The sequence below is a fragment of the Euleptes europaea genome, chromosome 18 (genome assembly GCF_029931775.1).
Source record: "Euleptes europaea isolate rEulEur1 chromosome 18, rEulEur1.hap1, whole genome shotgun sequence".
NCBI lineage: Eukaryota > Metazoa > Chordata > Lepidosauria > Squamata > Sphaerodactylidae > Euleptes > Euleptes europaea.
In genome coordinates this window covers 1937218-2006692 of record NC_079329.1, presented here as the reverse complement: position 1 = coordinate 2006692, position 69475 = coordinate 1937218, and the positions used below count along the sequence as shown (strand labels likewise).

General features: G+C 52.6%; 3 protein-coding genes across 3 annotated transcripts; 2 read left to right on the top strand and 1 right to left on the bottom strand.

The window, feature by feature from the left end:
• The first annotated feature begins 18614 nt into the window (after positions 1 to 18614).
• ZBTB4 (zinc finger and BTB domain containing 4) lies at positions 18615 to 22349 on the top strand. The gene has a single exon (XM_056863938.1). The coding sequence runs from the start codon at positions 18615 to 18617 to the stop codon at positions 22347 to 22349; it is 3735 nt and encodes a 1244-aa protein (XP_056719916.1).
• A 5545-nt stretch (positions 22350 to 27894) lies between these two features.
• On the top strand, positions 27895 to 36748 carry SHBG (sex hormone binding globulin). Its single transcript, XM_056863623.1, has 8 exons — positions 27895 to 27963; positions 29196 to 29311; positions 30785 to 30989; positions 31681 to 31842; positions 33142 to 33310; positions 33871 to 34016; positions 35245 to 35464; positions 36567 to 36748. Exons 1-8 carry the CDS (start codon positions 27895 to 27897, stop codon positions 36746 to 36748), a joined length of 1269 nt encoding a protein of 422 aa, XP_056719601.1.
• A 1887-nt stretch (positions 36749 to 38635) lies between these two features.
• GRK1 (G protein-coupled receptor kinase 1) lies at positions 38636 to 48148 on the bottom strand. The gene is made up of 7 exons (XM_056863941.1): positions 47459 to 48148; positions 44708 to 44835; positions 43997 to 44154; positions 43228 to 43311; positions 43007 to 43131; positions 41055 to 41256; positions 38636 to 38925 (listed from the first exon to the last, which is right to left on the bottom strand). The coding sequence occupies exons 1-7, from the start codon at positions 48146 to 48148 to the stop codon at positions 38636 to 38638; spliced, it is 1677 nt and encodes a 558-aa protein (XP_056719919.1).
• Between the last annotated feature and the right edge of the window lie 21327 nt (positions 48149 to 69475).

Here is a 69475-nt window from a genome sequence, read left to right as displayed (position 1 = left end):
CGGTCTCCCTCCACAAGGCCACATGACCGGCGCATGCATGCTCGGAATTGTTCTTCCACATCCTTAATGACGTGCCTTCCCTACAATTCCTTCTGTAGTCTTAACTGGCACCCTCGTCTGTCGCACACACGTGTGAGTAGCTTACACACGCATAGGCCCGCAACCGCACATTAAACCTCAAGCTGCCTTCCTCCAGATCTTTGTTTTGTCAGAGTTAGGCCTAAGATGTTGTGACGCCTGAGGCAGGAAATCACATTGGCGCCTCCCACAGAAGTCGTTTGAACATGGGTCCCGAGCCAACTCTGGCCCAGGCGTCTTTGAAATGGATCCTCTTGTGCTTTTGCGTGGCAGGAGAAGCTCCTGGAGGATTGTTTTTGCCCGCAGTCGCAGTCAGTTCCTCGTCCTCCCGCTCTCCTGCCTTTCGCGGCAGCCAACATTTGCTGCTTGAGGGCCCCGCTTCAGCCTGCCATGTGGTAAGGCTGCCTCAGATGTTTACTTCTCCTCCGTCGGCCATTCGGGCTTCTGGAGCACTGATGTGCTACCATGCGCTTCTGAGCCAGGACTAGGGAAATATTTTCAGTGTTCAGACTGTAGGGAACGCTGCTGTGCGGGGAGGGGAAGCGTGCCTGGATCCTTGGGAGCCATTTCCCAATTTCTCGGCACGTGGGTTTTTCCAGCTTCAGCGCGGAAAATTATTCCCACGCCTTTCACGCCACGGCCTGCGGCCACGCTCAGGAGCTTCCTCTTTATTCACATGTGTTTCGATTTTCCCTGTGTGCCCATCTCTCACACCCTTGTGGCCGTTTTCAGCTTTCTGCGCTCCCCTTGATCCAAATTTCCTCGCAGAAAAACACGCACATTCTTTCCTTACATTTTCTGCCTCTCCCTCCCGATAACACACAGGCACGCCCTGTAGCCACGCCCCCCTCCACTGCCCTCACGCACATGCATTTTGATATCCTGTCAGAACCTGGCGCATACTTCCAGCCTTGCCCCCGCAGTCCACCTTCTTCATAAACATATTTCTGTGCATACTTTCCGCCATGCTGTCTCACCTCCGCCAGCCCTTCCTTATGCCTTTTATCCTTCAAATGCCCCGACTCTTCTGTGGACGGGATTCCTCAAAGGGGTCTTTCTCTGTCCCTGCTGCTGGTCCTTCCACACACTTTTCAAGGTAGACCCACGTTTGCGGTTGGGGCCAAACCGGACACGTACAAGAGTCATATTTAGCAATGGCTCTTTAATGGCAGCCATGCGTATATTTGTGAGAAGTAGGTTTTGGGTGGATGTGCAGTTGTGGCATGTTGCAGGGGGTGTGCATGTGTGTGTGATGCTCTCTGTTGGGCACATATTTGTGAACGACAAAATGCATTTTGTGCATAGCGCCGCCGCTGTGTGCTGTGCTCAGCGCCTGGCTGTTGTTGCTGCGTTGAGCAAAACAACAAGGTATCTGGAGGGTTTTGTGCGATGCTGCGTGTGGTCCTAGTTTTGTCTGTTATGGGGGGGGGCTTTTCTCTGAGATTTGAGCACGGGGGTGGGGAAAGAACAAGACCCGATTGACGTCAACACAAAATGGCAAAAAAAAAAAACGTGACGCAAGTAATGCGCGAGCAAAGGTACCGACTGCTGTGCCTGTTTTTTTCAGGGACTGTTTCCGACATTTTTACATGATGTGCGCATAGATAGCGGAGGAAGGTTTACCCGCTTGTGCGCATACCCTTTTTTTGCTTTAAAAATTACCTATCCTGTATTAGCCTCCAGAGCGTTAGATTTGGGAAATAGGCGTGAATTACTCTTCTGCGTCTCTGGGCACCCATCTTAAGGCATGGCACGGAAGGTTTCTGACTGTGGAGGGGCTTTGCGGGGAGAGTACTAGCTTAACATACCCCCCCCCCCGATATCTATTCAGTGCCCACGCATCGCTAGGGCATGCTGAGTCTATGTCCGGAGTGGAAGAAACGCACGGGTGGTTTGGGCTGCCCAGTAAGTGGAGAGAAAAAGGAGCATGCACGTCATATTTATTTATTTACTTCATTTATACCCTGCCTTTCTCCCCAGTGGGCCCCCAAGGTGATTTACATAATTCTCCTCTGTTTTACCCTCACAACAACCCTGTGAGGTAGGCTAGGCTGACAGCATGTGACTCACTCCAGCATGCTTCTGTTGCAGAGTGGGGATTCGAACCTGGCTCTCCCGGATCCTAGTCCAACACTCTAACCGCTACATCATGCTGGCTGTGCTGCTCGGCAGCACATTTCCAGGCACCGGTTGTGACGCTTCAGGTTTGAAGTGCGTGTGTGCGTATGTGTGCGCGTGCGCATCCATGTGCTGTTCTCTCCCGTCAAAGGCCTCCTTGTATCTGCAGCCATTCTTTAGATAAAAATAGTTTTTGCCGCACCTGGAATCACATGAGCCAAATAGCTCCGCACGAGCGCTGGGGCTTCTCGGCTGGAGAATGTTGTAAACTTTAACTTCTAGATACATGTTGCCGTTCCAGCTAGAAAAACCTACCGTAAATCTGACTGTTCCCTACCCTCCGTCTCACGATCACTGTACAGCGTCCCCATTGCTACGCCTAAGCAGAGAGCCCTGAATCTGGTATTCCAGCAGCCGGTTGCGAGCATTTCAATACAAAGACAGAATAAGAAAATAGGTAGGGCGGGAGAGTAAATTTTTGGAAGGCTCTGTAGCTGCTAGACGCTGTTTCTTTTTATGTGCGTAAGCTCCCAGGGCAGAGCGCTGTTGCGCAAGCGCATGCCCACAGGGAATCCCACCAAGCACCGCTGACGTAGCCCCTGTGGCCGGCTGGCAGCCATCTTGTTCCGATGCCAGGCTAAGCTAAGGGCATTTTCAGGGGCAGGGGTGGCAGCTCTGGCTCTCTCTTCCATGGAGACCGGCCAGCCTTTCAGATCCTCCTCCTTGCGTCGCCCCCCCCCCTGTTCTTTTCTCCTCTGTTGTCAGTCGAGTTCTGCCTCCTTCTTCTCGCCACTGCTGTGAGTCAGGCCGCCTTCTTGCTGCTAACGGGAACAATCTCAGATGGAAAAGGTCATTCCTCCATGGAAAGCATCCCAGCCGCATGTCAATACAGGCCTGGCTCGGAAGCCGGGAGCCCCAGAACACCCGGAGAAGGGCTCCTGGCGCAGAATCTTCCTCTTTGCTGTTACACAAGGCCCAAATTGGAGATCTGAGATTGTTTCATATAGATGAGCTACCTCCCGGCCCGCTGGAAACGTCCTTCGCGCCCTTGATCGGAACGTGCGCTTGAGAACCGTCCTTCATGCCCTCAATCGGAATGTGTTCTCGAAATCGCTTAATATAGGTTAGCGACTGTTCCGCATCCATAAACTACCCCTTCTTATTCACAATCAGGACGGTTAATAGGAGAAATTATTATGATGGAGAAGAAAACAGTGAGAAAGAGAAAGAAAGGGAGCCAATGCAAAGATGAAGGTCGGAACACCAGGATGCCCCACAGAGAAAATCCAGCCAAAGCAACCGCATCTGAATCCCACTCTGATGCCAAAGGGATTCATAAATGAACATGCAAAAGCCGCCGTCTCCTGAGTCTGACGCTGAAGAGCGTTCTTGTCTCCTTGGCCAGGCAGTTGGTCCCGGCAGAGGAAGGTCTTTCACATCACCTACGACCTGCTCCTTTTTGCTAGAGATGCCGGAGAACTAGATGGCCCATCTGTCAGCAATGCTGATTCTGTGACCTTAGGCAAATCATGAGAGGGAGGGCATCTTGGCCATCTTCTGGGCATGGAGTAGGGGTCGCTGGGTAGGAAGTAGTTGTGAATTTCCTGCATTGTGCAGAGGGTTGGACTAGATGACCCTGGTGGTCCCTTCCAATTCTATGATTTTATGATCTGAGATCTGCATGCAAAGCAGATGGTCTGCCACTCAGCCATGGCCCCTCTGCATGGTTTTCCCCTCCCCTCTTTATCCTCACAACAACCCTGAGAGGTAGGTCAGGCCAAGAGAGTAACACGTCCTGTGAGCTTAATAATGGAGTAGCGTTTTGAACCTGGGTTTTCCCACTGTGGCACAGAGTGGCGCAGAGCCCTGTGGCGCAGAGTGGTAAGCTGCAGTACTGCAGCCAAAAGTTCTGCTCACGACCTGAGTTCGATCCCGACGGAAGTCGGTTTCAGGTAGCCGGCTCAAGGTCGACTCAGCCTTCCATCCTTCCGTGGTCGGTCAAATGAGTACCCAGCTTGCTGGGGGTAAAGGGAAGATGACTGGGGAAGGCACAGGCAAACCATCCCATAAACAAAGTCTGCTTAGTAAACGTCTGGATGTGACGTCACCCCATGGGTCAGGAATGACTCGGTGTTTGCGCAGGGGACCTTTACCTTATAACCAAGCACATCAACTACTGCAGCAGAAATTTTAGCAATTAATAGCTGTCAAATCAAGGCTTGACAGTGTCATTCTAAATTAATTAATTAGCACATCTTAATCCCCCCTACTTCTGAAATGCTTGGGGTGACAGTCACGGCCCTCCCCTTCTCCCATTTTGTGAGGTAGGCGGGCCCGCAGTGGGAGAGCGAACAGCCCAAGGTCACCCTGTGCGCTCCATTGCAGAGTTGGGATTTGACTCAAGATCATCCCGAACCTGCTCTGAGGGAGTATGGGGAGGACCGTGTGGTGCCAGAATCGTCCAAAAGTGGTTAAAAAGGTTGAATGTTGCATCACCTTTGAGGCAGGAATCCAAACTACAGGGATGTTTGATCTCAGGGGTGCGGCAAGAGACCCTCCACTTGGCATTTTCTACTTTGCCCACACATTACAGAAAGAAGCCCCTTCCTTTCCTTCCGCTGAGGTTTCCTGATGCCCATCCCTCACTCCTTATAGCGAGTTTAGAAACAGCGGGGGGGGGGGAGGGCGGTTCTCCATGATGTCTCACTCCCCCCCCCCCCGCCCCGTGGAGTAAAACCATCACCCTTCCGGAGCAAAGCTCTGCCTTGCCAGTCAGCGAGCGTCAGAGAGGATGGGGTCTTGGTAGGTGAAGGGAGAGCTAGTGCTGATTGGGGGGGGCCTTCCAATTCAGGGGCCGGAGCTTTGGGGGTGGGGACCGGCCCTACCCAATGCCTGTTTGCAAGGGACAGCGGGCCAGATTGGGGCCTCGTGCAGCGTTGGCCAGCGGCAGTTGTAGGAGAAGAAAGTTGGTGGGAAGTGCTACCAAGTCACAGCCATCTTGTGGTGACCCCATAGGGTGGGAATCGCAGCGACAAACAAAGCTCATGCGATCTTGGGGTGCATAACATTAAAATCGCAAGATGTCATCGTTCTGCTGTACACAGCATTGGTCAGGGCGGTATTGTGAGCAGTTCTGGAGGCTTCACTTCAAAAGGGATGTGGACAGAATGGAGCGGGTGCAGAGGAGAGCGGCGAGGATGATCAGGGGCCTGGAGACCGAGCCCTGCGAGGAAAGGCTGAGGGAGTTGGGAATGTTCAGTCTGGAGAAGAGGAGGTTGAGAGGGGGGGCATGATTGCTCTCTTTAAGTATCGGAGGGGCCGTCACTTAGAGGAGGGCAGGTAGCTGTTCCCGTTGGCAGCAGAGGAGAGGACTCACAATAATGGGCTTAAATTGCAGGCAGAGAGGTACCAGCTGGATATTAGGAAAAGGTTTTTTTTACAGTAAGAGTTGTTTGACAGTGAAATCAGCTACCTAGGGAGGTGGTGAGCTCCCCCTCACTGGCAGTCTTTAAGCAGAGGCTGGGCAAGCACTTGTCAGGGATGCTCTACACCAGGGGTGTCAAACATAAGGCCCAGGGGCCAAATTTGGCCGCTTGAGAGCTCTTACCTGGCCTGCGGGCCAGCCAAAGCAGCTACCCACCCCCCAATCTAGGCTGGCGAGGCATGGCCCGGACCAACCAAGGGGGCATTTATGTCATATCCGGCCCTCTTAACAATTGAGTTCGACACCCCTGCCCTAGAGCATCCCTGACGTGCTTGTCCAGCCTCTGCCCGACCACTGAGCCACAGCCCCTCGGAGCTTCCTTTGGGGTTACTGATGGCACACTGGCACACATGTGGGTATGCTTCTACCAGTTCTTTGTGCTCTGGTTTGTTTCGTGATTGGGGAAATGTGAGTGTTTGGGTGTAGCTGCATGTTGGGTGTCTGCCGATGTCCCCTTTTGACAGAGGGTGTGTCCCTCTAAAGAGTGGTGTGTGTGTGGGGGGTTGACTTTCTAATGGTTTTTTTGATGCTGTAAGAGTGGGGGGGGGAGGTTGATGGAAGCCCTATAACATCATGGGCAACTCAGTCAATAATCAGGCAGATCTTTTCCGTGCCTTCGTTCCCCACCCTCCGATTGGCTGTGGATGCTGTGACGCTTGGCATGGGCAGGCCTGGCGTGTCAAGTGACGGTACTGTAAATATTTGTGACTTGTCACGGGATCCGAGTCCCTCTCTTCCCTCTCCCAGGATCCAAGTTCAAGAGCTCGTGTTTCTCTGGCAGCGGCTGATGTTCCTCACAGGCCGCTCTGACAGGAAGACGGCTGAGCCGCGTCTTCGGCCTCGAGAGGGTGAAAGGAAGGGGAAAGGAAAGAAAGCCGTCGTGCAGTTTAGGGCAGGGGAAGAGGGGGAAAAAAAACCCCGAACAGTGTTGGTGTTTCTATGGTGACACCTGGTGTTGTTTTTTGGTTAATGATTTGTGAACGCTTGGCCACTTCCTTTGGCTTAAGAGCAATTTTCTTGTCTTGTTTGAAAGTAAAGAAAAAATAATCTATTTGGGGTTATTTATTAGCTTTGCAGTAACATCATCTGGGCCCTGGCTGATGTTACTCGGGTAAACCGCGGTCCCATCAAATTGTGCTGGCCACATACCCCGGTCCGCCAACTGCTGCTCCAGTCGTTCGTTCCCAGGCGTGGGCAGGCAGACTCTTCTTTCATCTGACTCAGGGCTTTGCAGTCAGCTCCCGACTGTCTCCCCAGACGCAGCCTTTGCATCTTTCCAGACCTTTGGCCTTCTTGCCGGACTTACATCAGGGTTATCCAAGACCTCTTGCGTCAGATCGGGCTTGTCAGTTGCTCCCAAATGGCTCCCAACTGTCCACCTGAAACACTGGGTGCATTTCTATCCAGATGTTTGTGTACATTTATACCTCGCCTTTCTCTCCAAAGCAGCTTACATCGTTCTCCTCTCCTCCATTTTATCCTCACAACCACCCTGCGAGGTAGGCTAGGCTGAGAGTGGGTGACTGGCCCAAGGTCACCCAGCAAGCTTCCCAAGGCAGAGAGGGGGTTGGAACCTGGCTCTCCCAGATCCTACTCTGACGCTGTAACCACTATAACCACACTGGCTGTCGACATACTGTATAGACCCTATGGGGTCGACATACTGTGTGTATCTTCTCTCCTGCCACAAATTACCTTGGGGCATGTCATGTCTTGTATGTACAAGAAATCCTGGAAGACGCTGGGCTTGCTCCTCACAACGTAACTTGATTGTCAGACTCTGTGTTCTCGACCACATCCCGCACTCTGAAATAACGTTGTGCCTTCTGGATACACAACGTACAAACTCTCGCTGTTGTTGGTATGCTGTATGCACTGAACGTTCTTGATGGAGGATGCCAGTCTTCACTCTGCTTGGCCCACAAACCCAAACCACCTCTGAATGCCCACGATGGTTATCTTCAGTAATGTTTTCCTGTTTTGTGTAGGAATATCATAGAATCATAGAGTTGGAAGGGACCAGGGTCATCTAGTCCAACCCCCTGCACAATGCAGGAAATTCACAACGACCTCCCCCCCACACCCCCAGTGACCCCTACCCCATGCCCAGAAGATAGCCAAGGTGTCCTCCCTCTCATCATCTGCCTAAGGTCATGGAATCAGCATTGCTGACAGATGGCCATCTAGCCTCTGCTTAAAAACCTCCAGGGAAGGAGCACTTACCACCTCCCAAGGAGGCCTGTTTCACTGAGTAACTGCTCTAACTGTTAGACAATTCTTCCTAATGTCTAGATGGGAACACTTCTGATTTAATTTTAACCCGTTGGTTCTGGTCTGACCTTCTGGGGCAACAGAAAACAACTCGACACCCTCCTCTATATATTTCCTTCCTATACGCATGACCTAGATGGCCCAGGCTAGCCTGATCTCGTCAGTTCTTGGAAACTGAGCAGGGTCAGCTCTGTTTAGCACTTGGATGGGAGACCATCAAGGAAGTCCTGGGTTGCTACGCGAAGGCAGGCAACTGCCGACCACCTCTGAACATCTCTTGCTTTGAAAACCCCACAGGGCCTCCGTAAGTCGGCTGCAACAGGGTTGCACTTCCCACCAATTTTTCCCTGACCTGCAGGCCCCAGGCTACCTCGATCTCATCAGATCTCAGAAGCTAAGCAGGGTTGGCTCTGGTTACTATTTGAATGTGAGGCCGCCACGGAAGTCCAGGGTTGCTCTGCAGAGGCAGGCAACGGCAAACCACCTCTGAACGTCTCTTGCCTTGATCACCCTACCGGGTCACCATACGGACTTGACAGCGCTTACTGGAGAACCACGGACTGTAGTCCAGGCCAGACTGTGGAAGTGTGACAGATCACATCCCCATCTTCAGTTACAGCCAGCCGTAACATTGACACGCACATGAAAGCGGCTCCGGTTTCTGACGCCCGCCCAAATGGGTCACGGCAGCCTGCCCCTCCGAGTAAGCCTCCTGCCCGGATCCATTACACGGCAAACGTTATGCCGCACGAATACAGCCGTCCGTGGCTCTTGGAGACCGCGGCCTGCTTTTCGCTGGCAGCTACCAAGTCCCCCCCCTCCCCGCCCGCTGCATTCTTCTGCTGCTAAGCTTGGGAGGAGCGTGCGAATGGCTCCGCTGAGATCACAGGCTCTCCGGAAATGGAAGGGGATCGGGTTCCCTCTGCAGTGCAAGCTCAGAGCCTCGGCGTGTGGAGAGATGCTGGAAAACTCGTAGGGGGCTGTAGATGACGTGGACTGCAATGGGGCAGGTGCGTGCGGTTCTCCTAAGACTGAAAGCCGGGGCTTCTACAGGGTGGGGGGTGGCTCTTCTGGCAGGCGCGAGCAAGCGTTTCCGATCCCGCAGTGAAGCGAAGTGACGTCGCTTGTTCGTGGATTCTCTGCTCTGCTCTTCTCTGGAAGGGAGGCCTGTAGTGTTGACACCGAGCAAAGGAGCCTGGATTTGAACCCTGGATTTATTCCAAGTTCTTTTTCCGTTGGTTTGGAGGGGAGTTTGTGGCCCAGAGCAAATAATGAAATTGCCGGTCTTCTGCGAACGCTGCACAACGAAGGCTGCAGAGGACATTTGTCTGTGCTGTCTAGAGCCTGTGTTTCGGCCTTCCCCGTGGCTCGCAGTGGTAAGCATTAGTGGGCTCGAGAGAGTCGAAGGGGAAGGACCGACATCGCAGAACATGACGTTTGGTGCAGCCTTTGAGAGCGCAGCTGCGCAAAACGGCCTCTGAAGAATTGGCGACAAGCAGCTAAGATTTTCCAGGGACTGAATATTGGAGCCATTTGGGGTGGACTTTGTTTCTCCCCTGCCATCCGCTTCCAGTTACTGGCATTTAGAGGTTGTTGGCTGGGGGGGGGGGGGTTGGGGGGAGAGTCAGGTTTTTATTATATAAACATGGAAAGTTTTGGAGGTTTTGCGACCGTATGTAACTTTGCTGTCAAAATGGCAGGCGGGCATCCTATTTCAGCGGATGATGTGGTAAGCAAAACTTTTCTTCACGTGCTGCCGAAGGAAAATATTAGCATTCTGTTTATCAATAAAAGGGAATTGTTTTTTATTGTTAAGTTTTATTCCAGGCCTCAGAGCGGGTCCCAGGAAGTTAATCTAACAGACAGTTCCTGATCAATGCAGCCTTTCCGTCTTATTTGACAGAAGGGAAACTGAGACACTCAACCCTTTCATAAGCTTCTCCTTCCCTGTCAGGGTTAGTCTTTCTCCTATCATTTGAGCACAGGGAATCCAAATTAATTGCTTCCCTTTTAAAAGCTGACTCTAGTCCTCATGAGTGAGGCTGGAGATAACAGCTGTGCCTGTGTTTTCTGTTGGGAGCCGGTGTGGTATAGTGGTTAGAGCGTTGGACTAGGCCAGGGTTCCCCAACGTGGCACCCATGAGCACCACCTCCTTGGTGCCCACCAAGCCTTTCAGGAAGTGGGTAGGGCCCACTGTAAAGTAGGGCTTCTTGTTGCCTGATCTCTTTCAAATGAAAGGGTTTCCTGCTGTAGGATCAGGAGGCCTGGCTCAGAAGACCTTCCCTGGAGGTTTTTAAGCGAAGGCTAGATGGCCATCTGTCAGCAAGGCTGATTCTGTGACCTTAGGCAGGTGATGAGAGGGAGGGGCATCTTGGCCATCTTCTGGTCACTGTGTGTGTGTGTGTGTGTGTGTGTATGTGTGTGTGTGTGAGGGAGGTAGTTGTGAGTTTCCTGCATTGTGCAGGGGGTTGGACTAGATGACCCTGGTGGTCCCTTCCAACTCTGATTCTATGACCTGGGCTTTCCTTAGTCAATGGGTGGTTTCATTCCCCCTTCAGGATTTCCTTCTTGCGAGGAAGGAGCGTATCCCATTTGGTTCCACCTTCTGAGGCAGCCATTGTGGGTTTGGCTCCATTTCCTGGGGCAGACATTTTGGGGTGGTGCTCACTGTGTGAGAGTGTGTTAAGCGCCGTCAAGTCACTTCCGACTCATGGCGATCCTATGAATCAATGTCCTCCAAAGCGTCCTATCTTTGACGGCCTTCCTCAGGTCTTGCAAACTGAGGGCCATGGCTTCCTTTATAGAGTCAATCCATCTCTTGTTGGGTCTTCCTCTTTTCCTGCTACCCTCAATTTTTCCTAGCATGATTGTCTTTTCCAATTATTGTCTTCTCGTAATGTGGCCAAAGTACGATAGCCTCAGCTTAGTCATTTTAGCTTCTAGGGTCAGTTCAGGCTTGATTTGATCTGTAACTCATTTGTTTTGTTGACAGTCCACGGTATCCGCAACACTCTCCTCCAACACCACATTTCAAAGGTGCTCTCTACCCTCTCTCAAAATTCAGAAGGTGCCCACATGCTGAAAAATGTTGGGGACCCCTGGATTAGGATGCAGGAGACCCAAGCTTGAATCCCCATTTTGCCATGGAAGCTTACTGGGTGACCTTGAGCCAGTCACGCACACTCAACCTCATAGGGGTTTTGTGAACATAAGAGGAGAATGATGTTAACCACTTTGGGTCCCCATTGGAGAGAAAAGAGGGGGTATAAATGAAGCAAAGAGATAGTAAAAGCTTCCATTTCTGAAGGAAAGAGGAAGATGTTGTACCCAGCCTGTCTCTCCTATGCAGCCTGTCTATCTGGCCCCTGACTCATATGCTCCGCAATGATAGGCCTTAATTTCCCCCGTGTCTTGTCTTGCTCCTTATGTCACCACTTTTTTCTGTCCCCTTTCCCCCTCTGGTAAAGATTCGGTTGGTTCAAAGTTTGCATGCATTTTATTGGTTTGACTACCAAATATTACCTTTCCTGAGGGTAGTGGGGTAAGGTGGTAACAAGTCATTCAAGTTTAAGGTAACGTTTTGCATCTCTTTCTTCCCACCCCAGAGAATCCTGTCCAGGCAGATTTGGAGACGGAGGCTTGAGGAACACCAACACAGATGCTCAGTAGATGTGGTCAACTTGTACAGGTAAGTGGTCTGCCATCACCTTTCCCTTCCCTGCAGTGGGCTGGGCCGCATCGGACCCTTTGTAGTTCTAGTCTGTCTAGGCCAGGGGTCCCCACTGTGGTGCCTGTGAGCACCATGTGCCTGCTGACACCTTTTCTGGTGCCCACCAAGTGTTTTTAGAAAGCGGGCAGGGCAGACTAAAAAAAAAATGTTTTGGCAGCAGCCGCCACCACAGCACAAGGATCATCACTGCGTTACCGAAGGTCAGCTACGACAGCCGTTTCGTGGGCAGTTCCACCTCTTGCGGCAGCCATTTTGTGGCAGCCATTTTGTGACTGCATCCACCACTGGGTAAGAATTCCGAAGGTGCCTGCAGGCTCAAGAAGGCTGGGGACCCCTGGTCTAGACCGCTTAGATCTCTAAGGCCGTGCGGCCTGCTTCCAGGCCCACCAAGTCTCCATGGCGACGTTGGCTGTATGTAGGCCAGCCACTACTTTTTGCTTGTGTCTCTAAGGCAACGGTGGCTCTATGTAGGCCAACCACGACTTCTAGCTCTGGTCCCTATGGCAACCACGGATCTAGTTGCCTCTAGTCTGGCATGTCTCCATGGCAGCACAGGCTAAGCTTAGCTCCGTGGCCGGTCAGCCTCTTCTAGAGCCTTCCCTTTGGCTTGTTGCCTTCTTCTAGAACGTTTTGGCGCTTTGCTTGGGTTCTTATGATTTATAACTTCCCCTCACCCCAAGGGTGTATCATAAATCAGTCTTATCTCTAACTTTAAAAATAAGGCTAGAACTAGGGTTGCCAGCCTCCAGGTTGGGGCCTGGAGATCTCCCAGAATTACAACTGATCTCTAGACTACAGAGATCAGTTCCTCTGGACAAAATAGCTGATTTGGAGAGCAAACTCTACGACATTATTCCCCACTGAGGGCCCTCCCCAGGCTCTCCCAGAATTTCCCAGCCTGGAGTTGGCAACTCTAATCTAGAACTCCCCAGTATCCTGACATGGTTATCTAGAACTAAAGCATAACTTAACAAAACTTTCCAGGCTGAGTTTTAATTACCTACAGGCTATCTGCTCTAGACCCTTCTGAGGTCTTCATAGCAACACTAACTGTGCCAGGCCTCTGGCTTCAGAGGGCAGCCATGTTGGGCGGCAGTAGAACTGCTAGGTTTGGGTCCAGTAGCGCCTTAGAGACCAAAGGTTTTTTGGGGGATATGAGCTTTTGAGAGTCAAGGCTGCCTTCATCAGGCCCCTGGCTTGTTTTTCTTTCAGTATATTTCAGGTCTGGAGGTCTTGACCAGCTATTGCCCATTTTACAGGTCTTCTCTTAGCTACGGTGGCAGAATCTAGGCCTCTCTGTTGGGTTTTGGGCCTCCTGCGGTCTCCTTTCTAGGTCTGGGAGCAGCTGCTTCTCTATTCTAGAAACTTTTACGGTCTGGATCCTGCTGTCATTAATATTGTCTGCACAGCACCGTCAGCATCTGAGCCACCCAACAGAGTTTCATGGGCAAAAACAGAGAGGTCCCTGCCTCCAATTAGCATGCAGTTTTATTTATTTAATCCATTTACATCCCACATTTCTCCCCAACGGAGACCCAAGATTGCTTACCTCGTTCTCCTCTCCTCCATTTTGCCCTCACAACAACCTTGTGAGGTAGGTTAGGCTGAGAGTGTGTTACTGGCCCAAGGTCACCCAGTCAGCTTCCATTGCAGAGTGGGGATTCGAACCTGGTTCTTGCAGATCCTGCTGCAGCACTCTAACCACGACAAGTAACCGGCTCTCCTATTTAAGTTTAAATTAAACATTCGTGGGAAACCATACTAGTAAAGAGTCTTCTGGCAGTTTAAAGACCAACAAATACATCATATTTTAAGCTTACTTACTTAAATGATATTGCTTAAACAGCCAAAAGGCCACAAGAAGAAGAAGAGTTGGTTTTTATATGCTGACCTTCTCTACCACTTAAGGAAAAGTCAAACTGGCTTATAACCACCTTCCCGTCCCCTCCCCACAACAGACACCCTGTGAGGTAGGTGGGGCTAAGAGAGCTCTGAGAGAGCTGTGACTAGCCCAAGGTCACCCAGCTGGCTTCATGCGCAGGAGTGGGGAAACCAACCTGTTTCACCCGATTAGCCTCCGCCGCTCATGTGGAGGAGTGGGGAATCAAACCCGGTTCTCCAGATCAGAGTCCACCGCTCCAAACCACCGCTCTTAACCACTACACCACACTGGCTCTCCCAAGCAGCATCAAATTAACATAATCCCCAAAATTAACCCTTTTTACATTTAATTACCGCCCGCAAAAATTTAGCCACTAATAACGTGATTGTTTTATCTGTACCAAATAACAACCATTGGATTAAGCTTTGTGGGGAGATAATTTTTTTTATAAAATAGGAGTGGCCCTAAATATTTCTACCTCAAATCATCCCAATGACAACAGTGCAGCAGAATCGTATTTTAAGCTTACATAATTCAGGGAAAAGCTAGATTTCGAGTCCAGTAAAGCACCTTAGAAGCTAACAAGACCTCCGGGGCAGGAGCCTTCGAGAGTATCTGACGAAGAGATCTTTACTCTCGAAAGCACATACCTCGAAAATCTTGCTGTCCTCTTAAGGTACTACTGGGCTCAACTCTAGCTCTTCCGCTGCAGAACAACGTGGCTGTCCTCTGAAACGGTGATTCGGAGAGTGCTTGTTCAGAGGCATGAGGTGTTATTCTCCGTGGGCAGAAGCGCATGTGAGATTTCTGAGGAAGTGGGCTTTGGCTCGTGAGAGCTTATGCTGCCGTCACATTTTTATCTGTGTATAATATTTTTATCCCACGAGCTGCGTGCGTGTTCTCTCTCCTTTGAGCCTAACAACAGCCTTCTGAGGTTGGGTTTGGCTGAAGGCAAGGGACTGGCTCCAGGCCACCCAGTCAGCTTTGTTGCTCCCTGAAGATTTGAACCTGGATCTTTTCGGGTGTAGGACTAACGCTCTAGCTGTTTTCGCTACACAGACCGTGATACCTGTTTGTTGTTAAAGTGCTACAAAACCGTGTTCTTTGGTTTTCAGCAGACTCACAGGGCTGTGGTGGACGGGGTGGGGCGTGTGTGTGGCCAATCCTGGCTCCAACCTCCAAGTTGGTCCTGAAGATCAGGAATTACAACCGATCTCCAGACTACAGAGATCAGTTCCCCTGGAGAAAATGGATGATTTGGAGAGGGGACTATATGGCTTTATACCCCACTAAATTCTATCCTCTCCCCAAACCCTGTTGTCCATATGTTCCCCCTCCCCAATCTCCTTGGGCCAGTTACAGCTCTCTTCGAGCTCTCTCAGCCCCACCTACCTCACAGGGTGTCTGTTGTGGGGAGGGGAAGAGAAGGTGATTCTAAGCCAGTTTGAGTCTCCCTTAAGTGGTAGAGAAAGTTGGCAGATAAAAACCAACTCTTCTTCTTCCTCCTCCAGGAATTTTGCAACCTGGAGTTGGCAACGCTAGCTCCAAACAAGGGGTTCCTAAGTGAGGACAGGAGGTGAAAGGGTGTGGGCCTCTTCTGCGGCAGTTATTTGGAAAGAAAAAAATTCTGGTTTATGAGAAACCAGAGGAGAAATTGTAGTGCATATCGGGGCTTTGGAGCGAAGTCTCTCCAGCCCAGTTCTCCCAGGGAGACAGTGTTGGACAAGATTTGGTAAAAAGGGTCAGTCTCTGGAAACCAGGCCAGTGTTGCGTGGCTTTCCTGGAGGGAGCAATTTCTCAAGTCATGGAATGGGACTGATTTTTTATTTTGAAAGAACCCAAGCCTCGGGCACAGGTGAATTTCCCTTTCTGGCCTTGAGTTCACATTCCCCGGACGCAGGAATTGAACCCCCACCCCCGCTGCCGCTCCCTGCAATCTGCTGACCTCAGCCTCCGCGGCTCACCCTCTAATCCATCCTTCTTGTCCGCTTGTTTATGCTCCGCTTTCGGGTCTTTGTTCTCGTTCCACCCTCCTCCCCTGCCCCTCCATCTTAGAGTGTGCGGAAAGGGAGCTTGCGACTCGATTCCAAGATCCCATGAATGTAAACCTGTTCCTGCTTTCTCCCTTCCTCTTCCAGCGCAGTCACTGGGAACAGCCATTTTCGTTTTTCTTCCTCCTTTTTGGGGATGCCCGTTTCTCTCCAGATCTTGGCGGCTTTTTGCGCTGACAAACAGGGAATGGAAGACATAGGAAAAGTAAATCAGTTCAGAGATCCATCTTGGGCCCCTTGCAAAGAGGACAGAGAGATTTCCCCAGATTTTGTGCAACTTGCAGGGTGTAAATCCCTTCTTCTGTTTATGGTTTTCTTTTCCTTATTCACTTATGTTCTATATGCTTCTAAGTCTTCAACTTGTGTTGCAAACTAGGTGGAGTAATAGACTCCAAAATACCTCTGTGCATGTGCAGAGTGTTGTTTACCACTGAAGGCATTGTGCTGCCACCTCTAGAAGGGTGGGTTTACAAGCCAGAGGCTGCAGTTTCCAAGCGGTCCAGAACCTCGCGCCCTTCAGAAATGATCCGCGCAGTGTTCAGTCTCAACCTGTTCCCGAGTGCTTCCTCGTCTCGAAGTCAGTGCTGTCAGGTGACAGATCTGTCGAGGGACCTTTTGTGGCCAAGAGTGCATATCGATGGCTGTGTGTGTACTTTGTGGCCATCAGGTATCTCCCACGAGATCTCTGTGATCTTCCAGGATCTATGGTGAGAAGCTGAAGATGGTGTGGTCTTTGCTCAGATGAGACCGCAGCGTTTTTTGGGGGGATCCAGTGTTGGGGAAAGAACGGTAGACGTAACAAAGCTAAACTGAGGAACCTGAGGGACTGAGAGACTGACTTAAGAAGGGCTTGAGGGTTTACTGGGGAAGTGTAGAGATTGGGGTGTGAGTCCAAGTGAGTCTGGGGTCTCTTGGCAACTGTGCAAGGAGAAACCCAGTGACGTATAACTGCTCAGAATTCACCCCCAGGGACTCTTCTTTTTCGTCGGCAGAGGCACTATTCAGTGGCTGTTCCTTTCCACGTCCTCATCCAAGTTGCCACATTTTCCGTTGTCCTGCGTCCCCCCCCAACACTTCTGGTCCCCCCCCACCACACCGCTGCCTCCCCCTCCCCCTTCCCCCTCTTCTTTCTCGCTCCGCCGTCATCCTGTTTCCATAGAAACCCCCTTTCCGTTTGGATACTCCCGTCACAGCCAGGAAGGGATTGTGTGTGTGTGTGTGTGTGTGCGCGCCCGTGTGATATCCCCTCAAGGAATTATTGTTGTCATTGTGTGGCACGCACGCACACACACACACACCCCGTGCCCAGTCACAAGCACAACCTCGATACCTGCCTGGAGTCCCCTTAGCCTGTACATACCCTCAGGTTGGCGCGAGTGTGGCACACTCGTAGATGAAGGCACACAAAAGACTGATGAGAGAGTGGAAACGGAGTGTGCGAGGAGTCTGGCTAAGAAGGGGAGGCCACTGTGACATGCACACTCCCCCCTTTTTTCATACACACCCTTCTCCAGGGGATGAAGCGGGCTTTCAGTGACCAGGCAAAGCGCCGGAGACCAGGCAGGGTGCCAGGCCTTGGCGTGAAGCGTTGCCAGGCCGAAAGGGATCCAGTCAAGCATCCTGGGCAATGGGGCGAGCCGCTCGCACCGGCCTCGGTGCCTGCCCCTGAGCGGGAGGGAAGGAGGGAGGGAGGGGGGGGCCCGGGCGAGCACGTCGGCTGTTAATCCGAGCTGGCACCGGGCTCCGTTTCCTTCAGCCATTTTAGGCTGCCAGCCGAGGGAAGTCCTGGAGCAAAATGGCTCCCGAAAGGGGGGAACAAAATCTGGAAGGAGAGGGAGGGAGAGGAGCTGGTCCCAGCAGGGGAGAGCGGGGACCTCTCCCCTCTCCAGCCCTCGGGTCTGCTGTGCCCGGCCCTGGAAACACCAGGTTGTGCCCTCCTGCTTCACTCGGTGTGACTCGCGTGGCTGGCGACCCGGTGACAGGAACCAGGCCCTTCTGGCCCCCAGAGTTTGGCTGCTTTCTCCCTCCTCACACCGCAGACATGAGGAACTGGTTGGTTAGAAATGCCACCCAGCTGCTCTTAGGCTGCTTCACCCCCAAGTCCCAGTTCCACGACTTCTCCTTGGAGGGCTTCTGAGGAATCGGATCTACTGATGCCTCAACTCTGTAGTGCGGTTTCCACACTCATGCATTTATGCATTTGCATTAATTCATTTAATAGCCCACTTCCCCCCCCCCCAATTGAGGATTCATAGTGGCTTTTAGAACGTCATTCTTCCCTCCTCCATTTTTTTCACAACAGCAACCCTGTGAGGTAGGCCAGGCTGGGAGTTTGTGACGGGCCCAAGGTCACCCAGCAAACTTCCATGGTAGAAATGGGGATTTAAACCTGGGTCTCCCAGGGTCCTCCTAGTCTGCCACTCTATCAGCCACACCACACTCTGCCCCCACCAAGTGGACTCACCGTTCAGGACCCTGACCCTACCCCCTTTCCCTAACATTAGACAGGATTGTCTCAATGCCTGTATAAATTTCCAGTTCCTGTCTTTTCACCCGTTGGATTCCTTTCTCTGAGTAGTAAATCATGTGTACCTGGCTTGTCTTCCTCCCAGAGATTTATTGATTTATTTTGTTGACTTCATTAATATTCCATCTTTTATGCAGTGGGGACTCAAGGTAAATAATTTTCCTGACCTTCTCTTTATTTTCACAACATCCCTGGGAGGTAGGCTAGTCTGAGAGTGTGTGACTGGCCCCAGGTCACCCAGCAAGCTTTCATGGTGGAGTGGGGGATTCAAAACTGTTTCCTTGCTCTCCTCTCTGCCCGTCCTGGTGAAAGCCCCACCGTTTGGGTCCCACCCCCCCAGGCCAAAACCTAGGAGAATCCCATAGCTGTGGGGGGTCCTGGCTTCTGTAGCTAAGCCACCTCACCCCCTTCCCTCAGAGCCCAGGTGTTCACGCCCTCCCTCTCTCTCTCTCCGCAGGTGTGAGGCAGCGAGATGGAGGTCACAGACGTCGGCCACGCCAGTTCCCTCCTGGTCCAGCTGAACGAGCAGCGTCTGAGCGGCCAGTTCTGCGACGTCACCATCATTGCCGAAGACAAAAAGTTCAAGGCCCACAAGAACGTCCTCGCCGCCTCCAGCCCGTACTTTAAGGAAGTGCTTCTGGAGGAGTCGGCCTGCCGCCAGCCGAGCCAGATCCTGGAGCTTCCAGACATTCAGGCCGAGGTCTTCTCCGATATCCTCAACTTCATCTACAACTCCCACCTCTCTGTGCCCAGCCCGGCAGCTGCCAAGGAGATCGGGGCCGTGGGGCGACGCTTGGGCATTTCCCGCTTGGAGAACCTGGACGACCCCTTGGCTGATGCCAAGATGGACGACTCCGGCATCGTTTCCTCCGTGCCCTGCGGCTCACCTATTGACCTCACCTGCCCTTCCCGCTCAGCTGAGCCCTCCAGCCCTCTCTGCTTCCAGGATTTGGCCAAAGTGCCCAGCCCTGTGCGGGACTCTCACCCTGACACCGAAACCGAGACGGCGAAAATCCTCTACAACCTCAGCTCAGCAGCCACGGTGCCGCCGGCGCCACCACCTGACCTGGCTTTTGTGCTGAAGGGAAATGTTGCTTGGGACCATAACAATCCTTCTGGAAAGCCCTCCGTGGCCACCACCGATACCGAGACATCCCAAGCGCCGGCCTCCTCTTCCTCGTCCCCATCAGGCGCTTCCTACCCAGCGAGCAGCACCTTCTGTTGCGGAAGCTGCAGCCGCTCCTTCACCACGGCATCCGCGCTCAGCCTTCACGTGAAGCTCCACCGGACGCGGCGTTCCTTGTCTTGCCGTCACTGTGGGAAGAGTTTTATCCACATCAAAAGGCTGCAGACGCACGAGGTCTTGTGCAAGGGAGTGGAGAAGACGGAGGAGCCTGCCACTGTGGTCGAGACGCTGCCCAACCCAGGGCTCCCTTCCAAGCCAACGGCAGCACCAACATCTTCCAAGAAGGGCATTCTGTTCCGTCACCGGAGCCTGCCACGGCTGGACTATATCTCTGACCAAGACCACTTTGTCAAAGTGGTGGATGGCCACATCATCTATTTTTGCACCGTCTGCGAGCGGTCCTATATGACCCTATCAAGCCTCAAACGCCACTCCAATGTCCACTCCTGGCGGCGAAAATACCCATGCCGCTACTGCGACAAAGTCTTTGCTTTGGCGGAATACCGCACGAAGCATGAGGTCTGGCACACAGGGGAGAGACGCTACCAGTGCATCTTCTGCTGGGAAACCTTTGTCACCTACTACAACTTGAAGACCCATCAGAAGGCCTTCCACGGGATCAACCCTGGTCTCATCTGTTCTGAGAAAACCCCCAACGGAGGCTATAAGCCTAAACTCAACGCTCTCAAGCTCTACCGGCTCTTGCCCATGCGTTCCCAGAAGAGGCCCTACAAGACCTACAGCCAGGGCCTGATGCCAGATAACCTCTTGCTGCCCTCTCAGCCCATTCCTATGGCGTTAGGTGATGGGGACTCCTTGGATGGAAATTTGGTCTCCTCGTTGGGTGCCAATAACGTCTCTTCCGTCTTCACCACCAACAGCAGTTCGTTAGAGTTGCCTGAAGCAGAACGCTTTCCACGACAGGAAACCGTGGGTGCTCTGGAGACGTCCGCGTTCCCTGCTGTGGCCGAAAAGGCACCACAGGATACGCGGCCAGGACCGCGGGGCGCAGAAGTACCCACGGTCATTGCCTACGGCCGCCCGGCCTCTTCCGTAATCGTCCACAGCACTTCGGTGCTGGCACAGGCCGCCTCGTCTGTGATTACGTATAAGAGCAAATCTTCAGACGCTCTGCCAGATACGGGACCCCCTCCGGCACAACCGCCACCCCCACCGCCTTCCACTGTTGTGGCAAAGCCCATCAAGAAACAAGTACTGAAAGAGTACATCCAGTCACAGAAGGCAGCAGAACAGGCCTTAGACGAGAGTGGGAGTGACCACGGGCACAGGGCAAGGCCTCCCCGTGTTGGGCGTACCATGACGTACATGGCTAAGCCCGCGTATGTGGGCACTGCCTCGGAAAGCCGACCCGCCCCGCTCTGCCAGATCACTGTGCGCATTGGTGAGGAAGCCATAGTCAAGCGGCGCATCTCTGAAACAGACCTCATGCTGGACAAAAGCGGCCGTGTGGGGGGTAAGCGCTTTGATTTTGGCGGGGAGAAGCAGCCGGCACTGCCAGCGCTGCCCCCCCATGGCAGGCACGCCGATAGGGGCTACGCCAACGAGAGCGGGGAGGAGGAGAGTGACCGAGGAGATGCAGAAGACCAGCTTTGGAGGCCGTACTACAGCTACAAGCCCAAACGCAAGGCGTGCAGCACGGGCAGCGGTGGCAACGCCGTTCCCAAGGTGAAGAAGTCCCGGTGGCGCCGCAAACTCCGCTCGCTGCGCTGGATGAAACGGACAGAGAAAGCCGAGGAGGAAGAAGAGGATGAGGAGAAGGTCAGTGTGGGGACCAGCGACCCAGCATCCGCCGAGGTGTCCGCTGGCCTCGGAGGTGCCTCTGAAAGTGAGGGGATGGACCCCCCTCTGAAAGCAGGCAGCGGGCGGGGATCAGATTGGAAGCATGAATGTGGCGTTTGCGGCAAGCTGTTCTCAGCGCTGAAGAAGCTGAGGAAGCACGAGCGAGTGCACGGCCGCCTTGGCAAAGACGACCAGTCTCTGACGCCGCTGCTGGCGACCCCTCACCGCGTAGGCCGGAAGCCTTTGGTGAAGTTCACCTGCACCCACTGCTCCAAGGTCTGCAAGACGGCGGCGGCGCTGAGCCGCCACATGAAACGGCACGAGGGTGAGCAGCCAGAGGGCACCCCCTTGCCAGCCCTCACCACTGTCATCGCCTACTCCAAGAAGACCCCCGACATGCCCCCAGCAGTGTCGTCGCCAGTGGTGAAGGAGGAGACCACGCAAGAAATGCAAGTGTCGTCTTCCAGCGGCGAGGCTCCCATGTCTCAGCATGAGCTTCCGGAAGAAGGACCCGTAGCAATGGATACACAGCCTTCCAACGGCTGTTTGCTGGCACCGCTGCTGGAGGAGGAGATGACTGCCCCACTGCTGGGAGAAAGCAAACCCCCCTTTAGAGAAGAGGTGCTCGTCCCTCCACCACCTTTGGAGGCTGCCACCAGCCTCGCCGATTTGCCACCGCCTTTGTCCCGCTCCCTCCAAGACCCCGTCATCTCACATACGGGTCTGGTCCGGAAACAGGCTCTGGCGCCACAGGAGATAGAGGAGGATCGGTATCCGGTGCAAGAGTACCCCTTGCCGCTCTTGGTGCCGGGCAGCTGTCGGACCAGGAAGGATCTGGAGGACAAGGCCTCCTTCCTCACTTATCCCAGCGCCATTCAGTTCAACGCTGTGGGCAAAGCCGGCAGCAGTGAGACGGACGGCAAGGTGAGCTTCTACCCCGACCCGTACCCCCTGATGTATGGCCCCCAGCTCCTGGCCGCCTACCCGTACAACTTCACCTTGCCGGTGGCTCTGAACATGGTCGTCCCGGATGAGAAGGGGCAACCGCTCCCCTTCCTCCCCAGCGTCTTCAGCTACGCGATGAATCCGTGCCGGAGCGAGGCCCACGAGGGGGGCGCCCCCGGAGCAAACGGGGGCATGGCGGTGGGGGCCAGTGCCGCTCGGGAGGGCAGAGGAGAGCCGGCGGCTTCTGAGCGGCTTAAGAAAGGCCACCTTCTGTGAGGGACGAAGGGCGGCTGGTTTTGGGGAAAGGCACCAGAGAGATGTTTTCTGAAGGGGGCGATTGTTTGTGGTAGGAGGGGGGACAAAAACATTCCCCGTTTGGTCTGAGAATGTGGGGGGGGGGAGAAGAAGAGTACGGAGCATCGAAGGAAAGAGTTTGGGCCATAATTTCACTGCTGTTTATCCGGAGGGGAACGGGATGTCGTTTCCTGGCCCCATAAGCCCCTCTGCTTCACAGCTGTGGCAGATCAAGGGGGGGGGGCACGTGGTAGGGTGAACTTAAACGTAGCAAATATAGGTACAGGGTAATCCCTCTTTCCTCCCCAGCCCCACGTGTCTGCCCTCTCGCTCGGTAGACACAATTCAGAGTAAATTTGCACAGCCAGATACCCTCCTCTTCTCTCCCTACTTGCACATGGCAATACCCACTGGCTTTTGGGCATAGGTGGTGCATCCCGTGACTTCCTGCTGTGTGGGGAGGGCCACGTAGAGCTGGGGGAGGGTGTGGGCGGAGCTCTTTCGCAGGCCCCGCCTTCCAGCCTTGCCCTCTTTCTCCCCCCCCCAACTCCCACTGTGTCATCTTTCTGCACGGGAGGGGTGGTTGCATTGCAGAGAACGGCTCCCCTCCCCAGCCCCCCCCAGCCCGCCTCTCCTGGCCCCGCGCCAGGCCTCTTGTTTGCAGTCACTGTGCTCCGCAGCTGCCGAGCAGGCGAGAACCAGAGGGGTTTTTTTGTTTTGCAGCCTGAATGAGATGAATCACATTTTCCTTTTGGCCAAAGAAAGGCGTTGAGGGGGGAGGGGGGGCGTCCGTGAGGAGAGGCGTCCTGCTGAGACCTGGAGGGAGCTTTTCTGTGGGTTCTGGGTCTTCCAGAAACTTCCTGAGCCCATAATGGCAGAGGCTGGCTGGGGGTGGGGGAGTGCGCGTGCCCCAGAAACCAGCTTGACCTGGCATTTGTGAGTGAGAGGCGCTGCTAATGGCCCCTGTTTTAGCTGCCCCCCGTGGGGTGGGGTGGGGTGGGGCAGGCAGACCGGATCCCACTGTGTACTCTGATTTTTTTATTTTAGCCACACTTTCCATCACCCCCTCCAAGCGGGTTCTCCTCCCGCTTTGCAAAGCTTCCCAGGGCAGGCCCACACCCACGCCTGCCCGCAGCGCCCTCCCCAGCCAGCCAGCCTAAGCTCAGCAGTAGAACTAGCCAGGGGAAAGTTAAAATTTAATTTAACCGTTTTTTAAAAAAAAATCCTTCTGTTTATCAATAGCTCAATCCTTATCTGCCTGTTTGGAAAATATATGTGCAGAGGCTTTTTCGGGGAGGCAGGGGCAGCATTTTTTCTTTGCATCGGTTTGGCTTAAATGAAGCCTTGAGTGTCAGGCGGAAAAAGGGGGGGTCATTTGTAATGTGAATGAGCATTCTTGCCAGTGGGTACCATTGCGTTACAAACCAGGCTGAAGAAAGGGCTGCGTTTTGTTTTCATTTTAGAGATCCCAGCACAAAGTCTTTGTACATTTTAATTAGGGTAGGTTCCTCCTCCTTCTTGTTTGTCTTGCTACGAGCCCAAAAAAAACTTAAGTCGTGAATATTTTTTTTAGGATTAAGGACACAACTGACCCCCAGTGCTGCATTCCAAAAGAAAATTCTGGCTGGTTTGGGGAAGTGGGTTTTTTTGGGTTTTTTCAATACGAAAAATAAAATGTCCGTCATTAACACGAAAAGCCAAAGGGTAGAAAAATCTGGACTGGATTTTTTTTTTTTTTGGACTCCTGACTTCTTCCCCTGCCCCAGATGAAAAACTTGCAGATTTCAATACATGAACTTTTTAGAGAGAGAGAAAAGGACCAAAACCAGTGGCAATTTTAGAAAGTGGTCGGTAGGGGGGAATTGAGGGGGGCGGGAGATTGGGGATTGCCATATGTAGAGGAAACTGTGAACTTTAAAAAGCTAATAGAATGGTTTTGCAGAACAATATATAGAGATTTTAGGCACCGGGAGTAAAAAAAATAAGGAAAAGATGTGTGAATCTAGCATTTTTCTAGGTGAGGAAGTCTTATGTTTGTGGTGGCAGGCGCCCCCCCCCCACCCCAGCCAACCTGCACCTATAGGTAGGTTTGCCAACCTCCTGGAGGTGGCTGGAGATCTAGGATTAAAACTGATCTCCGGCGACAGATCGGTTCCCCTGGAGAAAGTGGCCGCTTTGGAAGGTGAACTCCATGGCATTATACCCCACTGAAGTCCCCCCCCCTCCACAAACCCTGCCCTTCCTAGATGCCCCCCGTCAAATCTCCAGGAATTTCCCAACCAGCTGCTGGCAACTCTACCTACAGCCCTCTTCCTAAAATGGCTCCTGGGTCCCGCTTCCAGAAAAGAAATGTCCAGAGCAGGCCGTTTCCATCGAGATCCTTGGGAGAGGCTTCAGCCCTCTTCCAAAGCGTGGGGTGGGGTGCTGCAGGCTGCAAAATTGCACTGGTTTAACAACGCCTATGATGCCCCCTCCCTGCGCAAGAGCATCACGAAGGGGCCCCCATGCCAACGCCACCTCCACCCCACACACAGCTGTGCCGAACGCCACGACAGCGGTGGAAGTTTCCTCTTGCGGCACTAAACTGGCGACACGCTGCAAAGGAAGCGCGTTTGTGTGCTGCCCCACAATCAGTGCAGCAGCAGAGGGCGTGCACAAATGCATGCTTCTCCTGCGCCCCCCCTCCCCATGATTTTGCAACAGCGCAGGTCCCCTTTGTGTCGCAAAGTCATCTTTCCCTTCTGGGGCACCTTTGTCCTGCGCGGTGGCCGTTCCTCTCAAGGCTGCTGTAGGACCACCATCTGTTGCAAGGAGAGCCCCCCAAGCCCCCTCGCTGCAATGCAGCAAATGCAGATTCCTCCCCCCCCCAAAAAAAAACGATGCTTCCTGATGCCGGGTTTCTGTAGCATAACTGGCCTCTTCAGGGTTGGGCCTTCTGGATGGAGCTACCCACAGAGCATACCCTTCGGCTGGGGTCCAGCGGTCCTGGCACCCTGCTTTCCTGCCCCCCCCCTTCAGAAAAGCACCGGCAAACCAGGGCTGCAGACCTTCCCTAGAACTGCCCACATTCTTGGTCAGGAGCCATCGCAATGAATAGGTCTGAAACTGGTTTCGGTCCGTAGTGTGGACACGCAGGGGGTGGAAAGGCCTGCACCCCCCTATGCACATCCCACACTGATCCTTCCCGTGTCTTCCTCACAGCGACAGCCGAGCTGAGCTGTTGCAGTTAAGGAAGTCTGGGAGGTCCTGGTTCCCACAAGGCGGGGGGGGGGGCAACCAAGACAGGGGCCCCCTCCCTCTCTAGGCCCATTCAGTCCCAGCTCCTGTAATCTTACAGTGTGTTTCCAGAAGGAGCCCTTGGATGCACTCGAGGGGCAGGAGAACGGAGGGAAGCAGAAGGGGGGGGGAAAGAGTGCACCAAAGTTGTTTGGGGGTGATGCCCCACCGCCTCTCCAGCGGGGCGGGGAGATTTTGGGGCCATCGGGGAGGGGGGGCAGAAGGGCAGTCACAAATCTGTACATAGCTGTCCGTCTCTCCGATCTTTTGCACTTTTGTCACTGGGGGTTGGGGGGGGCTCTCGGTGATTGTTCAGCGTTTGCTACTGAATGTACCTTTGTCTTATTTTTTATTTTCTAGAAGCACCTCTAGCTAGTTTTTTGGCACTTTAGAGATTTACTGAAGCCGTTTTAAGGAAAGAAAGGAAAAAAAAACACAACCAGGAAAATAAATACCAAGGATTAAAAATAAATAAATAGAAAAACGACACAAAAAAATTGTTGATCATGATGACGAAGACGAAGAATAATTCCTCTGCTTTTTCCCGGTCTCTGTTCCAAGTGTGACAGTGTGAAAAGTCTGTTAGACAAAATGCCGTATTTATCTCTCTGCATCTTTGTGTGTAATTCAAATAACTTCTCCAAAATAAAAAGACAATTATATGCTCAGCCCAAAAGCTTGAAGCCTCTTCCACGCAAACGCGCGCGCAGTGGCGCATGTGCAGAGCGCCACCTCCAAAGAGGTCTGCCGGGTGGCGGTTCTGCCTGGGCATGGACATCCCGCACAGGTCTGCGTTGCAGTGGGTTCCAAACACACTTGACTTCCGTGGCCCCTTCTCATGTCAGGGGTTCTGGGAAGTGTAGTTTGCTGATCCCACAAAGGACCCCTCCCCCGCCAGGGCCTCACCTTGTTCCAGTGGTTCATGGCAATGGCGGCACAGCTGTTTATCCTGGCAGCCCTTCTGCACAAGAGATGGGCATGAGTCACCTGGGGAGAGGGAAAAGGCCATCCACAGATTTGCATTTCTGCACAATTCTGGCACCTTTCTTGGTTTTTTCTTCTTGGAATAATTTTAAATTTGGCCGGTTGACTCTGTGGTTTTGGCATGGGGACTGGGTTAAGGGGCTGGCCCTCTGTCCCTCTTGGTGGGGTGGAGTGGGGGGGGTTGTTAGGCTCAGAGGGGGGGAAAGGAGGTAACCAGTTTCTCTAGGGGGCACAAACCCTTGAGCAATTGCCTCTCCACTGCAAAGCGAGGGGTGCCCCCCCCGTCCCTTCCTGAGGCCGGACCCAGAGCCCCCTGTGCTTTGGCCCTGGTGGCTGTCGCAATCCTGGACAAACAGAGGCATTCCTCTCGGGGCCAATGACCGCTCCAGCCTGGCGCTGCACTCTGCTGCCCCAGTGCGAAACCACAGCAGACTCTCACTTCCCAAAGCGTCGCCCCTGGGGAGTGAGGAAGGGGCTGGATGAGACCCCCCCTCCCAGCAAAGCGGGGCATGAAGGAGGGGGAGGGCCACACGAACACATGAAGCTGCCTTCCACTGAATCAGACCCTGGGTCCATCAGAGTCAGTATTGTCTACTCAGACCGGCAGCGGTCCTCCAGGGTCTCAGGCAGGGGTCTTTCCCATCACCTACCTGCCTAGTCCCTTTCACTGGAGATGCTGCCGGGGATTGAACTTGGGATCTTCTGCATGCCAAGCAGATGCTCTGCCACTGAGCCATGGCCTATCCCCATGAAGCTGCCTTCCACTGAATCAGACGCTTGGTCCATCAATGTCAGTATTGTCTGCTCAGACCGGCAGCAGCTCTCCAGGGTCTCCGGACAGAGTTCTTTCCCATCCCCTGCTGCCTGGCCCTTTTAACTCGAGATCCTGGGGATTGAACCTGGGACCTTCTGCCTGCCAAGCAGAGGCTCTACCACTAAGCCACAGCCCCTCCCCAGCCTCTGTGCTGCAACAATCTCGGGGTATACTGCCTCTGGCTATGGAGGCTTAACCCAGCCAGTCCGCCCTGCCGCAGGGTTAAACCTCCCCTAGTCGGGGGTGGGGTGGGGATGAGGTCAAGGGCGAGCCGCGACTGCCCCCCGGCTGACTCGAAGGGAGGGGTTGGGGCCGGCGGGCCTGTCTGGCAGACCTTGACCCGCAGCTTGAGTCAACAGGCCGGCCGGTGGCCAGCGCAGCCCCGCCAGCCCGCTCGGCAGTCCGGCTCCCGCCGCCCTGCCCGCCAGACGGGGGCTCCGCACCGGCCCCGCCATGCCCGCCCGCGCCGCCTCGCTGCCGCTGCTGCTGCTGCTGGCGCTGGGGGCCGCCCACGGAAGCCAGGTGAGCCGGCCCAAGGGCCTCTGAGCGCGTGCAGAGTGTCTTGTTGGGGGGCTTCCTGCCGGACTGCATGGGCTGACCCAGCAGGGCCTTTCTGGCGTCCGCCCCCCCCCCCGAGGCGGAGGGCAAAGGAGCCGTGGGGCTCGTGGCGGGCGCTTCCGCGGGCAGCAGAGGAGGAACCGGAGCAGAGCGGTCTCCTGCCGAGTCGGGCGGGCGGGCGGGCGGAGCCATCCCCCCGCCCGCCGCTTTCTGCCCGCGGAACCTCCTGCCACGAGAGAGCCGAGCGGCCGCCCCGGCGCCGCTGCACGGGCCCCATCCCTCCCCCGCCACTCTCCGGCATGGAGAAGCCCCCCGCCCGGCCTGCCCCAAGGCAGCGTGGGGGTTGTAGTTCTCAGGCGAGGACCGAGGGGGGAGGACACCTAGGACCGAGGAGGGGAGGGCACCTTGGCCATCTTCTGGGCATAGAGTAGGGGTCACTGGGAGTGTGTGTGGGTGGGGGGGGGGGAGGCAGTTGTGAAATTCCTGCATTGTGCAGGGGGTTGGACTAGATGACCCTGGGGGGTCTCTTCCAACTCTATGACTCTACGACGCGCGTGCAGCGTCTGAGGGATGGGGCCACCCCGGATGGTGGCCTTTTCCTTTCCCGGGAGAACTCCGGGCTACTCAGAGGCAGGCGGCCAGGGAAGCTCTACCTGTGAAATTCCTGCCCGCCGAAAGGCACAGGAGGGCAAGGCACAAGCTGGCGAACCCCGAGACGCTGACACGGGAACCCCGGCAGGGCGTGAAAAGAGCGGCACGACCGACAGCCATTCAACCGGTGAAGCCCCCCCCCCCGCCACGCTTAGGAAAGGTGGCCTGGTGCATTTCTCAGTGGGTCGGAACTGGAAGAGGAAGCGCTTTTGAACCCCCACCCCTTCCTTTTTTGCTCTGGGTGTACGACTATAAGAGATCTGAGATCTGTTATTTTTTGTAAACACTCGGCAGCGTTACTAGTCTAAAGCCTCCGTTCCCACGAGACGCTGAACAAGGAGCAGAACACGTGAATGGGTCCCCACCCCTTTTCCGAGGGGGGCTTCGGCGTTTCCCGGAGCAAGGCTGCCCCCGCGTGGAATATTTGAACCATCGCAGCAGCGACGTCTGCTGGCCGGTTCCGGTGGTGCAGGGGCCAGGTTTCTCTTTAATGCTGCCACCTGGTGGCTGGCCGGAGGTAATGCCTGCTCTCTCTCCTTTCCCAGTACGACCAGTGCTTCCAGAAGCCCTCTAACGAGGCAGGGGCTTTGAACATTGGACAGAGATGGGGAGACCCCTCCCCAACAGCCACACTGAACATAGATCTGCATAAAGTCACAAGGTAAACGAATCGGGGTGGGGGGTTGGGTTTAAGGGTGCCAGCCCCCTCCAGGTGGGGGCCTGGAGCTCTCATGGGATGATAACTGATCTCCAAAGATTGGTTGCCCGACCTAGATAGCCCCAGGATAGCCTGGCTGCATCAGATCTCAGAAGCTAATAGGGTTGCCAACCTCCAGGTAGTAGCTGGAGATCTCCTGCTATTACAACTGATCTCCAGCCAACATAGATCAGTTCACCTGGAGAAAATGGCTGCTTTGGCTATTGGACTCTATGGAATTGAAGTCCCTCCCTCCCCGAACCCCGCCCTCCTCAGGCTCTACCCTATAAAACTCCTGCCGGTGGCAAAGAGGGCCCTGGCAACCCTAGAAGCTAAGCAGGATTGGTCCTGGTTAGAATTTGGATGGGTGACCTCCAAGGACTACCAGGGTTGTGACGCGGAGGCAGTCAATGGCAATCTGCCTCCCAGCAAGTCAGCTGGGACGATGGCCCACACACACACACACACGCACACACACAAAGATCAGTTGCCCAAGGGTGGAATCTGTGGCCTCACATTTCTGCTGAATTTCCTCTCCTCCTCAAGGTCTGCCCTCCACAGCCTCCACCCCCAAATCTCCAGGAATTTCCCAATGCAGATTTGGCAACCCTGGCTGAGAAGCAGCCGAGGACTACAGGTTTTGAATATGTCAAACTGTCTGCTAATGCTTCAGTCCACTGGGCCATGGCGCTCAGTATGGGCTGCTCCGAGTAGCAACAACAGCCAGCTCCTTCCCCAGGCTCATTGATCCCCCAATACTTTTAAAACGGGGGGTGTCAGGGACTGAACCCTGGACCTTCCGAATGCAAAGCAGGTGTCTGAGCCACAGCCCCACTATTTAAAGATGGGGGAACTGTTTTTCAAGTAGAGGATTTGTAATCTCTGTAACTAGGGTTGCCAATCTCCAGGTACTAGCTGGAGGTCTCCTGCTATTACAACTGATTTCCAGCTGATAGAGATCAGTTCACCTGGAGGAAATGGCTGCTTTGGCAATTGGACTCTATGGCACTGAAGTCCCTAAACCCCACCCTCCTCAGGCTCCGCCCTAAAAACCTCCCGCCGGTTGCAAAGAGGGACCTGGCAACCCTATCTGTAACCAATACCCCATAAGGTTTTCAAGGCAAGAGAGGTTCAGAGGTGGTTTGCCATTGCTTGCCTCTGCATAGCAACCCTGGACTTCCTCAGTGGTCTCCCATGCAAATACTCACCAGGGCTGACTCTGCTTAGCTTCCAAGATCTGGCGAGATCAGGCTAGCCTGGGCCATGCAAGTCAGGGCATATAATTCTTACCCCCCTCCAAAAAAGAGGCTCACCCTATAGCCAGAACATCTGCATTCTTCCCCCCTCCCCACCAAGTGGGGTCTAATTGGTCACAGCAATAGGACAGGGAGCCAGAAACAGCAGGGTTCTATCACAAGCTTCCTCCCCCCTGCCCAGCGCTGCTTCCTCTTTTGAGTACCGCACCTTCGACCCTGAAGGCGTGATCTTCTACGGGGACACCAGCCCCGGCACCGACTGGTTCGTTCTGGGATTGCGCGGGGGGAAACTGGAAATGCAAATCCACAACAGCGTTACAAACATCAGCATTACGAACATCAGCTTCTCTGGGGAAGAGGGCATCAACGACGGCCGGTGGCACCAGGTAGGGGGGCATCTTTGCGGTGCTTGCACATTTTAAATTTATCTTTACTTCATTTGCCTCCGTGGCAACCTCCAAACACATCAACAAGATGGCACCGCCCACGGTAGCAAAGGCTGCTGACAAATCCAATAAGAGCAACAGAGAGGCGTGGGCCCCTTTGCCCCTGCCTTTCCAGCATGGGTATTTTAAAATATTTTTTTACTTTATTTGTACCCTGCTTCTCTCCCCAATGGGGACTTACATCACACACATGAACACACATGAAGCTGCCTTGTATTGAATCCGACCCTTGGTCCATCAAAGTCAGTATTGTCTACTCAGACCAGCAGCGGCTCTCCAGAGTCTCAGGCAAAGGTCTTTCAACATCACCTACTTGCCTGGTCTCTTTAACTGGAGATGCTGGGGATTGAACCTGGGACCTTCTGCATGCCAAGCAGATGCTCTACCAGTGAGCCACAGCCCCTCCCCTCCACATCCTTCTCTTCTTTTTTCCCTCACAACAACCCTGTGAGGTAGGTTAAGTTGAGAGCGCGTGACTGGCCCAAGGTCACCCAGCGAACTTCCATGGCAGAGGGGAGATTTGAACCTGGGTCTCCCAGATCCTAGTCCAACACTCTTATTACTACACCATCTGGCAGAGAGCCAAGGTAGACTGCTGCATGTCTTTTCAATAAGTTTCTAATTTTACCAGATCATGGTGAAGAACGAAGGAGACAGCGTGGTGCTGGCCCTGGACGGGGACGGTCTGCTGACAGTCAGCAAAGTGTCTCATGCCATCATTGGTCACCCTTTCCCCGAGATGCGCATAGGCGTTGGGGGTCTACTCATCCCCCAAAAAGATTTGCTCATTCCGGTAAGAGCTCGCATGTGGGAGGGGAATCTCAGATGCAGTGACCAACTGCAGGAAAGTGGCGGCCCTGGTGAATCTGCTCACACGCAGCTGAAGGGGTGGGCCCCGAGACCCTCCGTGGCATCCCATGCCCCATGTGTGGCAGACCAAAATAACACCATACATGTGGAAGTCAAAGAAGCAAACATGTAGGCTAAAAATATATATTAAAAGGACTGCATTTATGTTTAAAGTGGCTGCTACTAGCAATGTTTATGTCAGCTACTAGCAATTTATTTGAAGTAATTGTTACTATGTTTTATCTGCTATTTGCAACGTGCTTGCCCTGACCTGGATGGCCCAGGCTAGCCTGATCTCGTCAGATCTCAGAAGCTAAGCAGGGTCAGCCCTGGTTAGTATTTGGATGGGAGACCACCAAGGAACACCAGGGTTGCTATGCAGAGGAAGGCACTGGCAAACCAGTAACATGTTTTCCCCAAGCCGTGACTCTTTGTTTATTGTAATGGCGATGGTAGGAGAAGGGTAGTTTGCTTGAGCCGTGGGATAGTTTGGAGGCGGTTTTGGTTGCTGGTCTAGTTGTGTCTGTCTGGTGACTCCAAGTGTGGTGCAAACATCGAGGTTTGCTGCAAGGAGGTGAACGGGAGTTAGAACTCAACAGCAAAGTCAGGAATGGGGCTCATGTGAGTTTGGGGATGGCAAAATGTGAACATTCAGTGGCAACCTATTTCTCTCATTTAATGGACCAAAAACAAAGGAGGGCATATCGGTTAGCAAGATTAAATGTGCTACCCTCATCAATATTACAGGGGAGATTTCAATCAATACCACTCTCCGCAAGGTTGTTCCCCTGTGGAATGAATCACATAGAATCGGTTGCACGTGTTCTTTTGCACGGCCCCCATTATCAGAGAATCCGCTTTGTCTACTCAGGATGTGGCCACAATTGACCATGTAGCCAAGTTTTTGCAACATGCAATGTGGATCCACAAAAGACGCTGTAAACAGGAACAGGCGAGCTCTGTTGAGTAAAATTGTATGATTATGTTCTCTGCAGGTATTGTGCATGCCAATAAAGGTTTGATTAATTGATTGAATGGGGGTTGATCGGGAGGGGGGCTCTTTTCAGAGCCTGTCGTAGGCTCCAAAAGAAAGGCACACTCTCCTGGGGATGCTCTGGTGTCTCAATTTGCATCTAAGCTTCCAAAGAGACCAGCCGGGAGCGTTCCACGTAGCCAGGGGAGAAAGTAGAGGGCATCTCCCTCCTCCCTGCCCTTCCTTCCTGTCAGCCTTCTTGCCTTCCAGATGAACACGGCCATGGACGGCTGCTTGAGACGGTGGAACTGGTTGAACACAAGCAGCTCTTGGCTGGAGGGGGCCTCCCTGGAGGGCGAGGGAATCAAGGCTTGCTTTGCCAGCATCCGCCAGGGCAGCTTCTTCCCAGGAGATGGGCTGGCCAGCTTCCTGCTCTCAGGTAGATCTGGCGAGATTGGTCTTCTGGGGCCAAAGAGGTAGCAAAGATCAGGGCCCGCCCCCCAGGCCTGGCAAGTTCTTTGTTAGCCCAAGGTGGAATATACATAAAGTAAATGAATGTATAAATTAATCAATTAATTATAATAACAGTGGGAGTTGAGGGAGCAGCTATTATGCATTGGAATGTAAAAGAGTAGAAGCAGGCACAGTAATCAAATTTTACACCTTCAATTATTGGGAGGGCTGCTACTTTCAAGAGCCCTTTATGTGGCTTATATGCATATGTGGGTGTCCACTGAAGGCTAGTAGCCTTGATAGGTAAATAAAACTTCCACATACAGAAGCAGTATACCTCTGAATTCTGGTTGCTTGGGGAGAGGGGCTGATTTCCTGCCTCCTTGTGTGCTTCTCTGAAGTACCTGCTTCAAACAGGATTCTGGAATCGACTGGGCCCTTGGTTTGGTCCTGCCAGGCAGCGTGATCTACCCTCTCTGGGCTCTGGGAATTGCTCTGAAGTCCCCTCCCCTTCACTGACAAGCCCCCTTCTCCCCCTCACTATAGGCTTCCCCTCCGGACTCCGCCATGACAACGAGAGTTGGTCGCTGGCTGTGGAGCTGCTGCTTAGTGCCGGTCGGCAGGTGGGGACGTTCCTGGCTGTCTCGCCTTCGGAGCAGGCCCCGATCCTCAGCCTGAAACTGCAGCACACGGTGAGACCCACATGAGGGGGCGGCTGCAGGCGTACGGCTGCCAGCCTTCTGGTGGGGCCTGGAGACCTCCCAGAATGACATCTCCAGAGGACAGAGATCAGTTCCCGTGGAGGAAAGGGCTGCTTGGGAGGGTGGACTCTATACCCTGCTGAGGCCCCCCTCCCCAAATCCTGCCCTCCAGGGTCCACCCCCAAATCTCCAGAAGTTTCCCAGCCAAAAGGGGGCAACACTAATGGGGCAGGATGTAAAGTTCTGCATCTAGGTAGGAAAAATCAAATGCATAATTATAGGATGGGGGACACTTGTCTCAGTAGTAGTGTGTGCGAAAAGGATCTTGAGGTCTTAGTAGACCAAAAACTAAACATGAGTCAGCAGTGTGATGCGGTAGCTAAAAAGGCAAATGTGATCTTGGGCTGCATCAACAGAAGTCTAGTGTCCAGATCTCGCGAAGTGATGGTATTGCTTTACTCTGCTCTGGTTAGACCTCACCTAGAGTACTGTGTTCAGTTTTGGGCACCACAATTTAAGAAGGATGTAGACAAGCTGGATCGTGTCCAGAGGAGGGCAACCAAGATGGTGAGGGGTCTGGAGACCAAGTCCTATGAGGAAAGGTTGAAGGAGCTGGGTATGTTTAGCCTGAAGAGGAGAAGACTGAGAGGGGATATGAGAACCATCTTTAAGTACTTGAAGGGCTGTCATATAAAGGATGGTGCCGAGTTGTTTTCTGTTGCCACAGAAGGTCAAACCAGAACCAACGGGTTGAAATTAAATCTAAAGAGTTTCTGTCTAGACATTAGGAAGAATTTTCTAACAGAGCAGTTCCTCAGTAGAACAGGCTTCCTTGGGAGGTGGTGGGCTCTCTTTCCCTGGAGGTTTTTAAGCAGAGGCTAGATGGCCATCTGTCAGCAATGCTGATTCTATTACCTAAGGCAGCTCATGGGAGGGAGGGCATCATGGCCATCTTCTGGGCATGGAGTGGGGGTCAATGGGGGTGTGTGGGGGGAGGTAGTTGTGAATTTCCTGCATTGTTCAGGGGGTTGGACTAGATGACCCTGGTGGTCCCTTCCAACTCTATGATTCTAAGTGGTCAGAGGCTCTTGGAGAGATTGATTTCTTAGGGGTTGCTAAAATCAGGGTGAATTTCTGGTATCGTGGGCCCTCGTACCACAGAAGGGAGAGGCGAGTCGCATCGCCTCCCTGACAGGAGTCTCCTTGTTTCTGACACCAGGACGTGGTAGCCCAACTGGGGAGCAAGATGGTTCTGCAGACCCCCCTGCCCATGACGGGCTGCCAAGGTTCGGATCTTCTGCTCCGCATCACTTCGGATCAGCTCACGTTGCGCCTGGGCAGCCATGAAACCGCAGAGCCCGTCCCGAAGGCAGATTTCGAAGCTCTGCGGCATCTCTGGCTGAGTGGGGTCGGTCGTCTCTTCATTGGGGGGTTCCCTGGTAGGTCTTTTTCAGAAAGGGGGACGTTCGGCGAGAACCCCTGTTCTGGTGCTGGGAGGGGGCAAATTTATGCATTATCTGTTATCACGTTAAAATCATCCTGAACGGATTGTTTTTAACCACGGTAATTTCACAGGGATGTTTAAACATTTTGATAGTGTGATGTTTTGCGCAGAAACAAGACGGTATTGGCTCGGCTGAAGAAAAGTTATCGTACCAGGCCAAGTGAATTTTATGAACTTCTGGCCTAGCCACAGAAGGGGGCATCCAACCAAATTATCCACCTGGTGGGGACAGATCGCACAATGACAATTTTAGTGTGGCAAGAAGTTAATGTGAGGATCAGACTCCGTTGTGGGGACATCAGCCAGAAATGAATCCCCCCGCTCACACTCACTTTGGTTCAGCCAGGAGTTGGATAGTTGAGATGTTTCCATGGATATGTTGTGTACATTTTCTGGGACAGATTGTCATAGAACCATAGAGTTGGAAGAGACCACCATCTAGTCCAACCCCCTGCACAGTGCAGGAAATTCACAACCACCTCCCCCCCACCCCCAGTGACCCCCACTCCATTCCCAGAAGATGGCCAAGGTGCCCTCCCTCTCGTCATCCGCCTAAGGTCACAGAATCAGTACTGCTGACAGATGGCCATCTAGCCTCTTCTTTGGCTGTGAGCTCAGGAATGACATTTTGCCCTGAAGAAGACCTGGCTGGTGATGCCGGGCCTGCACTGCCTTCCCCTTGGTGTGTGGCTGGGTTTGCTTCTCCAAGCCATCTGCACCCGTGTGCGCTGTGGGCCCTTTTGTGGGTGGTGCTTCATGCTTTCTTTCCATGTCTGGGGAACCCTGGCCAGTTGGCAGGTGAAGGTTTGGGTGGGCTTGGATGAGATGTCCAGCCATCTCTCCCCTGGATGCAAGAGAGGGAGGAGGCAAGGAGACAGACAGGAGTGACCTGACCAGGAGTGTTGTGCATGGAAGGGGACCAGCTGTGAGCACAAAGATGTCTTGCGCCAGCTCTGCCCAGCCGCCAACCCATGAACGCCATTGCTCACGTCTCTGTCAGTCTTTCCCCCATCGTATCCTTCATATTTCCCTTCCAGGGCAGGGAGAAGCCCCTCAGCCGCAGGAGGGAGGCTTCTTCCGAGGCTGCCTCCACGACATCCGGGTACAAGGCCTGAAGCTAGACCTTGACTCAGCCGAATACCGAAGCAATGCCATCTGGGCACACAGCTGCCCCGGGAAAGAGGACCTTGATCTCGGGAGCACAGACCGGGCGGACTAAGTGGTGCCAGATTTTGGGTGGGGGCGTGCGGGAGGGATGCCAAGACACTGGCGGCCTCATCCCTCCCGCCCTAGCACCGGACCGGTCCCCCTCCACCCCTCCGCCCCTGAAGAAATGTGAGCATGGCCGCAGTGGGTCTGCCATGAAGTTTAATTGCTTGTGAGAGTGTGGGCTTGCTTGTGAGCGGTGGTGTGGCTCTTGTGGTTTGACAGGTGTGTGAGTGACTAAGGGGCGTGTGGCGGGGGGGGCAGGCGCCATGGGACCATGCAGCCCCGGACTCCCCCACTTGTGGCGGTGACCACAGGTGTGCTTGGAGGCTGGGATGGGAAGCAGCTGCAGGTGAAATGCTACCTTTTTGCACAAACGCAATCACACACACACAGAAACGTGCAAGTGCCATCAAGTGCTGTGCCCCAACGTATTCAAATAAGAAGTCGGAGCCATTTTCCAGATATAACAGCACACACCCCATTTATTCTTACTGGATATAAATCTCCGCTTCACGGAAAAGGGAAATCGCTAACCCTACCCCCTTCCTGGAGGACGACTGTCGAATCTACAACCCTCCCAGCCAGGACTCTGGGAGGTCTTCCAGAATCTATGTATCTAATAGTGACGCGTGGCCCCCATGTGCGGATATCTCAATCTGCAGATGAGGGCCACGCTGATAATAAACAAAGTTCCCCCCAGGTTTGCAGAAAAATCTGAAATCTGTAAAAAAAATAAATTGGGGGTTTAAATCCCCCCCCCAAAATAAAAGCTCGTTCTCTGCACTTGCGCCTACCTCTGGCGTGGTTGTTCCTTGGGCCCAGCGGAGTCTGGGAGTCTCGCTGGACCCGGTGATGGCTGCAGAGGAGCCTGGTAGGTTATGCGTGCCTGCGAGAAAATGGTAGGAAGATGGGATCTCCCCCTCCCCCACGAGTCTCAAAGGCCCACGCTTGTTGCATCTGACCTCCAGACTCCAGATCAGTTCCCCTGGAGGAAAATGGCTGCTTCGAAGGGAGGACTCTGCAGCATCACCCCTCCACTCCCCCAAACACCACCCTCTCCAAGTTCCACCTCCAGATCTCTAGGAATTTCCCAACCTAGAGTTGGCAAGCCTACTTGAAGGACCTCCCCCCCCACACACACACACAAACACACAAGCCCTGATCTTGGAGGCGGTACTTCTGGCCGTTGGCCGGCCTGGGCATGGATTCCAGCCCTCCCCACCTGTCTCCCTAGGGGGGAAGCTGGGAGAGGAAATTAATTAGAGAGAGTAATAAGGTGCTCTCGATATTATAACCCTGCCAAGAGGATAGAAGCCTTTTTGTTTCTTCGGCACCGGTGTTGGCAGCCTCAGCTGATTTGCTCCAGTGTGAATCTGGTCACAGAAGCAGGCCTTTCAGGTCCTTTCGACATCTCCTTTCCCCTGCGGAAGAAGCCCAAGATTGCTTTCCCCCCCACCCCACCCCACACAAAGACACCTCCCATGCTCTAGCCAGGAGCTTTGGCTTCCCAGCTCCCAGACTAGTAACAGAATCCTGGGGTCTCACATCCTTGCCTTTGGCCAGATGCTTCCTTTGGGACTTGAACACTGGTTGGGTAATACCAACAGAGCTGCCCTGTTGGGGGTGGGGGCAAAAAGCCCCCTTACTGCTCTCCCTCCATCCCTGGGAGAAGGGATGGACACAGAGGAAGGAAGAACAGGACCGAACCCAGAGGCTGGTGTCGGTTCCAGGAGGGACGTGGAGTCTAGTCTGTCGGGGAAGGGGCCAGAACTCTAGGGCTCCGCTGCAGCAGCACAGTCTCCGAGGGACGGCTCATCCTTCCTGCCAGTAGTCCAGTCCTGCAGATGCTGGAGGCATGAGGCCCCGGGGCTCTCGGGGAGGTCTTTGCCACTCTTCTTCAACAGATACTGCAAGTCCCTGACTTGGGGGCATTCGGATTGCTGCTGCGGTCCAGATCCGGAGGGACGGAGCCTTTGGGCCCCCAGACATTCAGCTCCTCGAAGATGCCCATTTCGATCATCTCCTCCTGCCAAGGGATGGGGACGTTCCCCGAGGAGAAGTCATCATAGAACGCCTTGTCATTGTCGTCCAACATGATGCCCTTCACCGTGGAGAAGGCACCCACGTCGTCAATGTCCTTGGCATAGACCACCTTGGGGTCTGGCACGAAGGGCGGGTCCAACAAACCTGAGCGCAAGACGGGAAGGGGAGGTCAGCGGAAGAGAGGAGGGAGTCATGCAGAGGTTGTACGGCTCAGATTTATTAAAAGCTCAACATTTAGACTGGTTTCATAGAATCGTAGAGTTGGAAGGGACCACAGGGTCATCTAGTCCAACCCCCAGCACGATACAGGAAATTCACAACTACCTCCCCCCCACACCCCCAGTGACCCCTACTCCATGCCCAGAAGAAAAGCTGTGTGCCAAGGTGCCCTCCCTCTCATGATCTGCCTAAGGTCACAGAATCAGAATTGCTGACAGATGACCATCTAACGTCTGCTTAAAAACCTCTAGGGAAGGAGAGCTCACCACCTCCTGAGGAAGCCTATTCCACTGAGGAGCCGCTCTAACTGTTAGAAAGTTCTTCCTAATGTCTAGACGGAAACTCTTTTGATTTAATTTCAACCCGTTGGTTCTGGTCCGACCTTCTGGGGCAACAGAAAACAACTTGGCACCCTCCTCTCTATGACAGCCCTTCAAGTACTTGAACATGGTTATCATATCCCCTCTCAGTCGTCTCCTCTCCAGGTTAAATGTACCCAGCTCCTTCAACCTTTCCTCATAGGACTTGGTCTCCAGACCCCTCACCATCTTGGTTGCCTTCCTCTGGGCACTTGTCTACACCCTTCTTAAATCGCGGTGCCCAAAACTGAACACAATAATTTTAATGCTCGTTCCTTGGAAAACCTGTGAAGAAGGCCGGAGATCTCTTGAGAGAAACACCTCCACAGCCTCCGTAGACTGCAGTTTCCAGGCTTCTTTGGGGGATGACCAATTAGCATAAAACCAGTTGTGTGTGCCTTATAAATGGACTCTCTGGCACATCATATTTGCACAAAAAGTCATTTTGGTTTAGCAGACCTTAAATGGTTATTATGAAGCCTTTTCCCACTAGGGTGGCGTTCCCATGATCAATGGCATGGCGGAGTGAGGTGGGGCCTTTTGTGGAGGTTCTAGGGACTCAGGTGCCCTGTTTCATACACACCCCATTTAGAAAACATGAAGGCTATCCCAAAATTCTACTTTGATCATTGAGTTGCCAACCTCCAGGTGGGGCCTGGGCATCTCCTGGAATTGCAACTGATCACCAGAGTTACAGAGATCAGTTCCCCTGGTGGAAATGGCTGCTTTGGAAGGTAGACTCTATAAACACATGAAGCTGCCTTATATTGAGTCAGACCCTTGGTCCATCAACGTCAGTATTGTCTACTCGGACTGGCAGCGGCTCTCCAGGGTCTCAGGCAGGGGTCTTTCCCATCACCTACTTGCCCAGTCCCTTGAACTGGAGATGCTGGGGATTGAGCCTGGGACCGTCTGCATGCCAAGCAGCTGCTCGACCACTGAGCCATGACCCCTCCCCTGGTGAGGTCCGCCCCTGTCCAGACCATGCCCTTTCCAGGCTCTACTCCCAAATCTCCAGGAATTTCCCAACCCAGTGTAGACAGCCCTATCTGCTCTGCTTGCTTTCCCATGATGCTTCAGTTCACCAGAAAGAAGACACCTTCCTCCACAACATGGAGACTTCTGCGATCTCTTAGAGAAAATGAAACTTATGGGATCCCACCTCTATGATATGTCACCAGAAGCTTGTAGGGAGTGTATGCACACCTGTCCTCTAAACAGGTCTAGTTAACTTCAAGCAGTAAAATGCTTGGTGTGGTTATCGACAGGACAGAGGTAGGTGCAGGTGACCTCTTGCAAGGTTCATCTCCTTCTCTCTCTCGCAAGAGCAAGCGGGCTGTTTGACTCCAGCCCATTTCTGATCATCAGAGGGACTGGGGTCTTGCAAGGTGCCCAGCGTTGGCTTGGCAGTAGGGTTGCCAACTGCCAGGTAGTAGCAGATCTCCTGCTAATTCAACCAATCTCCAGCTGATAGAGATCAGATCCCCTGGAGAAAAATGGCCCCTTTGGCAATTGGACTCTATGGCACTGAAGTCCCTCCCCTCCCCCTCCCCCGGCTTCCTCAGGCTCCGCCCCAAAAGTCTCCCGCCGGTGGCAAAGGGGGACCTAGCAACCCTACTTGGCAGCTTGGAGTGGGCAGAGGGAAGGCGAAGGGCCCCACCCAGGCACACAGCTCGCAGAACGGGCAGTCCTCACCTGCTTCGAGTCGGCTCCAGTTCATTTTTCGGAAGAGGGGGTGCTTCTTCAGTTCGGAGCAGGCGTTGTTTTTGAAGCCCAGGCGCTGGGCCGGGTCCTTGGCCATCAGTCCCTCGCAGCAGGACTTGCACTCGGTGCTGAACTTCTCACTGTACACCACGGGCTCGTGGAGGATGCGGCGCGTCACTTCCTTGTTCTCTACCTGCAGCGGATGGGGAGGGAGAGGGGCTTCAGAGGATTGCCAGGTCCCGCTTCGCCACCGGCAGGAGGTTTTTGGGGCGGAGCCTGAGGAGGGCAGGGTTTGGGGAGGGGAGAGACTGCAATGCCATAGAGTCCAATGGCCAAAGCGGCCATTTTCTCCAGGAGAACTGATCTCTATTGGATGGAGATCAGTTGTAATAGGAGATCTCCAGGGCTGCCAACCTCCAGGTGGTAGATAAACAACTCACTGATACTGTAAAAGGATATTGCAACCAAACACAACAGTAGTAGGCTACAAAAAGTAAGCAAAACAATGATGTAAGATGCAACAGGTCGAGAGACTGTAAGTGTATTGCAACTATGAAGAAACGAAAGTTGCAAACAAAGCTAAGCAACACAGGTTACAAAGCGACAAAGAACAACTAAAAAGTTGAACATGTACAAATATGAAGAAAAGCCATAAAGGCTTGCAAGTACTACTCATAAATCACATGTAAAGCTCCCAGGCCGGGCTGCTATCTTTGAGATATCTTTCTGTCAAAGCCTTTATGGCTGATGAAGCTACATGTTAGTAGCGAAAATGCTGGAGAATATCCGGAGCCACGTTTCCATCTCCTCCGCCTGAAATGAAATTGACCAGCAACAAGCCAAGCTAATTACATGAACTGTTTACTTTTAAAACTTGTCAAATATAGCATTTTTGGCTATATTTCTTCATATTTGTACATGTTCAACTTTTTAGTTCTTTGTCGCTTTGTAACCCGTGTTGCTTAGCTTTGTTTGCAACTTTAGTTTCTTCATAGTTGCAATACACTTACAGTCTCTCGACTTGTTGCATCTTACATCATTGTTTTGCTTACTTTTCATAGCCTACTACTGTTGTGTTTGGTTGCAAGCAACCTCCAGGTGGTGGCAGGAGATCTCCTCCTATTACAACTGATCTCCAGCCGGTAGAGATCAGTTCCCCTGGAGAAAATAGCCGCTTTGGCCATTGGACTCTTATGGCATTGAAGTCCCTCCCCTCCCCAAACCCTGCCCTCCTCAGGCTCCGCCCCAAAAATCTCCAGGTATTTCTCAACCCGGAGCTGGCAACCCCAGTGTACAGTGGCAGCACTCCTGGCGGGCACAGTGGTGGCATTCCCATCAGTACCCAGCACCCTCGGGGAAAGGATACCCAGCCAGGGCACAGGCTCACAAACGGGCAGGGGGAGGAAGGAAGGACACGCAGGCAGGTGGGGACGCAGGTGGGCTGGAGGGAGGGCACGAGCAGTAGGGTTGCCAGCGCTGGGTTGGGAAATACCTGGAGATTTTGGGGGTGGAATCTGAGGAGGGCGGGGTTTGGGGAGGAGAGGGACTTCAATGGGGTATAATTAGGGTTCCCAACTGCCTGGTTGTGGTGGGCAATTTCCCACCAATCAACCGGGCTGCCTGCTGACCCCATGTGCATGCTCTCCCGGCGTGATACTGCCACTTCCGAGGTCCGGAAAGGCGTGATAGAAATGGGGGGAAAGACACTTGGTGGGCACCAGAAAATATGTCAGTGGGTGTCACGGTGCCCATGGGTGCCACATTGGAGACCCCTGCCCTTGGCATTCTCTCCCCAGGGTCCTCCTAAATCTGGAAGTATCCCTGCATCAGGAGGTGGGCTGCCACGTCAAAACCATTTGCAGAATCTCCTGAACTTTTGTCTGGCACTGCCTGTTACTTATTTGCTCGTTGCAGTGTGTGCGGGGTGGGTAGGGGGCACGTACCTTCTCCCCCCGGGTCCGGAAAGCTCCTTTCGCTGCGATCATTTCATACAGAGTTACTCCCAAAGTGAAGTAGTCCACGCTGTAGTCGTACTCCTCCCCTTTCAGGAGCTCTGGAGCAGTAAATCCTGCAGGCGGGACGAAGGAAGCAGAATTGGGGGCCAGGTGGGGGATGCTTTCCCCAGGTTCCCCCACCCACCCAAGCCCCCTCCCCTAATACTCACCTGGTGTGCCTGCAAACCCTTTGGTCTTCTCTTGCCCCTCTGGTATTTCTGTTGCTAAGCCTAAATCCGAAATACGAACATGCCCTGGAGGGGAGGGAAATGTTCTAAGACATCCAGAAGGGCTTGGGTATTAAATATGAAAAGGATTTTTAAAAATGCAGAAATCGGGTCAGTCGTTAAAATCCTAATCTCAAACTTGCAAATCTGGTTTTAAAAAAAGAACTCTGCGCTCTTGAGCTGGCTAAAGGGAAAACAGTGGTGGTGGTGGAAAGTGCTGTCAAGTCGCAGCCAAATTGTGGTGACTCTGAACTTTCTTGGTGGTAGAATCAACAAATAATAGAATCCTGGAGTGGGAAGGGCCATAGAGGCCATCTAGTCCCACTGCCTGCTGAATGCAGGATCAGCCTAGACTCAGAGCATCCCTGACAAATGCTTGTCCATCTGCTGCTTAAAGACTGCCAGTGGTGGTGGTGGTGGTGGGGGGGGGCTCAGCACCTCCCCAGGTTGTCATTCCACTGTTGAAAAAACTCTTAACTGTAAAAAAAAATTCTTAATATCCAGCTGGTACCTTTCCGCCCTCAATTTAAACCCATTATTGCGCTGAGTAGACAATACTGGGCCAAGGGTCTGATTCAATATGAGGCAGCTTTGTGGATCCAGCCTTTTTCCCCCTGATCGCTTAGCAAACCCGGACTTTTGCTTCTCAGACAAACCAAATCTTTCTGGGGGGGGGGGTGTTTCCTGACTTCCAGCATTTGGGTCTCTTTACCTGCATCGTCCAGCAAGACGTTCTCTGGCTTGAGGTCCCGGTAGACGATGCGGTTTTGGTGAAGATGCTCCAGGCCGCAGATTATCTGGGCTGCGTAGAAGACCGCCCGGGATTCCTCAAAGCCAGGGTTGTTCTCGTCTACATTATACATGTGGTACCTAGGGAGTAAGATAGCATTCTGAAGAGGAAATACATTTCCATACAGAGGCAGAAGAGGAGCTTTCACAATTACCGTCCGTATTTCCAAAATTCTCAAAGCTTGACCTTAAAATACATTTTGTGTGTGTGTGTGTGGGGAGGGAGATGCTTTTTGTTTGTTTTGCATAAATTATATCTTAAAATGTAAAAACAAGTTGAATGCCAGTGTCAATCCTTTACCTGAGGGAGCAGCAATTGAGGACCAAGAGCCGAATCTGCAGGGTTACCAGGTCCCTCTTCGCCACTGGCGGGAGGTTTTTGGGGCGAAGCCTGAGGGCGGGGTTTGGGGGAGGGGAAGGACTTCAATGCCATAGAGTCCAGTTGCCAAAGCGGCCATTTTCTCCAGGGGAACTGATCTCTATCGGCTGGAGATCAGTTGTAATAGCGGGAGATCTCCAGCTAGTACCTGGAGGTTGGCAACCCTACGAGAGGCCCATGAGCCCCACGCCAGCAGCAATCCCCCCACCCCGGTGGTGCCATGTCAGAGGGTTGGTGGGTTTGTGGCACTCTCACCTGAGGTCTCCCCCGTTCATCAGCGTCATGACGAGGCAGAGATCATGCTTGGTCTGGAAGGCGTACGCCAACGTGACGATGAAGCGGCTGTGGACTTTGGCCAGGATCCTCTGCTCTATAATCGCCCCCTGGGAGAGAATGAGCAAGATGTCCTGAGTCACCCGGGCTCCGCCTGCCCACATCTCGGGCTCTATGCCCGCTAGAATGGCAGTGTTCCATGCCCCGTGGAGGTTAGGCATGTCTTTACATAATTAATTCTCTTCTGCTAGTCTTGTGGAGGTGGGGGGATGGAAAGTGCCGTCAGGTTGCAGCCGAGCTATGGAGCCCCCGTAGAGTTTTCAAGGCAAGAGAGGTTCAGAGGTGGTTTGCCATTGCCTGCCTCTGCATAGCATCCCTGGACTTCCTTGGTGGTCTCCCATCCAAGTATGAACCAGGGCTGACCTTCCTTAGCTTCTGAGAACTAACAAGAAGAAGGAGAGTTGCTTTTTATATGCCAACTTTCTCTACTACTTAAGGAAGACTCAAACAGGCTTACAACCACCTTCCCTTCCCCTCCCCACAACAGACACCCTGTGAGGTAGGTGAGGCTGAGAGAGCTCTAAGAGAGCTGTGACTAGCCCAAGGTCACCTAGCTGGCTTCATGTGTAGGAGTGGGGAAATCAACCCAGTTCACCAGATTAGCCTCCGTGGCTCATGTGAAGAAGTGGGGGAATCAAACCTGGTTCTCCAGATTAGAGTCCACTGCTCCAAACCACCACACTTAACCGCTACACTAACCGTTGACATCCAGGTCAGGGCGGCCACAGGGAGGGCCAGATGGGCCCCCATTCCCCTTCCTGGACCACTGACATTTTATTTGGCACCCCCCTGCCCTGCTTCTGAACACACGAAGCAGCCTTGTTCTGGCCCTGTCCACATGTTACACGTCCAGCCTTCCTGCCACGTGTGCGTCTGGTTGTAAGAACAGCAACACTCAAGTCCAGACACACCTTAATGACCAACGGGATTTCCAGGGTATCGGCTTTAGAGAGTCAAGGCTCCCTTTGTCGGATGCCCCCAGAATCTTCTCGGTCCCAAAGGTTCTCCTGGACTCAAATCTAGCTCTTCAACTGCAGGCCGATACGGCCGCTCTCTAAAACACGCACTGACTTTCTAAATTAAACTGGGGACCAGTTCCTGCTTGAATGCGGGGTTTAAAACCACATGTTCAGCCATGCAAGTGTTGAATGATAACATGAGAGTTACTCAACACTTGCAAAAAGGAAAATCAAGGTTACATTTGTACCCAGATTGTGCATGCATTCGCTGTAACTTGTGAACAGGGCTGTTGGCTCCATCAAAATCAGTACGGTCAGACCGGCAGCAGCTCTCCAGGGTCTCAGGCTGAGCCGGAGCGGCTCTTCCGCTGAGCCACAGCCCCTTCCCAAACAAACCTTTACTCTCCAGGGTCCCAGACACAGGTCGTTCATATCATCTACTGCCTGGTCCTTTTTTGACTGGAGATGCTGGGGACTGAACATGGGACTTCCTGTATGCCAAAGAAGGTGTTCTACCACTGGCTGCCATCCCACGCCAAGGGTGGCCCCACCTGATCCCCGCCACCCTCCTGGCTCGGGAAGCCTTGACGCTGATGCGCTCTGACACCTTCTTTGCCGGACCCGCAGCCTGAGCCTGTGAGCGGCTAAGTCGCAAGCTTCTTTTGGGCGGGGGATTAGAATGGCTAATTTTATCAGGCTGAAAATAATTCTGGGAGAGGAAGAAGGTGGGTTAGCCTGAGAGGGGAGGGAGGAGGGGGGAAACTGGCTGGCTGTGTACATGGATCACATTGCAACACCTGCCCAGAAAGGAAACGGCGCATGGTTGCTCCCAATCTGGTACAAAGCTACCGGCGTCCCATCCGTTGATATCACTGCCAAGTTGCAATCAGAAAAAGGCAGGCGTGTCTAGGGTTGCCAGGTCCCTCTTCACCACCAGCGGGAGGTTTTTGGGGTGGAGCCTGAGGAGGGAGGGGTTTGGAGAGGGGAGGGACTTCAATGCCATAGAGTCCAATGGCCAAAGCAGCCATTTTCTCCAGGTGAAGTGATCTCTATCGGCTGGAGATCAGTTGTAAGAGCAGGAGATCTCCAGCTAGTGCCTGGAGGTTGGCAACCCTAGGTGTGTCCCAAGGGCATGCAACCCAGTCCTGGGATGTTGGGGGAGACAAATGACTCAGAGCAGGAAGAAGAAAAAGAAGAGTCGGTTTTTATATGCAGACTTTCTCTACCACTTAAGGGAGACTCAAACCGACTTACAATCACCTTCCCTTCCCCTCCCCACAACAGACACCCTGGGAGGTAGGTGGGGCTGAGAGAATGTGACTAGCCCAGGGTCACCCAGCTGGCTTCATGTGGAGTGGGGAAACAAACCCGGTTGACCAGATTAGCCTCCGCCGCTCAGGTGGAGGAGTGGGGAATCAAATCCGGTTCTCCAGATCAGAGTCCACTGCTCCAAACCACCACTCTTAACCGCTACACCACGTTAGAAAGAAGCCTGTCCTTCATAGACGCTGTGCGTATGCACCTGAGACTAGGACTGCAGGCTCTGCCTCCAAAATCTCCGGGGATTTCCCAAAGCGGAGTTGGCAACCCTATTGCTTCGCCGCAGAATTTGGATTTGCTTAGAATGCCGATGAGCCACCTTCCCCCTCCCCACAACAATTGGATCCAAACGCAAGGATACATTCTAAACCGGCTAATAATGTATGCTCTTCACCTCGTAGCCCTGCCGTTTCTTGAGCCGCTTCTTGTTGAGCCGCTTGTTGGCGTACATCTTGCCCGTGGCCCGCATCTGGCAGGCACACACCTCTCCGAAACCCCCTTTGCCCAGCACCCGGAAGTCCAGGAACCACTCCTCCGACACGCTCTGGGACTCCAGCCACTTGAATTGGAGGAAGCGGGAGAAGCAGAGGCTCTCTTGGTACTTGCCAAAGGCGTTCTCCTCCAGGAACTTCAGCAGATGCTGCTCGGACTCTTTGAAGAGGTCGCCGTGTCCATGCTTGGCGTCTTCCTTCACCCTCATGATGGCCTTCTCCTCCAGGAAGGAGCAGAACTCCTTGGAGGCCGAATCAAAGTATTTGTTGATGCATTGCTGGGCCTTTGGGGGCCTCTCGGTCTCCTCCGCCATGCTGTACTCCTCCATGTCCAACCACAGGCTGCCCGCCGCCCTGAACTCGTTCGTCTCCTCAAGGAACTGCTGGAAGAGCTTCTTGCCTATGGGCTGCCTCACGCAGATGTAGTTGAAGTCCAGGTCCAAGGTATCCTTCAGGTGTTCACAAGCGGTGATGTGTGGCAGCTTCAGCCTGGCTCGCATCCGCCGGTCCCGGCCAGAGGTCATCCCAGTGTCCCCGCGGGCAGCCACGTAGGCCGTGTTGGCCACCATGGTCTCGAGGCCGCCGATGTCCATGATGAAGGTGAGTCACCTGTAAGGCAGGGACAGAAAGAGACGTTTGGAGCCGAGAGCAGCCGCACCCAGGCAGCAGGACAGGGTCAGCGAATGCTACGGCTGCCTGGAGATCTCCTGGTGTTACAGCTGATCTCCAGATTCCAATCCAGTAGCACTTTCATAGAATCATAGAGTTGGAAGGGACCACCAGGGCCATCTAGTCCAATCCCCTGCACAATGCAGGAAATTCACAACTACCTTCCTCACACACACACAGTGACCCCTACTCCATGCCCAGAAGATGGCCAAGATGCCCTCCCTCTCTCATGATCTGCCTAAGGTAATAGAATCAGCATTGCTGACAGATGGCCATCTAGCCTCTGCTTAAAAACCTCCAGAGAAGAAGAGCTCACCACTTCCTGACGAAGCCTGTTCCACTGAGGAACCGCTCTGACTGTTAGAAAGTTCTTCCTAATGTCTAGATGGAAACTCTTTTGGTCAACCTGTCGGTTCTGGTCCGACCTTCTGGGGCAACAGAAAACAACTCGGCACCCTCCTCTATGTGACAGCCCTTCAAGTACTTGAAGATGGTTATCACATCCCCTCTCATTCTTCTCAGACTTTAGAGAACAACAAGATTTTTGGGGTAGAAGTTTTTGAGACTCAGTTCTCCCTTGGTCAGACAAGGAGCTCTGACTCTCAAAAGCTGATACCCTGAAAATCTAGTTGGTCTCTAAGACCAACTCTTTAAGAGAGCCAGCGTGGTGTAGTGGTTAAGAGCGGTGGTTTGGAGTGGTGGTTTGGAGCAGTGGACTCTGATCTGGAGAACTGGGTTTGATTCCCCACTCGTCCACATGAGTGGTGGATGCTAATTTGGTAAACCGGGTTTGATTCCCCACTCCTACACACGAAGCCAGCTGGGTGACCTTGGGCTAGTCACATTCTCTCAGCCCCACCCACCTCAAAGGGTGTCTGTTGTGGGGAGGGGAAGGGAAGGCGATGGTAAGCCAGTTTGAGTCTCCCTTAAGTGGTAAAAAATGGCGGCATATAAAAACCAACTCTTCTTCTTCTAAGGTGCGACTGGACTCAAATCTAGTTCTACAGCAGACCAACAGGGCTACTCACTGAAACTGATCCCCAGAGGTCAGTTTCCCATGGAGGGTGGATAGGGTTGCCTGGACCCTCTTTTCCACCGGTGGGAGGTTTTTGGGGTGGAGCCTGAGAAGGGTGGGGTTTGGGGAGGGGCTTCAATGCCATAGAGTCCAATTGACAAGGCGGCCATTTTCTCCAGTGGAACTCATCTCTATTGGCTGGAGATCAGTTGGGTAATAGCAGGAGATCTCCAGCTAGTACCTGGAGGTTGGCAACCCTAAGGGTGGACTCTATGGCATTATACCTGCTGAGGTCCCTCTCCTCCTCAAACCCTCCCCTCCCCAGGCTCCACCCCCAAATCTCCAGGAATTTCCCAACCCAGAACTGGCAACTCTAATGACTGCCTAGACGTATGACTGCCTAGACTAATTGGCCTCAGCCAGCATCTGACTGGAAGGAAGGGAAAACGACAACCAAGGACAGATGCAAAAGGAAAACATTTTTGACTTCTTTTCCTCTTGTTTCATAGAGACCACCTAACTTTTCATTCTACCCCATCTGTTCAACTGCACGGCTTCCATTGTGCCCAGCTACATATTAGGATAAACAAGAATATAAAATGGACCTAAGACATGAACCAGAGTTTAGAGTTTAAAATTAAATCATGATTAAAAACAATGGTTTTTTCCCAGGACATCGTTCTGTGAATAAATGCAACGTACATTCAATCCAAAGAGAAGAGCACAGAGGCCAAATCAAAATCATTCAAAGCTCACTCTGTCAAGTTTCACACCTGCCTCCAAACCTGGACAACCATCCCCGCTTTTGCTGGTGTGGGGCTGCAGCTACCTGACTCCATAATCACTGGCCAGGTGTATTGTGTGTGTCCTGGTGAAGCTTCGGATTGGCTGAGCAGCTGTGCTAGCCTGGAGCATTCACAAACATCCCGACTTCTGAGGGAACAAATCTCTAGGAATGACTGGGATCCAATTTCTGTGAGGGAAGGGCGCACTGTCAGTTTGGCTGGGTTTTAAAAGTACACGTAGACCCCCTGAGACAGCAGATCTGTGGGGTGGGCTGAGGACTGGACAGAGATCCCTGGAGGCAGGGTAGCTTGGGGGGGGGGGAGACAAGTTGTGGAATTCCCTGCCCCAGGATGTGGTGATGGCTGCCAACTTGGAAGGCTTTAAGAGGGGAGTGGACATGTTCATGGAGGAGAGGGCTATCCGTGGCTACTAGTCAAAATGGATAGTAGTCATGATGCATCCCTATTCTCTCCAGTCTCAGAGGAACATACCTATTCTATTAGGTGCTTTGGAACACAGACAGGATAATACTGGCTGCAGTCGTCTTGCTTGTGGGCTTCCTACAGGCACCTGATTGGCCACTGTGTGAACAGACTGCTGGACTTGATGGGCCTTGGTCTGATCCAGCAGGGCCTTTCTTACGTTCTTATGATCTTATGTAAGTTTCTGAAAGAAGGATGACTTTTGCAGATCAGGTTACAAACAGAGAAACAGTTAATCAAGAGAGGGCTACCAGAAGGAGAAGGGATTTGAGGATTGAGGGAAGTGAGTCATAGGAAGACCTTAAAAGTGAGGGAGGAACTGTGGGGGGGGGAAAGTAAATTTCACAACCCACCAGCTCTTTGGCTGCAAGCCATTCCACCTTCCAAAGCAGCCCTTTCCTCCAGGGGAGCTGATCTAGATCATCTGGAGATCAATTGCGATAGTGGGAGATCTTCAGGAGCCCCCTGGAGATTGGCAACCCCAGCTGTGGCTCTGTTGGTGGCATGGGCTGGAGTCCTGGCACAGCCACAGGGAGGAGGGCCTCATGTCTGTGCGGCAGGCAGAAGTTCAGCTCATGTAGCTTTGGCCGGCTCTCGCGGGCTCGGAGCTTCTGGCCGTACAAAAGGGGAATCCTGCACATTTAAGCTCTTACGAAACACAGAGGTTGCAGGCCGTGCCCTTCTCCTCTCTGGCCAGCCAGCCGCCTCCTTTAATCGCTGCTCCCAGCGACCTCTTCTGAAAGCCTTTCAGGGATCATTACGGCCTCACCTTTTCTGCTAACAGCTAACCCCACTGCACTAATCTGGCTTCACGGCGAGCCGCCTGCCGTGCCCTTTTAGGCCCAGTTTCACCCTTGAGGAGGTGGGTAACGTCCCGGCTGGGTTCTTCTTTGCATCAGTCTCATTGGAGACACAACGCGCTACGTCCCTGCTGTGGGTCCCCCCCCCCCCAAATCTCCAGGTATTTCCCAACCCTGAGCTAGCAACTCTAGGCACAGCTAAGTCATGGAGGCCACAGAATTGCCATGCAGGGGCATACAGCCATCTAGACTGCTAGGAACTCAGCTTTTGCCACATGGAAGGGAGAGAGGAAGCCCTCCGGAGACCCATTCAGGGCTTGGCGTGGCACAGGGGTATGGTTGCCAACCGCACTGCCTTCTCCTGCTTTTCTAGCTGATTCATGCAGCGATGCAAAATCAAATTCTACCAAGCATTCTAAGAGGAAAAATATTCAGACAGGCAGAAAATGTTTTTCCTGCATTGAAATATTTGCCGCATGGAAGCACCACTGGAGGAATGCCCTCACAGATTTTTTCGGGTCCATTTGGAGCGCTTTGCCACTGGGGGATCTCTCCCCTCTGCTCATGTGCTCAGGAATGTGTCTCATCTTCACCTTTGTTCTCCCTCCCTTTCCCCCCTGTCCCAGCCAGGCTGCTCTTGCCTCACACAACAGGAGGTTTTTGGGACGGAGCCTGAGGAGGGCGGGGTTTGGGGAGGGGAGGGACTTCAAAGCCATAGAGTCTAATTGCCAAAGCAGCCATTTTCTCCAGGTGAACTGATCTCTATCGGCTGGAGATTAGTTGTAATAGCAGGAGATCTCCAGCTAGTACCTTGAGGTTGGCCACCCTACACAACACCAAGGGCTGGACTCACACCCAAATGAGTGACCGCATGTGTCTCTCTGCTACAACTCCTCCCTCCTCCATGATTTTGGTTATAAAAATCTCAAAAAGTATTTTCCAGGTCTCATACATCTGATGAGGAGCCCCGTGGCGCAGAGTGGTAATGCTGCAGTACTGCAGTCAAAAGCTCTGCTCACGTCCTGAGTTCGATCCCAACGGAAGTCGGTTTCAGGCAGCCGGCTCAAGGTTGACTCAGCCTTCCATCCTTCCGAGGTCGGTCAAATGAGTACCCAGCTGGCTGGGGGTAAAGGGAAGATGACTGGGGAAGGCACTGGCAAACCACCCCATAAACAGAGTCTGCCTAGTAAACGTTGGGATGTGACGTCACCCCATGGGTCAGGAATGACCCGGTGCTTGCACAGGGGACTTTTACCTTTACATACATCTGATGAAGGGAGCTCTGACTCATAAAAGGTTTTGCTGGAATAAATATCAACAACATTTAAGGTGCCACTAAACACCTGTTTTATTATGGCTCCAGCAACCGCTTGCTCAGTCTGTGTTGTGCCTGGACTCCCTCGGTGGGACACGGCGGGGGGACTCAGGCTCTGCTAGGACCTCTTAGGGAGGAGGACAAGGTGAAATGTGCCCTTTGGGTCTAAGGAGGTTCTCCCTTTCAGAGCCCACAGAGTAGAAATGGTACTATTCCTCTGCGAGTTTATTCACAGTAGAAAAATATCACAGACATCAAACCTAGAAAGTGACCTTCTGTCCCTTAAGTCTTTCCTTTCACTAGGGATGCCAGGTCCCTCTCTGCCACCAGCGGCAGGAGGTTTTGGGGGTGGAGCCTGAGGGGGTGGGGTTTGGGGAGGGGAGGGACTTCAACTCCATAGAGTCCAATGGCCAAAGCGGCCATTTTCTCCAGGAGAACTGATCTCTGTCGGCTGGAGATCAGTTGTAATCGCAGGAGATCTCCAGCTAGTACCTGGAGGTTGGCAATCCTATACACACAAAGGAAGCCCAAGTGCAGGAGAGAAGAGAGGTACTTTGAAAATGTACTGGGAAAGAGGAGTGGAGAGCAGAAAACAAACACTGGCGGCAGCTCCCATTTTAATTTGCACAGCCAATCTCCAGTGGCCAATCAGAAGCCTTGCTGGGCAAGAGTCCCACACGACCCATAAGAACCTAAGAAAGGCCCTGCTGGATCAGACCAAGGCCCATCAAGTCCAGCAGTCCGTTCACACAGTGGCCAACCAGGTGCCTCTAGGAAGCCCCCAAACAAGACAACGGCAGTAGCAGCATTCTCCACAGCACCTAAGGTAATAGGCATGCTCCTCTGATGAGAATAGGTGTGCATCATGACTAGCATTCATAAGAACATCAGAAAAGTCCTGCTGGATCAGACCAAGGTCCATCAAGTCCAGCAGTCTGTTCACCCAGTGGCCATCCTGGTGCCTCTGGGAAGCCCACAAACAAGACAACTGCAGCAGCACCATCCTGCCTGTGTTCCACAGCACCTAATACAATAGGCATGCTCCTCTGATGAAAATAGGTGTATTCATAAGAAGATAAGAAAAGTCCTGCTGGATCAGACCCAGGCCCATCAAGTCCAGCAGACTGTTCACACAATGGCCAACCAGGTGCCTCTAGGTAGCCTACAAACAAGACAACTTTCTAAAGACCCACTTTCTAAAAACACTGTGTGGGCACCAGGAAAGGAGTCGGCAGGCACCGTGATGTCCATGGGCACCATGTTGATGCCTGCTCTAGACAGGTGGTTGCCAACAGACTCCAGCCAAGGTGCCATACCAGGATTTCCTGGATTTCTCAGCAGCGGCGGCCTTTCTGTACAGCCAGAAGCCCCTGCCTTTCAGCGTGGCTTGAGGTGCCACACTCTCTGTGCAGCAGCATCCTAGCCAGAGGTTTGGTCAGATCCATTCCTAGGGGTGCCAACGTTCAGGTACTAGCAGGAGATCTCCTGCTATTACAGCTGATCTTCAGCCGATAGAGATAAATTCACCTGGAGAAAATGGCTGCTTTGGCCATTGGACTCTATGGCATTGAAGTCCCTCCCCAAACCCCGCCCTCCTCAGGCTCCACCCTCAAAACCTCCCGCCAGTGGCGAAGAGGGACCTGGCAATCCTATCCACTCCACAGGTGCTTCAAGGCACAGCCAACCCGATGCAGGGCAGCTGCACACAGATCCCCCCCACCCCACAGCGAACGGCAAAGATTATCACCCAGGAGGCGGCTCGGTTTTAATAGTCTTTGTGCCGGGGAGGCTCCGGGCCCCTTAAAATAGTTACCTACTTCTTAAAATAGACTCTTTCCCTGCGGTGCTTTCTCTGCAGTGGCTGAAAACGTTGCCAGCTCGCAGTGCATGTGTGTGGGGGAGGGGGTCGTGAGAGCTGCATATGCCAGGCTGGGTGCAACGTGGGGCGCTTGGGGATGGGGACACCATCTCATGTGGTTGGGCAAGGGACCTGTCCAATCCCATTAGGGCCTCGCCTGCAAAACCTCCGATAATCCACGTGGTAAGCAGATTTCACAGCCTAAGTGGAGCTCCATAGGACACGCCAGGAGTCTCAGTCACGGGACGGGCTCCTTGGACTGTGGCCTCGCGCGAGGAGTCACACTCAGAAGTGTTCCTGAGGGGTTGCTGGGGTCCTGGGAGGGAAGGCCGCCCTCCAGGGCACACGCCCTGTCAGCTGGGATTCTCCTTGATTAACATGGAAATTGACCAGCTTTTGAGTTTCACAGAACTCTCTGTCTGCATGATGAAGAATGCTGTGAATCTCCAATGCTTGCACACTTTCACACCACCCTAGCGCAGTCAATGAAAAATGCCAGCTGACCACCTTTGCATCTATCCCCCCCCCATTTGAGTTCAGAGTCTCAGGGAGTGAGGGGGCCAATAAATAAAGTAAATAAGAATAAATAAAAACCAAATAACACCAGGGCTGGGACAGGCACAATCTATTTACTTCGTTTATACCCTGACTTATTTCTTTCTCCTCTCCTCCATTTTATCCTCTCATCAGTCCTGTGAGGTAGGTCACTTCCCTGCAAGGGGGAAAGGATTCAGGCCTACCAGCAGGCAGTCCCATATGGCATCGTAATCCCAAGTGGTAGTGTGACGGTTCTGGGAAGTCCTAGCCAGGCTTTTCCATGGGCAAATGAAGGTGTAGTAAGATCTGACACCTGCATTTGCCCATCAGAACGGTGAATAAAAATAGCAGGACTAGAACCCAGGTGGCGTCTTCAAGAGGGCAGCCTACAACTGCTTGACTACTTTACCGGGCAAGGATGCCTTTGGAGCAACCCAATAGGTCTGACCTTCACTACTTCACTTCAGTGGGGTACGATGCCCTAGAGCCCGCCCTCTGAAGCAGCCATTTTCTCCAGGGGACCTGATCTCTGTAGTCTAGAGAGCAATTGTAATAGCGGGAGATCTCCAGCCACCACCTGGAGGTTGGCAGCCCTACCCAGCCAGGAACCAGCAAAATGCTAAGCGGCATCAGACACAATTCACAACCTGAAAGTTGTCAACTTCAGGTTGAGAAATTCCTGGGGATTTGGGGATGGAGCCTGTGGAAGGTGGAGTTTGGGGGGGAGGAGGGAGGTCGGCAGGGATGCGATGCCATAGATGCAGGTATAGTCCAATGCAGGTATATTCCAAAACACACTTTTAGCCACCCCAAAGCAATGGCTGGGCCTTTCACACACACACACACACCCGAGACAAATTTTCTCCTACTTAGCCATCGGGTCTGGGCCGTCCTCCGGAATCAAACCCTCCCCCCCACCAGCCGTGCTGCCCCCCAAGTGCCCAGCAAGGCTCCCCAGGGCTTCCTTGAAGTGGCACAATGAAGCAGGTGCTGATCTCCGAAATGCCACTGCTGCCCGCTGCGGTTTCTCCCCAGGTTGTGCCTCTGCGCTCAGCTCCTAGCCTGGCCTTCCGCCACCCTCCAGGCAATGCCAGCTGCTCCCTGCGATATTCCTCACCCTCCCAACGTCTTTCCAAGTCCTGCTTCATCTCACCTCCCCCCCTCCCAATAACCTGCCCTGCAGTAGCTGATGTGAAATACCCCTCTCCGCCTGAGACTCTAGAGAGCTGCTGCCAGTCTGAGTAGGCAAGACGGACCTTGGCAGCGATTGATGCGGGGTCTGAATCAGTATAAAGCAGCTTCATGTCATCAAACTGCGTGGCTACCCCAAAGCGAGGCTGCTGGCCACTCTGGTCTCCAGTCCCCCTGTTCTGGCAGTGTTTGGGTGGGCCCAAATCCCCCCTTCCTTGAACACACATGAACACATGAAGCAGCCTTGTACTGAATCAGACCCTCGGTCCATCAAAGTCAGTATTGTCTACTCAGACTGGCAGCGGCTCTCCAGGGTCTCAAGGTAGAGGTCTTTCACACCACCTACTTGCCTAGTCCCTTTAACTGGAGATGCCGGGGATTGAACCTGGGACCTTCTGCATGGCAAGCAGGGGCTCTACCACTGAGCCACAGCCCCTCCCCTTCTCTCGGCTTTCTCCCCAAATCCCTGCTCCTCAGCTCCTTGACCCCCCCCCTGCTCTTTGGCACCCTGCTTCCGGACCCGCTGCTCCCCAAAGACCTCATTCCCCATTCCCCATTCCCCCCACCCCAAACCCTTCCTAGCACCACGACCCCCCCTCCCCAGGCCATCCATCACTCACTGTGCAGATTCTGCAACGAGAAGGGGGTGTCAGCGGGGCCCTGCGTGCTCCCCCTGGGGCATCACTGCCTGGCAGGCACCCGGTGGCAAGTGTCAGACGGCATCTCGAGAGCAGCCAACTGGGAGAATTAGCGGGAGAGGGCAGCAATCCTTCCAGCCTAAGATTAGCTCCCCCAGCCCTGTGGCGAGGTTGGAAGGGCAGGAGGCGGGAGGAGGACGCACCAACCACCTGTCCGAGACAATTAAGGAAATCCCGGTTGCTTTGTCAAAGGGTCAGAGGGCACCTGCCACGCAGAAGGGCGATTCCCAAATGTTCCCATGACCCCAGAAGTCTGGAATGCCCCCTTGGAGAGACTGAGCAGAGTAGCAGAGTGTTGAGCTAGGATCTGGGAGACTCAGGTTCGAATCCCCCACTCTGCCCTGGAGGATCACCGGGTGACTTTGGGCCAGTCATACACTCTCAGCCTCACCTACCTCACAGGACTGATGATGTGAGGATAAAGCAGAGGAGAAGGACGTAAGACTGGGTATAAATGAAGTAAATAAAGAAATAAATCGTGCCTTTCCTTCCCCTGGTGTTATTTGATTTTTATTTATTCTTATTTACTTTATTTATTGGCCACCTTTCCCACTGAGACTCTGAACTCAATTGGGGGGTAGATGCAAAGGGGGTAAGCTGACATTTTTAATTGACTGCACCAGGGTGGTGTGAAAGCGTTCAAGCTTTGGAGATTCACAGCACTCTTCCTCATGCAGACAGTTCTGTGAAACTCAAAAGCTGGCCAGTTTCCATGTCAGTCAAACAGGACCTCGCATTTTACATGCATTCTCTTCCTTTCTGCTTTTGAGGCTAACCCAGCAGGCCCTGAATGGGGGCCATCATTCTGGCAAAACAAGGAGGATCCCAGAATCCACTGAGCTCCTCCCCACTCCCCACTTTGAATCTTGGAGGGGATGAAGCAAACCAACTGGTCCAAAGGCTGTCAACTTTTTTCCCCTTAACTAAACTTGCTCCTGTGCCAAAGCCTGACACAGAGACATTTAGCAAATGAAGCTTTTCATTGGCAGCTACATTTCTGTTTCCCATGCTTGTAAAGGCACAAAATGAAGTCCAGTAAAAAAAAAACAGGCAATCGTACTTGATTAGTGATAGAACAGCAATTCATTCGTAAAAATGTTTCTGCAGTGTTGCCAACCTAACATCAAAGAAACACCCCAAATTTGACACGTTCATTCAGATTTTTAGCACTTCCAGATTTCTCTTAGTTTTTACTTGGGAGGGGGGCAATATGTTGCCAACTCTGTGCTAGGAGCTGGCTGGAGATTTTGGAGGTGGAGTCTGGGGGTGGTGGGGTTTGGAGAGGCGAGGGATCTCGGTGCAGTATAATGCCATAGACTCCACCCTACAAAGCAGCCATTTTCTTCATGGGAACTGATCTCTTTTGTCTGGAGATCAGTTGTAATTCTGGGAGATCTCGATGCCCCTCCTGGAGGTTGGCAACCTGACTCATAAGCCATCAGTTGTTAAGTACTAAAGTCCATTGATTGTCGGCAATCAAAATGCCATTGCAGGCAGCTCAAAGAAGACAGCCCAAAAACCCAGTACTGAAAGGAACTGCCGTTGGCTGCTGAGATCCAGCATCAAAAGATCTGCAAATATTTGGGCATTCAGAGAACCAGATACTGAATATTCATGTATTCAGGGAGGGGCTGTGGCTCAGTGGCAGGGCATCTGCTTGGCATGCAATAGGTCCCAGGTTCAATCCATAGCATCTCCAGTTAAAGAATCAGGTAGCAGGAGATGCAAAAGACCTATCTCTGCCAGAGACCCTGGGGAGCTGCTGCCAGTCAAAGTAGACAATATGGACCTTGATGGACCAAAGATATGTTTGGGGAGGGACCATGGCTCAGTGGTAGAGGATCAGTTTGGCATGCAGTAGGTCCCAGGTTCAATCCCCAACATCTCCAGTTAAAAAGGACTAGGTAGTAGGAAATGTGAAAGACCTCTGCCTGACATCCTGGTGAACAGCTGCTGGTCTGAGTGGTCAGTATTGATCTTGATGGACTAAGGGATTCATTATAAGGCAGCTTCACATACATTTATGTGCTCATGTGCAGAGAGGAGAGTTTTAAGGGTGCAGGAAATCATGGTAACCAAGGCTTTGGGGGGGGTATGCTTGGATGGGAGGGGTTTGTGGGTGGGGCATTTAGATTCTATTTCTTCTATTTCCTTTACTTCTTGGCTCAGTGGTAGAGCATCTGCTTGGCATGCAGAAGGTCCCAGGTTCAACCCTCAGCATCTTCAGTTAAAGGGACCGGGCAAGTAGGTGATGTGAAAGACCTCTGCCTGAGACCCTGGAAAGCCACGGCCGGTCTGAGTAGACAGTACTGACTTTGATAGACCAAGGGTCTGATTCAGTATAAAGAAGCTTCTTGTGTTCATGTCTTCTGTTTTATGGGGGGGGGGGCTGTGGCTCAGTGGTAGAGCATCTGGTTTGCATGCAGAAGGCCCCAGGTTCAATCTCCCATTAAAGGGACTAGGCAGGTAGGTGATGTGAAAGACCTCTGCCTGAGACCCTGGAGAGCCGCTGCCGGTCTGTGTGGAGAATACTGACTTTGATGGACTGAGGATCTGATTCAGTAGAAGGCAGCTTTGTGTGACTAAGTGTTCATCTCCCCCACCTAATTTTAAGATGCAATTCCACCTGCTGTCACCAGGGGACGCTTGGACCCCTGTGGGTAGCAGATAATCTGGCCTGCACCAGCAACCATCTTTGGATGCTGAACCCGGTGGGGGGGGGGCAGATTTGGCTCTGGCGTTCAGCCCAGCCTGGATCCCTTCCAGGGACAGTCATCCTTAATAAAGGCAGATGGTTACTAGGGAGGCCGCAAGAGACTACATCTCCCCACCGCCAGTGAGACGGTTTCCACCAAGCTATAGGGAGTGAATCAGGGCAACAGCTCACACACCCCTATCCCACCAGGCAGGATCTGCGTGCCTTTAACAGGCAGAAATGCAACAGGCACTGCTCTGCCCAGCAGGGAAGTGCAGCAATGAGATTTTTCCAACACCTCTAACCAGTGTGCTGTAGTGGCAAGGGTGTTGGACTAGGATCTAGGAGACTCAGGTTCGAATCCCCACTCTGCCACGGAAGCTCACTTGGGCCTGTCACAAACTCTCAGTCTGTTCTGCCTCAAAGGGATGTTGTGAGAGAATGGAGGAGGGGAGAATGATGTTCTAAACTGCTTTGAATCCCAGCTGGGGGGTTGGGGGGTAAAGCAGGATATAAATAAATAAATACAAATGTATCATAGCTAAGCAGGGATTTGAACTCATATCTCCAATGGCCTAGTCCAGTGCTCTAACCACTACCATGCACTGCCTCTCTACACAGTACACAGCCGGCAAAGCAGTACAGTCCTTACCTTACCTTCCTTCTGCAATTTTCTCTTTGTTCCTGTGTGTTACAGGCTAATTCATTCACTCCTGTTCTTTCATGGTCAAGATATTTTTGAATCAGTTCTTGTGTGTGTATGAGGGGGGGGGGAGCAAGTAAAGCGGTGCTTTTCACTTTGCAGCCAAAAGCTGTGCTCATATTTAATCCTTTTTATGTTTTATGGCTGTAATAGCACAGTTACAAAATTACTATCAAAATTGTTTTTTTCCCTTTAAAAAGGAAAATAGCTTTGGCTGCAAACTTCAAAACTGCATTTAATTCTTCTCAAGAACTGACAATTAACCATTGATTCAGGAATGCTGCAGCTGGCTATGGAAGAGCAGGAAGCAATTAATTAGCTGAAAGAAAATGTTTGGGGGCAGTAGTACTTTGCCTGGCGCTTGCCGTAGTGATTTAATTTGTTTTTAAAGAAATCACCACAAATCAGGTCTGGGATAAATGATAGGATAGCAGGGAAAACAGCATAACATCATAATTCTTTATGGAAACTGAATGACTGATGGCAATTTCACATTAAATGGTCTGTGTTGAAGCATCCTGGGGGAGTGTGGACATGTTAACAGTCAACTGAGAGCCAACTGAAGGCAAATCCCAGTAGGAATCAGCTCCAAGGCGGAGTTTGGGGTCTGAGGGCCAATATGCCCAGTCAGAGACAGGTCTGCGTCTCTCCCTCACTTGCCAGGCCGACAGTTTCCAGCCCAAGACCAAAACCTTCTTGGTCAAGCCACAGAGAAGAAAGCAAGACTAGAAACCAGTTAGGAGTGTTACCCGTGCACTGCCAGCCTCAGGAAAGCTGAGGAGAAAGATTTCTCCAGGCAAAATCTGTCCCAGCTCAGCTCATCCATCATCTGTCAGATGCATTTTGGAGGGGAGCTAGCCAAAACCAGCCAGGCAGCAATCCAGGGGTTTCTGGAAAATCTGGATTTGGTTCTATCCAGTATAATGAGACTGCAAGGACTTTTGGGGAGGGGGAATTCTGAGCAATGTACTGATTGACATCAGTTCTCTCTCTTGTCATTTTTCAAAGCTGCCACAGACTTTGCTTCCATGAAAACCCTTCTGCCCACCCTGCTTCCCAGCACCCAATCCCCCGGGCTTTCAAAACTACCCAGGTGACGTAATGCCATAGAGCCCACCCTCCGAAGCCATTTCCTTCTGAGGAATGGATCTCTGCCATCTGGACCTCTGTTGTAATTCTGGAAGGTCTCCAGGTTGCACCTGGAGGTTGGCAAGCCTGCCGTGATGGGCAAGCTCCCTCTGCCACTGTGCCACCTTTGGTAGCCATGCAGATCTGCTGCCCAAGGTCTCCATCTCCCCACACTGTATGGCAAGGCCCCCTCCAGATCTCACAACCTCCACCCCAACCCCTTGCTGAGCTGAGAAGAAAATCTCCACCACTGTTTGTGCTTCCCTCCTGTTTATCCCTTCGGTGTCCCCCACTCCTCTGCTATTCACAGGCACTTTAGACTTTGATCGAAGCAGCTTAAGAGACCTTTTCCTTCTCTCAAGTCTTACAACATCCACACTTTTTTTTTTTTGCGGGCTGGACTTTTTTGCTTTGAGCCGATGTCTTGGGAGAACCTTGACGGGGAGTTCTTGGAGGGTCTAACAGCCTTTATATAGTGGGAACATGATGACGTTTCCAAAATATGGTATCTTGGCAAGGAATCCACAGTAGTGTGATGTGCAAAACCAAGGCAGACTCTCACCAAATGCTAAAGCAGCAGACTGAGGATTCCCAGTGTCCAGGTGGGGCCTGGAGATCTCCTGGAACCACAACCTGATGACAGAGAAAACAGCAGCTTCGGAAGGTGGCTTCTAGGGGAATAACATCCCTGTTGAAGTCCCTCCTCAAACCTCACCTTTCCCGGGCTTCACCCCAAAACCTCCAGGAATTTCCCAACCCGGAGTTAGCAACCCTAGTGGCAGCTCACGGACGAAAGAGGGAACAGGGTCATCTTAACCAGAAGTTGACTTTTGAATGCCCTTTGCACAAAGAAATCGTGGGAGAAATGTTCCAGATTCGTGTTCCTCCACCGTGTTTGCATAAAGAGAAACCGCACCTAATTCCCCTGGAACTTCCTTGTCAATTTTTGCCTGTGGAAAGGTTAAGGAGGTGATGTGTGGGCGGAGTTAGGAAGCCAGGACTCCTGGGTTCTAATCTTAGTTCCTGCAGACATCTCAGGGCCCAGCAAGCTTCCTCCGTTCTCCTGTGGCAGCCCTGCCAGGCGGTGCGTCACTGAGGACTCAGCCATGCGGCTCTCGACCCAGTTTTCCCAGGAGGAAGGAAGCTCAGCCCGCATGTGCCAATGGGGAGCTGCTGGAGGAGGGAAATGTGGGTCACCCTCTGTGTCGGAATGCAAAGAGGCAGCATCACAAAAGGCCCAAGGCCATTGATCAGCCCGAAAGTAGTACAAGGGATGTTTGTGCTCGCAGGGAGGGAGTCAGGTTGCCAACCTCCAGGTGGGGCCTGGAGATCTCCTGCCTTCAGACAACAAAGATCAGTTCCCCTGGAGGAAATGGCTGGTTTAGAGAGCAAGCTCTATGACATTATATTCCCCGCTGAGATAGGGTTGCCAACCTCCAGATACTAGCAGGAGATCTCCTGCTACTACAACTGATCTCCAGCCGACAGAAATCAGTTCACCTGGAGAAAATGGCCGCTTTGGCAATTGGACTGTATGGCATTGCAGTCCCTCCCCAAATCCTGCCCTCCTCAGATTCCGCCCCAAAAATCTCCTGCTGGTGGTGAAGAGGGACCTGGCAACCCTTCTCCCCAGCCTCCAGCCTCAAATCTCCAGGAATTTAACAACCCTGCAGCCATCGAGACTAGTTGGGACCTGGAAAGCCTCTGCTGTGGATTTGGGAGATTGCTTTATCATGTTTGGGGGGACTTTGTTGTAACACTAACCCTGCGAGGTAGACCAAAGTGGCCATTTTCTCCAGGTGAACTATCGGCTGGATATCACTTGTAATAACAGGACATCTCCAGCTAGTACCTGGAGGTTGGCAACCCTATCTGAGCTAGTTGGGCTGGGGAGCAAGCTTTGGAGGGTTCTCATTCAGCAAGGTACAGGGAGCTACTTCCAGACCTGTTGGGTCTCCCACTTCCCCTTTCAAGGTGGAAGTTCAGCCCGGACTCCATCAGAGCTCTGCCTTCTTTGCCCCGCTTGTTTACCCGCCTGCCCTCCTGCCTCTATTTAGCCATCTATGCAATGGGATGTCAATGAGGGTGTTGCTGGTAGCAGATTAGGCCTGCGGTCCGTGCATGCCGGCCCTCTGTCTCAGCACCTCTGACCTGGTTTGGAGGAAGCGCAGAGCACAGCCTCGAGAAGGTGATACTGGGAGTATCCAGCTGGCTGCACACCTGGGCACTTACTCACCGGCCGGTCTGGGAGAGAGCCATTCGTTTCACAAGGGACATCCATCACTGAAAACTGCCCGGGCCCAGCTCCCACCCGACCCAGCCGGGCTGCATTCCCTGTCTCCGTGGACAAACAACTTTGCCCTACATGTTTCACCTTAAACTTCAGGGCGGGGGAACGTAATTTAAAGGGCTGTAATTCTATTTGCAAGGCGGGTGTAATTGTGCCTCTTTTTTTAAAAAAGGTAAAAGGATTAGAGAAATGGCAAAGCAGAATAGACTGGATGGATCCTACCTCTCCCATTATGAGAAACTGCACCAGCAATCGAACATTTTTATGGTATCCTTTTTAAAGACCGGCTGTATAAAACTCAGCCAGTCCCTTAAACTGCTTGACCTTTGGTACAGACTCAAGTTGAAACAAAACTTGTTTCTGGTGCTGAAACCCTAGAATGGGAGAGAGTGCTCTTGAGAATGAGCAGAGTGCCTCTTGCTCATGGGTAGTGTTGCCAGCCTCCAGGTGGGGCCTGGAGGTCTCCTGGAATTACAACTTATCTCCAGTCCATCCTCCAAAACAGCAATTTTCTCCAGGGAAACTGATCCTCTGAATGCCAGTTGGAATTCAGGGAGATTGTCAAGGAAAGAGGGGGAGAGAGAAATTAAAACTGGGGCGTCGAAGCTCCAGGGCCACTTACTGCCACAGCTAATGGTGAAGACTGGTTTAACCAGCTCCACCTCGGAAACTGTGATGCCAGATGCCTCAATAATTAATTGAAAATAATAACCATGCGCCTGAATCCTCTGCGGGATTTCCCCTTCCCCTTCAAACTCAGTCCAGGAGCAAGCCCGGGTCAAAGAAACTAAAACCAGAACACGTGTGTGGATTGCCCGTGCAGAGTCAGGGCTAGAAGTCCAGGGCTTCATTTCCATTTCAAGTTAGGTTAAGAAACAAGTCGGAGAGAGCGCAGGGTCGTTTGGAGAGGTCTTGCGATTCTGTTTTGCATGGTGAGTAGCTCGGCATAGTGCTCAACCCTTATGTGGCCCAACGGGGTTGCTACAGCTTAAAACCCTTATTGGTTTTGTGCAATAAAGGCTGGTCTCAAAAGACAGGCTGGTTATCGATGCAGATCAAATGTGCACGCCCTTTTTAAGAGCAAAAGGGTTTTGTGCCTTTGAAATGCATTTCTGGTATAGAGGTCCATTCTAAGGGTCATTCCAAAAAGTCCTTTAAAAACACCATGTTTTCCTTTAAAATGCTGATAACAGCAGGGGTGTGGGGTGGGAGTGGAGTTTTGAACAAATCAAGCACAATATTTGCATTTTACAGACAGACCCAGAGCAGAAATCCAACAGGGGCGAGTTTCCCTGAGGAGATGCGGCTACACCAAGCTTTGCTCACTGCATTTCTGCCGTTTGTGCAGCTGCTAAAAGTACTTGGGCTCTGCAAGGATTATTATTTGTTTTAAGAAAATTCAAGGGATTTCCAAGGAGGATGAGAAACAAATGAAAGAGCGGTGTGTATTATGCACTGGATATGTTACAAAATTGTGTATGTTACAAGTTGCAAACTTACACACAGAGAGCAAGGGACAAAGCTGTGCCCTCCAACCCCCAAAGCCAGGGAAACTGACACTGTTTTCCCCTCCCCCCCATTCATCTGCACGCGCGCGCGCACACACACAAGTGTATATACAGGAAACTGCCTACTGCTGAAGCAGACCCTTAGTCCGTCAAGGTCAACGGCTCTCCAGGGTCTCAGGTAGAAGTCTTTTCTCATCCCCTACTGCCTGGTCCTTTTAGCTGGAGATGCCAGGGATTGAACCTGGGACCTTTGGCACACCAAGTAGAGGTTCTATGGGATGCCAGCCTGCAGCCAAGGCCTGGGGATCTCCCGGAATTACAGCTCATCTCCAGACTATAGAGATCAGTTCCTCTGGAGAAAATGGATACTTTGCAGGGTGGGCCCTACGGCATTGCACTCCACTGAAGTCCCTGTCCTCCCCACGCTCCACCCCACAAATCTCCAGGAGTCTCCCAACCTGGAGCTAGCAACTCTATGCCCCCTGTCCCCACACCGGAGGGGTCCTTGTGGGGCAGACAGCATTACCCTGGGCCTCTTGCCCATGGCTACTCGTGGCTATCCAGGGAATTTTCCTTTTGAGGTAAAAGGGCCAGTCTGCCCCAGGTAGCTTGTATGATTTTATGACTTTACGAAGGGCACGCCTTGGTCTCCGGCAGAAAGCTCCAGTGGAAGTTAAGCAGAGCCCTACGAGGGAAAAGGGGGCTCAGTTTTGCAATGGAGGCAACTGCTTCCCCGTTGTTTCCAGGCATTTATTTCTCCGGTGGATCCTTATAAGCTTGGGGGGGATGGTATGGGAGGCTGTATAAAGAGGACCATCCCAGAAATGCGCAAGACCAATGGAAGTACAAATGATCCAGGGCTTGGAGCTAGGGTTGCCAACCTCCAGGTACTAGCTGGAGATCTCCTGCTATTACAACTGATCTCCAGCCGATAGAGATCAGTTCCCCTGGAGAAAATGGCTGCTTTGGCAATTGGACTCTATGGCATTGAAGTCCCTCCCCTCCCCAAACCTCACCCTCCTTAGGCTCTGCCCCAAAAACCTCCCGCCAATGGCAAAGAGGGACCTGGCAACCCTACTTGGAGCACCCTCTCTGCAAGCAAAGGATGAAGAGTCGGGGAGGGGGAGCTTTTTAGTTGAGAGGAAAATGACTAAGGGGTAGGGTTACCAACTCCCGGAATTACAACTGGACTCCAGACATCTGTTCCCCTGGAGAAAATGGCTGTTTTGGAGGGTGGACTCTATGGCATTGGACCCCACTGAGGTCCCTTGGAGAGGTGGACTCTGATCTGGAAAACTGGGTTTGATTCCTCTCTCCTCCACATGAGCGGTGAACGCTAATCTGGTGAAATGGATTTGTTTCCCCGTTCCTCCACATTAAGTCACCTGAGTGATCTTGGGCTAGTCACAGCTCTCTCAGCCCCACCTACCTCACAGGGTGTCTGTTGTGGGGAGGGGAAGGGAAGATTATTGTAAGCCAGTTTGATTCTTCCTTAAGTGGTAGAGAAAGTCGGCATATAAAAAACTAACTCTTCTTCATGTGCCCTGGGAGCAAATGCCCTCCAGGCCTAGCCAGCTGACGGCTCGGCTCCTCTCTATCTGCCAGATAAGGAGTAATTTGATTTTCCACAATGGCGGGGAAAGAGGTGGGGGAGGCTGTCGGGGCTGAATGCAGCTCTCTGTGAAAGAGGGGAGGCCCTTCCGCCTCCGGCTGCCAGCCGACCTGCATTTCCACACTTGGTCATTAAAGGGCCCTCTGCTCCCCCCCCCCAGGCCAGCCCCTGCCCACAGGAGGGGGGGTCCCCTTCTTATCTCCTCACACTGCTTGAAGGACAAAACAGATCAAAGAGATGGAGATAGGCAAAGTTATGCAGCTCAGGTTACAAGGAAAGCAAAAATAAAACAAAATCCACCCAGGTCTGTTGGTTTCTTTGCCACAAATAGACCCCATTTTTAATTTACAGGTTTCCTGGTTTTTCCTCGTGATTACTGACTCCCATTACAGGGGGAGAAACTGAGGTTTAAAAGAATTTCCTTTAGTATTCCAGGGTGTTAGTCAGCTGCTGCTGCAAAAACAAAACAAAACAGGCATCTCAGGGAGCGCGCCTAAGCAGGTCTACTTAGAAGTAAGTCCCGTTTTATTCAGGGCTTACTCTCAGCAAGTCTTCTTAGGACTGCAGCCTGCATGGCCCCTTAACAACTCACTGGTGTTATCCTAGCAGAAGCTTTTATGGTCTCGAGTCGCCTTCTTCAGATGCAGCTGCCTTCAAGTCTAGACCACAAATGCTTACGGTGACAAGGAAATTTTGTTAGGCCTTAAGGTGTCACTGGCTTCCTGTATCCACTTTGAATCCTTCTTCCTTCAGGGTGGCCTGTGTGGGGTTCCCCTATTTTATCAGCGCAGATAGAAGAAGAAGAGGAGTCGATTTTCATGTGCGACTTTCTCTACCACTTAAGGCAGAATCAAACTGGCTTACAATCCACTTTCCTTTCCCCCCTCACAACAGACACCCTGTGAGGTAGGTGGGGCTGAGAGAGCTCTAAGAGAGCTGTGACTAGCCCAAGGTCACCCAGCGGGCTTCATGGGCAGGCGTGGGGAAACCAACCTGGTTCACCAGATTAGCCTCTGCCACTCATGCGGAGGAGTGGGGAATCAAACCCGGTTCTCCAGATCAGACTCCACCACTCCAAATCACGGCTCCTAACCACTACGCCACGTTGGCTAGTCATGGTTAGCCAGCTTCATGGCTGAGGAGAGCTTTGAAACCAGGTCTGCGCCCTGGCATATTTTTTTTCTGCCACTACACAGATTTGCCAAAAACTGGATAATATGTCCGGAATGGAGGTAGCGATACAAACCTGAGTCTGGACACCACCGAATCTCTGCTGCCCACCTGGGGGGCTTCTGCACTTCTCTGGCCCACCTTTTTGTCTTTTTGTGGTGTCATGTTGTCGAAGTGGCACCAGGCCACCCCATGCTCTCAGCCGGCAAGGCTCACGTTCGCCCTGTGGAGTAGGCCAAGACTGTTTATCCTCGTGTGGTGGAAGGCCGGTGGTGTCTGAGAGACACCTACTGATGACTTGGGAGCAGAGGCAAGGTTTGAACCCGGGACTGCCGGGACCACAGCCCCTTCTCTTCGCTTCTTGCCCTCTGCCCGCTCCCAACCATGAACACTTTTTAGAAATGGTGTTGTTTTCATCACAAATATTGTCTGTTCTGCTGTAGCTCCGGACTTTGATGTTGTGTCTGTTCCTTGTGGTAAGGATCCCATGTCCTGATTTGTGTGGAAAGTAATGAGTGAGCTGCGCAGGGAGGGAAGGGCGTGCGCACATGCATGCACACCGGGACCCGAGGTGCTCTATGCACAACTGGAAGCTCCAGATCGGTTTCTAGAGATCCTGTTTGTTTGGGGCTGTGCTCAGTAACTTGCTTAAGCTTAACAATTAATGCAACCCGCAGAATGACCTACAACTGCTGCTTGGTTGACACTGACTGGTTACTGGCCAATCCACCCCAATTTATAACTGTTATAACACCCCAATTTATAACACTTCCTGCGCCTACCAGCAGGCTTATGCGTTCATCATTTGCTTCCTCCAAGGAGTGCAGGGAAATCTCTTTCTGTTTTTACCTCCGTCCCCAGGGAGCCCGGGCTGCTTGATGCAAATAGCTCTCTCAGCTCCTCTCCTCCCCCTGCCGCCAAGTCTTTTCTGGGCAGCGTTTTAAACCCCTGGATAGCTTTGCTGCTGTTAAACAGTCAGCAGCCAAATGGACAGGATGCCTGTTTGTAACCACCATTATGGCTAAAGTAGGCAAAGCCATTATACAATCCCTATCCCAAATGATGGGGGAACCGGGGCAGAGAGTTTGGGAGGATATGCCCCTCATTCTGAACTGGGAAGGGCTGTTGGTGTGGGTCATTGACTTATTTTTGTTTGTTTGTCAGGATTTTTACCCTGCGTGCCCTCTTAGGGCCACCAAGGTAGCTAGCCAAACAAAACTAACCAATTAAAATCTAATCTTTTAAAAACAAACAAACAATAAAATATACAAATCCGTCATGAAAACAATGTAAAACCAAAGCTTCAAATAAACATCAGAGATAAAAGCGACAGTTAAAACACTGACAGTGTTTCATGGAGGGCTGAGAGAAGCCCCAAACAGGTATTAAGAATTTCCAAACTGAGGTAGTGTGAGAACGAAGCACACCACTTGGAAATATTCAGCCGATTTTCTGGCTTCATG

Excerpts from the sequence above, each read along its gene's own strand:
- GRK1 (XM_056863941.1), bottom strand. The coding sequence starts at position 48,148 with ATGGACATCGGCGGCCTCGAGACCATGGTGGCCAACACGGCCTACGTG. Across the intron at positions 44,836-47,458 it reads AGAAACGGCAGGGCTACGAG|GGGGCGATTATAGAGCAGAG; the intron begins GTGAAGAGCATA and ends ATTCTCTCCCAG. Across the intron at positions 38,926-41,054 it reads CTGGAGCCGACTCGAAGCAG|GTTTGTTGGACCCGCCCTTC; the intron begins GTGAGGACTGCC and ends TCTTGCGCTCAG.
- SHBG (XM_056863623.1), top strand. The coding sequence starts at position 27,895 with ATGCCCGCCCGCGCCGCCTCGCTGCCGCTGCTGCTGCTGCTGGCGCTG. Across the intron at positions 34,017-35,244 it reads GCCTGAAACTGCAGCACACG|GACGTGGTAGCCCAACTGGG; the intron begins GTGAGACCCACA and ends TTCTGACACCAG. Across the intron at positions 35,465-36,566 it reads CTTCATTGGGGGGTTCCCTG|GGCAGGGAGAAGCCCCTCAG; the intron begins GTAGGTCTTTTT and ends TTTCCCTTCCAG.
- ZBTB4 (XM_056863938.1), top strand. The coding sequence starts at position 18,615 with ATGGAGGTCACAGACGTCGGCCACGCCAGTTCCCTCCTGGTCCAGCTG.